This window comes from Sitophilus oryzae, unplaced genomic scaffold, assembly GCF_002938485.1.
Source record: "Sitophilus oryzae breed Bouriz unplaced genomic scaffold, Soryzae_2.0 scaffold_811_pilon_pilon, whole genome shotgun sequence".
NCBI classification, from domain to species: Eukaryota; Metazoa; Arthropoda; class Insecta; order Coleoptera; family Curculionidae; genus Sitophilus; species Sitophilus oryzae.
Window position 1 is genome coordinate 3,996,478 of NW_022147430.1, and position 72,089 is coordinate 4,068,566.

The 72,089-nt window shown below is 32.6% G+C and overlaps 4 protein-coding genes across 4 annotated transcripts in view; 3 read left to right on the forward strand and 1 right to left on the reverse strand.

Annotated features, from left to right (window-relative positions):
* Window positions 1-9,135: 9,135 nt before the first annotated feature.
* Window positions 9,136-9,633, reverse strand: LOC115889207. The gene has a single exon (XM_030909157.1). The coding sequence runs from the start codon at window positions 9,631-9,633 to the stop codon at window positions 9,136-9,138; it is 498 nt and encodes a 165-aa protein (XP_030765017.1).
* A 5,708-nt stretch (window positions 9,634-15,341) lies between these two features.
* LOC115889208 lies at window positions 15,342-16,580 on the forward strand. The gene has a single exon (XM_030909158.1). The coding sequence runs from the start codon at window positions 15,342-15,344 to the stop codon at window positions 16,578-16,580; it is 1,239 nt and encodes a 412-aa protein (XP_030765018.1).
* Window positions 16,581-45,432: 28,852 nt separating this feature from the next.
* Window positions 45,433-59,563, forward strand: LOC115889230 (carboxypeptidase B-like). The gene is made up of 8 exons (XM_030909177.1): window positions 45,433-45,590; window positions 45,690-45,911; window positions 46,253-46,340; window positions 46,408-46,508; window positions 49,379-49,583; window positions 52,240-52,496; window positions 54,001-54,212; window positions 59,398-59,563. The coding sequence occupies exons 1-8, from the start codon at window positions 45,517-45,519 to the stop codon at window positions 59,508-59,510; spliced, it is 1,272 nt and encodes a 423-aa protein (XP_030765037.1). The 5' UTR covers window positions 45,433-45,516; the 3' UTR covers window positions 59,511-59,563.
* A 9,494-nt stretch (window positions 59,564-69,057) lies between these two features.
* The window catches only part of LOC115889182 (carboxypeptidase B-like), a 16,378-nt gene continuing 13,346 nt past the window's right edge, over window positions 69,058-72,089 (forward strand). Inside the window, exon 1 of the mRNA XM_030909135.1 lies at window positions 69,058-69,162. Within this exon, the coding sequence (XP_030764995.1) occupies window positions 69,086-69,162 (77 nt within the window). The 5' untranslated portion in view covers window positions 69,058-69,085. The remainder of the gene's footprint in view (window positions 69,163-72,089) is intronic.

Sequence of the window (72,089 nt, forward strand, 5' to 3'; positions counted from 1 at the left end):
TTGTTTATATAAATTAAAACATTGTTTATGAAACCTAAATAGTCTTTGAATATACCTATTTACCCTATAACTGTGAAGTATCTACTTATAAATATGTGTATGTTACTACATACTGAATATACCTATTTACCCTATAAATGTGAAGTATCTACTTATAAATATGTATATGTTACTACATACTATTAAGCATTTTTACTTTAAAATATTCAATTATGGTTTAAATAGCATATACCCTTCTAAATTATAAAATTTTAGAAATAGTAACTTAACAACTAATTACTAAACTAAAATACATAATTTAAAAATATAATATAAATAATAGCATATACCCTTCTAAGTTATAAAATTTTAGAAAAAGTAACTTAATAACAAAATATGTATATGTTACTACATACTATTAAGCATTTTTACTTTAAAATATTCAATTATCGTTTAAATAGCATATACCCTTCTAAATTATAAAATTTTAGAAAAAGTAACTTAATAACTAATTACTAAACTAAAATATAATATATAATTTAAAAATATAATATAATAAAACAAAATCTAATACATACCAAAAAATAAATAAAATAATGCATCGTATATATTACTATATATATATTCTACCTTTACTGCAACGGGAAAATTTTTTCCCGTTGCAAATATAGCAACATTTAGGATGCATTATAGTATATAAAATAGAGTTACACACACCACATCTACCACCAAATGTCATATGGTTCGCATTTTCTGATAATAGTTTTGTGGTGAAGTGCCAGGATATATGTTGATGGGAACCGTACGGAACCCTCTGTTGATGTTGAAAGTAGCACTCACCACATAATCGCACTTCTCGAACAGTACCATTTGTGTTCAGCATCACTCTGACATAATGTTTGAAGACACAAAACACTCCGGATTCTAACGCATGTTGATATTCCGATACGCTAATAAAATTCGCCCTAACCGATATATGCGAATCAGATATATCATTGTCTTCACATCCAGAGTCGTTTGAGTCTTCAACATCCTCAGGATCATTGTTGTCTCCTTGTTCTATAATATTCAATCTTTTTTCCACCGTTTCTTCGGAATTCTTTCGATTGAAGAAGAATTTATAGAGTCTTTCGAATAGATCCATTTCTACAAAATTGCAGACACAAAACAAAATAATAAATAAATAAATAGAAAAAATAGTATACACAAAATCATACCTGTGTTGTCTCTCTATACCTCACACACTCAAGTTTTATTCTCGATATATTCTATTTCAAATTTATCCATTTATAAGAAACTGAAAGAGAACCTTGTAAAAGCATTAACTTTGAGAACCAGTTTTTACACTCCAAAGGTCAATGATGATCTAAGATGAGAAAGAACTGGTTGGATAGGAATGCAACCAGTAGAAAGTTAAAGCATAAGGTTAAAGTAGGGAGCAGGTATAAAACCGTCTGCAGTTTCAACAGACTACACTTTCAAGAAGTTCTTGAAATAAGTTTTATTGTTTCGATTTTTCGTTACTCGTTTTTATTTTGTGTTGTGTCTTGTGCCTTGGTAAATATTTAATTAAAATGAATTTTAACAAAATTAATATTTTACAAGTAATTTCAATGAACAATTTCTCTAACCCTCATTTTATTGTTAACTCAACAACAGATCAAACCAAACCTAACTCACCAGTTATTGATTTCAATCAAGAATTAGATAATTTCTTGAATGAAATTGATAATAGTGAAAATATCAATAATAATATTAATACAGACAACCTTTTTACACCATCTAAAATAGAAAATTTTGCTGATTTAAACCTATTTGTAACCGACGTTGAAAATAGAGATGTTGATTTGAATGAAATATTTTTGGAAGAACTAACGAATGACTCTATTTCTATTTCAAAATTTGAGGAGTCATTGATACAGAATAGTAATTGTAATAATTCTGAACAAAATTCTGATGAACATAAGGAAATTAATAATTTTTATGATGAACTAAATTTAATAACACAATATATCAATGACTCCAAAAATGAGGGTCAGACTAGTTACCAAAACATTTCTCCTTTTTCACCAACACACTCTCAAAAAATAGAAGAGTGTAGTTCAGGTGAAAAAGGAGAAAAGTTTAAGAATAAAATTGAATATAGTAAGCCATCCTTTATTATCAACAAAAAAAAGAAAACTTTGAAAAAACATTTAAAACACTTTTCAAAATTAAAAACTCTCGGATGCGCTCTGGAACAATTTCTTAAACAAACAAAAGTAACAAATGAAAACATAGTAGAATTACAATATTTAAAAAAATCTTTCGATAAGTTAGTAGATTCATTTAATTAAATATTTACATTTTTTTCATTTAATTTTTAATTAAATTATATTTATACATTCTTTTTCCAAATTTAACCTTTCATATAACAGAATAAAATTTAATAATAAAACCATAAATTTATTTACAGAATAAAATTGAAAGATGTTTATTTGTCCATCCTGTAAAAAAAACTTTACTCGTAAAGACAATTTATCTCGCCATTTAAAAAGTGCCTGCAACAAATCATCCTTTCTAAACAGATGGTTGACAAAGTCTATACCTGAAGAAAAAAGTAAGATTTTTTATGTTATAACCTTTTGAAATTAACAAAATAATTGTATTTATAGAGAAATATTGTGAAGAATGCAAAGAGTCAATATCACAAAATTTATGGTTTGGTCATCTGCGATCAAACGCACATAAAAATAATTCTAAAATATTGGAACAACCAGGAGTACAAATTATTAAATCTGCATTCAAAGAACGAATAATAACATATAGATTATCTATGGAGGAGATGATCATAAATGTTAAAAATTACTTTATAAAATTGGAAAAAAAGATTCTTCATATATTTGAGGATCAACTAAGAAAACATACATGCCTTAAAATTAATATGGAGCTTTTTGGCTATTATTATAATCCAAGTACTGATAATCATGATGTAAAATCATTCAACACTCCATTTAAAGTAATTTGCAATAGTGTCGAAACAAAGGATTTGATAGAAGAATTTGCAACAGTTATTGACAACAAGGCAGATGAGTTCGCAGAAAAAGATTCCGGTAAGTGTTTAACTTTAATCTAAAATATATATGTAATTAATTTTATTTCTGGTTTCAGGATGGATGTTACTTAATTTTATTCATTTGGAAATTAACATCAATAAATTCAACCCTTTGAGAGCATCATCATTTATTGAACTACCTCCTGAAATAGTACGACGTCAAGCTGTCGTAAACATAAGAAATAACGATGACTACTGCTTTGCTTGGTCTATCATGGCAGCTCTTCATACTCCAACAGGTATTGACTTTGTTACATCATCATACCCTCATTATTCAACGGTTTTGAACACTGCAGGTATTGACTTTCCAATAACATTAATAAACATTAAAAAATTTGAAAATCAAAACAATATTTCTATTAATGTATACGGTTTAGAAAAATATTATAATAAAATTTCTAAAAATGAAGAATATGAAGTAATTGGTCCTCTACATTTCACAAATGCTAAAAAAAATATTCATGTTAATTTATTATTGATAAACGATGATGATGGAAATCTTCATTATTGCTACATTTCCGATCTTTCTAAATTAATTTCTAAACAACTTAGTAAACACAATGGTAGAAAAATTACAATACCATAATAGTTATGATTGTGATCATGTTAAAATTAATTTACCTTCTAAAGAACTAGTTAAAGATAAATATGGAAATGTAGCATATGAAAATGTACTAAAATATACAAATTATCAAAAACAAATGGAAGTTCCTTTTGTGATTTATGCAGACTTTGAATGTATTTTAAAACCATTAAATAATAATGAAAATGTAGAAGATCCAAATAGTTCATATACTGTAAAAAAATTTGAACATATTCCATACTCTTTTGCATATTATGTTAAATGTTCATTTGATGATACATATTCTAAGTTTGAAAGATATAGAGGTTTGGATAGTGAAAAAGTTTTTATAAATTCTCTAGAACAAGATGCGTTAAATTTATATCAAACATTTTTAAAGACTCCTAAGAAAATGAATACTCTAACAGAATTAGAACAAACTACGCACAAAAATGCCACAAAATGTCATATTTGTGATAAACCACTTTTAGGGGACAAAGTTGCCGATCATTGTCACATAACAGGAAACTATAGAGGATCAGCTCACTCTTTGTGTAATATCAACTATAAAATTCCTAATTTTATTCCAGTTATAATGCACAACTTACGTAATTACGACAGCCACCTATTTTTAAAGAATTTGTGTTTAAATAAAGAACAAGTGTTCGTAATTCCACAAAATAAAGAAAAATATATTTCTTTTGAAAAACATATTCATGTAGACAATTATTTTGATAAACATACAAGAAATTTAAAAAAAAAGAATCTATCACTTAGATTTATCGACTCATTTCAATTCTTGTCATTTTCTTTATCTAAACTTTCAGATACCCTAAAAGATGAGCAATGTATACAAATAAGAAAATTTTTTAATGATGAGGAACATTTTAAACTTATTCGTCAAAAAGGTGTGTTTCCTTATAATTACATCGATAGTTTTGAAAAATTAGAATTTTTAAAAATTTCTCCCTGAAAAAGATCAGTTTTTTAATAGTTTAACAGATGAACATATTTCTGACGAGGAATATGAAAGAGCTCTTAAAGTTTGGAAATTATTTGAATGCGAATGTATAGGACATTATTCAGATATATATTTGCTATCTGACACAATGCTTTTAGCTGATATTTTCGAAAATTTTCGAAAAACATGTTTATCAACATATAAACTAGACCCTGCACACTTTTATACTTTTCCCGGTTTATCATGGGAAGCTTGTTTACGTTATACAGGTATAGAATTGGAATTACTGATAGATCCAGATATGATACATTTTTTTAAAAATAGCGTTCGTGGTGGAGTAAGTTCATGCATAACACGGAAATCTGAAGCAAATAATCCTTTTCTATCAAAATTTGATGCAACAAAACCTAATAAGTATATAATGTACTATGATGCAACAAACTTGTATGGTTTTGCAATGTCCCAATATCTGCCAACAGGTGATTTTGTATGGTTGTCAGAAAAAGAAATAAAAGATCTAGATATTTTTTCAATTTCTAATACATCTAGCAAATGTTATGTTCTAGAAGTTGATTTAGAATATCCCGAACACCTTCATGACTACCACAACGATTTCCCTTTTTGTCCAGAAAATTATAAACCACCTAATTCAAAATCTACAAAATTAATTCCAAATTTGTACAATAAATCAAAATATGTTATTCATTACCAATTTCTAAAACAATGTTTGCAAAACGGTCTTAAAGTTAACTAAAATCCATAGAGTGATACAATTTCTCAATCTGCTTGGTTGAAAAAATTTATAGATTTAAACACAAAGTTACGTAATGAGTCTAAAATGAATTTGATCGTCACACCTTTAAATTAGCGAACAATAGTATATATGGAAAAACAATGGAAAATGTGGATAGGAGAGTTGATGTAAGACTTGTTACCGAATGGGAAAAACAAAAGGAAAGATGGGGCTGAAAATCTCATTGCAAAACCGTATTTTAAAGATTTAACTGTTTTCTCAGAAAATTTAGTAGCCATACAAATGCAAAAATATCGATTACATACAACAAACCAATATATGTTGGCTTTTCCATATTAGATATTTCAAAAACGGTTTATGTATGATTTTTTTTATAATTTTTTAAAACCTTTGTATAAAGATAATGTAGCTCTTCTGTATACAGACACTGATTCATTTATACTTGAAATTACAACAAATAATGTTTATCATGATATGCATAAAAATATTCATAAATTTGATACCTCCAATTATTTGCCAAATAATATACATGAGATGCCTATAACACAATCAGTTGTTGGTAAATTTAAGGATGAGTATGCTGGAGAACCCATTGAATCTTTTTATGGTACGGGGGCAAAAGCATATTGCGTGAAAACAGAAAATGGTTTATTAAAGAAAGCCAAAGGTATAAAAAAACATGCTATTAAAAACCAATTAGATTTTATTCATTATAAAGATGTAGTAGAAAATAATTCTAAAATTTTTTGCTCCATGTATGTTTTTCGTTCTAGACTACATACAATTTTTACCGAATTAATACATAAAATTGCATTGAATTCTGAAGATAATAAAAGGTATCAAATTCCACATGATTTTAAAACACTTGCTTGGGGTCATCATGATATTTCATTTTACCAGTGGAATGCAGATAATCCAAACCTCGATATATTTTTTTAATAATATATATTTTTTATTTAGTTTGGTTTGACAACATTTACCATAAAACTCTTTAATGGAGTGAAACATCAAACTTTACACAATTATGAAAAGTTGTACATATTAAAATTATAATTAAATAGCATTCCCCTCTGGAATGATTTAAATTTAATTTATAATTCCTCTTATGAGTGTTTTAAACTTGTTATAATTTATAGATTTATACAGAAACAAATATATTTTTATATATTTTAGTTTTAACATTTACCATAAAACTCTTAAATGGTGTGAAACATCAAACTTTACACAATTATGCTCGAAATAGTTCACATAGATTCATACAAAAACAGATATTTACTCTTGCATAAGTCACAACACAAAATAAAAACGAGTAACGAAAAACTGAAACCATAAAACTTATTTGAAGTGACTCATATAATTTTGTTAAATAAGTAAAATATTGTATTTGATTTTAATATTGTATTGTATTTTAGGTTATATACTTATTAATAATAAACTTTAATGGTGTGAAACATCAAATATTTACCTATTATATTATATATTTACCTATGCATAAGTCACAACACAAAATAAAAACGAGTAACGAAAAACTGAAACCATAAAACTTATTTGAAGTGAGACATATAATTTTGTTAAATAAGTAAAATATTGTATTTGATTTTAATATTGTATTGTATTTTAGGTTATATACTTATTAATAATATTGTATTGTATTTTAGGTTATATACTTATTAATAATAAACTTTTATATGAGATAATGCATTTTTAATGAAAAATATACCTATTTATAAATACATGTTTGACAATATTTCATTTCTTATTAACCTTTCTTAAGATGTGTTTGGAAAGTTTTGATAAAGATATTGATGATGTTACTTATAAAACCTATGAAAATCGACTTTCTACTTTTAAAAACTGGAATGGAAAATTGGAACCTGAGGTATTAGCAGGAGCAGGCTTTTATTATATTTCATATAGCGATGTATGCAAATGTTACTATTGTGGAACTGAAATTTATGAATGGTTATATGATGACTGTCCTATCGAAGAGCATCACAAAATTTCTCCATCATGCAATTTAAATGAATGTTTATGTTTAAGTCAAAACAAAAAAAATAAGAAACAAAAATTCAAAAAATCTAATAATTCACTGGAACGTGTAATTTTGATGATATTATTATTCATTAATTTACATCTTTTTTTCAACATATATTTCTTATGCTAATAAGTATTTATATTCATCTATAAAAAAGATATTGTCAAATATCATTTGGTAACCATCTTGAATGGAAGTAAATTCTAGATAAATAAATTTTTTAATAAAATATTTACTTTGTTTCAATGGCTCATCAAACCCATTTTATTCTCCTTTATTTCATATTTCAAAATGTTATTTATGTTCATTATCCCCCCACTGTAACCCGATGTGAGATATGTTTTTCGAATGAAACTAACATTACACTTGAAAAAAATTGTCAGTTTATGAAAGTTGGTTTAATCAATAATAATACGCTTAGTTTTATATATCCCATAAACAAAGGAGAAAATGTTAGTAGGTTTTTTAAAATTTTATATCATTATTCAAACCAAACCATTTTTGATACTAATTGGATTGAAAGATCCGAATTAAAATATACACATTTTCAAAATGAATCATTCAACTATACTAAATTTATTAATGAAAAAAATAATGGATATAACATTTTTAATATCGTTAATCTCTTTTTAACTTTTACAATATTTTTGTATATTACATTTTTAATTATCTTTTTTTATTATAAATTTCAAACAGGAAATTTACACTTTCATTAATCAATTTCGTTTAAAATATCGTTGTGAACAATAGACAATAAGCAATGCACATGACTTAACAATATGAATAGGTGGGGGTATGAATTGGTAGGGGTTTGAATATTAAAATAAGAGAAGAACTTGGTCTTACTTAGTACATTCACCATGTCTTCTAATAATCTTTTAAATTTAAAAATTTATTTTTTGAATAAATCTTCATCAAAATTTGTTATTGTTGGTATAAGTAATCAAGATTTTTCACCGAAAATTATAATCGGTGGAAAAAATGGTTTTTCTGTAACTCTAAGTGAAGAAAATTGGATCAATGTTTGCAGTCATCGGGGAGTTATTGAAAACTACTTCTGCTTTCCCCAGCAAATTAACGAACCCATGTTGAATATAGACAACTTTAAATTATATTTTGAGAAAGTCAACAGTCTTCCTATCATAAAAATTAAAGAAGAGTATTCAAGCTATGTATATTTGGGATACGAGTCTATAGAAACATTATGGCGATTAAAGGAAGTTGTGGATTACAGGATTTCTATTATAAAGAAACAAGAATTTTCACTTTACTTTAAAGTATTCCAAACCAGCATTTCAATTCAGGAAGGTGATCCTATTGATAATATTTATCACATTTTGCAACCCAATCAAAATCCCAACAGTGAAAATGTTTCAACCATGTTGGAGTTCCTGATACAATACCCGGAGGAATTGGGAAAAACGTTGAAGAAAAATGGACTCAAAAGAAAATATTATGAAGAAATCGGTGACTTTTCAGGAAGAGAAAAATAAGCTTTATGTGTTAGTGCAGTGGAATTTTGCTTATAAACAAGCACGAAAAAGTGAATTTAGAACTTATTACTTAGATAAACTTCGTTTTGAAAAACGAATTAATAATTGTAAGCTTATTCTTGATCCAATACTAAGTAAAAAACACAGAACCAAAATGTATTTAACACGATTTGCTAATACTTGTATTTAACCAAATATTAAATAAAACTATATTATATCAATTAGTGCTTTATTTTATTTTAAGTTACATAAAACAACTATACAACATCATTTTTATTAATCCATGTATTAAACTTTTTATCTAATCCTAACCATTTTACATAAACTTTGTTTCCTTTTCTTCTTAGAATTTTTTCAACAAGGTATACATCAGAGTGTTTTGCTTTCTGTAACTCCTGTTCATAAAATCCACCCTGAATTTCCTCATTTCTTTCATCTTCAATTATATATGTTCTGGGATTTGTCATCTTAACTTTTTTAATTCTAAATATTTCATTTGACCAATTTGGAGTGTAACCTTTGGAAAACGCCTCGCGATACTTGCTTATACGCACATGATCTCCAACTTTAAGTTTAGCAAGTTTTGAATCTACTGTTTTAGCATGAGTAAAGATTGATCTTAAAATCTTCTTTTCATTTTGTTTATTTACTTGGTTTGGTTTCATTCCAATTGTTGAATGTTTGGTGTTGTTGTAATCCTTAACGATATCTTGTAAAATATTAAGCCATCTATAATTTCCTTGCAAACTAAACATTTTCCACATTCTGGTTTTTAATGTTCGGTTTACTCTTTGAACTACACTTACTTTTAAATTGGAAAAAGTACTATAATGATTAATTTTAAATCGTTCCATCAGTTTTTGGAAATGTTGGTTGAAAAATTCTGTACCCCTATCCGTTTGCAAATTTTGTGGGTTGGTTTTTAAAGTAAGTAATATGGTTTTCATTGCTGTGGCAACATCCTTACCAGATTTTGTTTTTACAGGTTCTGCCCAAACATATTTTGAAAACACATTGATAACAACTAAAATATATCTATAACCCCTATTAAATTTGGAATATGGTTGCATTTCTGCCTGTAAAAGATCATTTAGTCCTTTAACAATTATCCTTCTTCGCATAAATTTTTTTCTAGCAGGTTTATGTAACTCATTAACTACTTGTTCCTTAATGGTTGTCATACTTTTGAAATTTTACCAAAAGGTATTTTGTTTTTGAAAGTAGTTGTCCACAAAGCTTTTATACATCTCTGTCCATTCTTTTAATTTTTGTATTTGTTCATCCTTATTAGTTTCAATCAAAATTTCATTAATTTGAATTATTCCTTTGACTAGGTTATCTAGATATTCTTTAACTGTTGTTAATAGAAAATCTTTTCTTTTATTTGCAGAATTTTCTACTTCCGTTTCTATTTTTGTTAGTTCTTCATGCAATATTTTAGAGATAGTATATATAATTTGTGAAAGATTTTCTATATATTGTCTACTGTCTAAAGGTACATCAACTAATTTTTTACCATTAAGAGTATCGTTTATAAGTTTACTTTTAGTTTGATGAATATTATCAATATCATCTTTTAGATGTTTAATTCTTTCTTTTTGATTTTTAATTATCACTTCTCTAATTTGAGTGTTCATGGTCTTATCAATTTCATCAATATCAGCATTAATTTTTTTATTTTCTTCTTTTACATACTCTTTCAATGATTCTAGACTTACATAAAGTTCATCCAATTTTAAATCGAACTTCTCAAAACTGGATTTTATTGTAGAAATTTCATCTTTACTTTTATTTCTATCTTCACTTTCCAAATTTTTTTCTGATTTTAATTTTGTAATTTCAGCTAATGTATTATTAAATTGCTGTCTTAGATCTTGTAGTTCTTCTATGTCTTTTTTATGGTTAACTATGTGCATATTTAATGCTGTCGCTGTAATTTTTTCAGTTCTGTCAATTTTATCATGAACATTCTTAAAATAAGCTACTTCTTGATTAACTCTTTCGTAAACATTGTTTGCGAAATCTTCAAATTTTGTTTTAATGTCATTTTGAAGATTTGTTTTGATTGATTCAATTTGTGATGTATGGTTAATGGAATCTTTAATTTGTTCTATTTCTGTTTTTAAATTATTAATTGTTTTTATATTATCATTAAATTGTATAATTTTATCTTCATGTTTTGTAATTTTTTCATCAAAAAACTTAATTTTCTTTGCAAAATTATTATTGTTTGATTCATTTTCACTTAATCTCTTGTTTGTGTTGTCTATATTACCTTGAAAATGTTCAATTACTTTATTTTCAATATAGTTTACATCTGTCTTAAACCTATATAAAGTTTTATTTTCAACATTTGATAAGACTGTGTTTTCCAAGGTTGTTGTATTTACAATGTTACGTTTAGAAATATGACAACCAAATTTATCAACAGACATGGTTTGATATTGGTCAACAATTGATTTGTTTATAACTATCAATTCTTATTTATAGTATAACTCTCTTAATTCCTCAATTATAGATAATATTTCATTGTTGTGGGCTGTATTGCCAGCATCTGTAGATGCTAGTAAAAGACGAAGTCGATCTACAAGTTCATTTATATTATCCCAATACACATAATCTGTATTTGATTTATTTATTTTCAAAGTTAAACCTTTCCCTTTCTGGACAGCCGTCGTTCTACTTGTTCTAAATGGTGCTTTCGGTTTAGCAAAAGCTTCAGTCAACCTTTCCAATGGTGTTATTGTTTTAGTTTTTGTAATACCCTTTCGTTGCAAGTAAGGTCCAATTATTGTCACATATTTGTGTGAACTATTTCCTTGCACTTGCTCGTTGGGATCAAAATTTCTACGATATGCTAATACGATAATACGATATGCTAATTTTCTAAATCTTCATTTTTATATCCAACAGGTTCTTTTTTAAAAAGTAATTCATATAAACCAACCATTCCGGGATATTTTATACCTTCCACATGAATATTTTTACCAATTATTTCCACAGGTTTTTGTGTTAAACCCAAAAAAAATTTATCTCTTTCGAGATCATGCACTATTCCATAATTATGATCAAACTTAGACTTTGTATCTCTCACACCTTCATCTATATATGTTCTTGGTAATTCATGGAAAGCATTCAACCAATCATCATATCCCGAACTCCCAACATATGTTTGAATAGTTTGTCTTGTCTCTTCTAATATATCTGATAAATTTCTACTTTCTGAATGGTTAAATTGTGAAGGAAATGTTTCTGCAATAACACTTGTTTCTTGGGAATTATTTCTCGTTTCTTGGGAAAATATTGGGAATCTGACTTATAGATTCTGTTGATCTGCTAAAAAATGATGGAGTTTCAGGTGGTAATATAGGAGTTTTGCCAGTTTTCGGAGTTATTTTAACTTTTGTAGGTGTAGAAGTTTTAAAATATTCTTCTTGTAAGTCAACAGGTTCTTCCTTTATGTGTAAATGTTCCGATTTTCCAATAGCTGAGACTAGTTCTTGTAGAGGTTGTGTTATTGGTTTGTAAGTCTGTTCTAACTCTGCTTTTGTTGTAGATGTTGCTGATTTTAGCATATGATACTTTTCTTTTACTGCTTGTCTTGACTTTATCAACTCTTTAGCTAAACGTTTATCCATGTTAGATAATTTTTAAATGAGGAAAAACCACAAAACCCCTCTTATATATAAATATAGGAATCAAATTTATTTCTATATCTACCATTATTTAATTGACAACCTTTATCAATTACAAGAAATCCATAGGGTTCCTTCCAACATTTAGCACAAATATTTTTAAACTGATCAAATGTCATATCTATCATGCAATGATCATTATATATATGTTTTAAACTTGAAGAATCTTGTTTAAATAAAATCAATAAATTTGAATTTTCACGAATTAGTTGTTTAAGAATAGAAGAGTAGCCCTGAAATATGAAAAAACAATCTGTGTTTGTATGTCTACCATGTGCAAAATAATCTCGAATAATTGATTGATTGTGACAAGGAATATCATCGAAGATAATAACAGAATTTGGTTTTATTTTATGAGGTGAAATAACATTTTCATCATTATCATATTCAAAATATCCAATTTCTTTCATAGGTTCTAAAAGTTGTCTTAAATATTTATATTTCGGTTGATCTAATGATTTTGAATATATATATATAAACATTTTCGAACCTAATACCATTAGGATGTTCAAGCAATGTTAACATAACATTAGTTTTACCACTTCCACTACAACCAACAATTAATCCTCTTTTCGAGTTACCACCAAACAAAGCCCCATGTTTCCTAAATTGTTTGTGTGAAACTTTTTCATCGTGGTTCTTAATAGGTAAAGAGAATTTTTGTTTTTCGATCTTCATTTTTAAAATTACTGATATATTCCATTGTGTAAAAGTATTTATACCCTAGCAGCAATAGTTTATTTTTAGTATTTAAACACGTTTGAATGATTGTATATCACTCCAGTGTGAACAAAACTATAAATAGGAGACGAAAAAAAGGTTTTGGGTTAGTAAACAAATTAATTACCAAACTTCCCTTCGAATTTCACATACCAGGATATAACTACTGTGGACCGGGTACAAAATTGGAGAAGAGAATAGCTAGAGGGGATATTGGTATAAATCCATTGGATGCTGCTTGTAAACAGCATGATATAGCATACTCTCAATCTGAAGATTTATTAAAAAGACACGCATCAGATAAATTGTTAGGAGATCAGGCTTGGAATAGAGTAAAAGCTAAGGATTCTTCTCTCGGTGAAAAAGTAGCTGCATTAACTGTTGCTGCCATAATGAAGGGAAAACGAAAGCTTGGAATGGGTATAAAAAAGAAAAAGGAAAAAAAAGGTGGAAAGCTTAACATGAAGAAAAAACGTATAATTCGAACACCTGAAAAAATTTTTTTCGGGACTTTTACCACTTTTGCTCCCAATATTGGGAGTGTTAGGCGCACTAGGTGGAGGTGCTGCAGGAATTGCCAAAGCAGTCAATGATGCTAAAGCATCTAAACAGCAGTTAGAAGAAATGCATAGACATAATATTGCAATGGAGGATGTTTCTAAAGGAAAAGGATTATTTATTAAACCGTATAAGGGAAAAGGACTTTTTATAAAACCGTATAAAGGTGGTAAACTTGGTATAAAAAAAAGATCAAGAAATTAACATAAGTTTTCCACGTAGACCGCTTACAAATATTGACATTATTAAATATGTAAAGGTAATGAAAATTCCTAATTTCAGGGGTGTGTTTATGATTGATGAACTTCCAAATACAATATCTTTAAAAGAGTGTGGTGTTGTTAATTTAGATAGGAAGCAAAATAAAGGAACACATTGGACTTCATACATTAAAAATGATAATCATGTTGTATACTTTGATAGTTATGGAGATTTAAAACCACCTCTTGAACTTTCAAAATATTTTAATTCAAAAGGTAAAGTGAAAGTATTTTATGCATATGAAAATAAACAAAAAAATAATTCATACAACTGCGGACAACTTTCTCTAAAATTCTTAAAAAATAATATATAAGCTAACAACATGTAATAAAATAGCATTTACACAATGTCTACAACAATAGCAATATCAGGAAACAGTTCAGTTTTATCAGCTGATTTCAATCCACCTATATATTTGGATGATGAAAAACAATATTACTTAGGTTTAGCAGATTTTGAAACTTTTATGACTATACCCAATATAGAAAAGGGTCACAATAAACTTTATATAGGTGATAAAGTGATTGTTATTCCAGATGGAACTTATGATATAATTGATATAGAAACATATATAAAAGATAAAGTTAAAACTGTGTTTGAAAATGAAAACGTTTATATATTTATATTATATATATATACATTATACCCTGAAATGTACTTTAATGTGTAGCAAACAAATTGATTTTACATAAGATGATTCAATAGGAAAAATACTAGGTTTTAAAAGTAGAGTCATAGAAGCGGATAAAGTAGATCAATCAGATAATGTTTCTAATATAAGTAAAGTCAACGCTATTTGCATTGATTGTAATATCTGTGTTGGTTCATTTAGTAACGGAAAACCTGTTCATATTATTCACCAGTTTTATCCTGCTGTAGCTCCAGGGTATAAAATAGTTGAATCTCCTTTACCTATATTATATTTTCCAGTCAGCGTTAAAGCAATTAACAACATTACAGTAAAAATTGTTGATCAAGACGGAGATCTTATCAGTTTCAGAGGTGAGACTATTACAGTAAGATTACATTTGAAAACAAACGGTTTATAAAATGGTTGTTAGATATAATAGAGGTAATATAAATTATTCTCCTGTTATTATTCCTAAAAAAATCAAAACTTATAAAAAGAAACTGACACAAAAATTATTCAGTGTCAAATCCAACACCAATCGATTAACACGAAAAAATCATAATTTTCTAAAATCGCTAGGTTTTAAAGTCTTAATATAATGAGCATATTAAATGTAAACGAAAAGTTATATATTGATAACTCTATTGTTAGTTCAGAATTACATACCTATCAACCTTACATTTCTTCAAAATTTGATTATAATGATGAAATACGTATACCAATCCAAGAACTTGATGCTTACACTCTACCATCAGAAAGCCTACTTTATATCGAAGGAAAGTTAACAAACACAGAGGGAAATTATACAAAGAGATTGCGATTTACGAACAATGGTATAGCTTTCTTATTTAGAGAAATTCGTTATGAGTTAAATGGTATTACTATTGATGCCTTAAGAAATGTAGAACTAGCATCAACATTAAAAAGTTATCTATCCAGTAACACAAATGAAAGTTTAAAACTGCAAAATGCAGGTTGGTTTCCACATAGAAAAGAAGAGGATAGAATCTTAGTTGATGATAATGGAAAATTCTCCGTATCTATACCATTAAAACTGCTAATGGGATTCTTTGAAGATTATAGAAAAATTATAATAAATATGAAACAAGAGTTGGTTCTTATAAGATCTAATAATGACTTAGATGGAGTTTTCTTTAAGGATGATGTGACACCTCCATCTACAACTTTAGAAACCCCAAAAGTTACTTTTGATAAAATCTATTGGAAAGTACCACACATTTTAGTTGATATACCACAACAACTAGCTCTCACTAGAATATTGGAGTCAAATAAAGATATAGTAATTGGATTTAGAAGCTGGGAACTTGTTGAGTACTCTTCCCTAACTGAAACAACACGACACACATGGCCTGTAAAAACAACTAGTAAACTTGAAGCTCCCCGTCATGTAATAATTGCCTTTCAAGAAAATCGAAAAGGAAATGTTAAAAAAGATATGAGTCAATTTGACGATGTAGATTTAACAAATATCAGAATATTTTTAAATTCCGAAAGGTATCCTTATCATGACTTATATTTAAATTTCAAAGAGAACAAATATTCATCTTTATATGAAATGTTTGCAAATTTTCGCTATTCTTATTATGGTACTTCTAATGAACCCATTTTTAATCCTGAAAAATTCAAGGAGATTTCACCAATTGCATATATTGATTGCTCTCACCAAAAGGAAACGCTTCAAACGGGTTCTGTTGTAATGAGAATTGAGTTTGAAACAAACAGTGCAATCAAAAAAGATACATCTGCTTATTGTCTTATTTTACATGATAAATTATTTAGTTACAATCCTCTAACAAAGATTGTTAAACAATTATAAACTTTTACCCCCACTCTCTTAATATTTAGATTTAATATAAAATATCTAAACAAAGTCTGTAGTAGTAAATATGTCTTCAACACTACAACTAGAAATACAAAATTTTATTTTTAAAATACAAAAATTGAAAGAACAAATTGCAAATTATTCAAGGCAAAAAAGTCTGATTAAAAAGTTTAATGAACTAAAAATATGAGGCTGATTGTGGATATTCAAGGATTTAAAGATGAGAAAAACAACTTTTTACCTAAAGAACTTGCAGCCTTTGATGGACATAGAATCTCACATTATATGTTTAAAAAACCCTATCCATTAGACTTTCTGTCACCAGAATGTTACAGACAGGCGGTATGGTTAATGAAAAACCATCATTGTATCAACTGGAATGAAGGATTTACACCTCACCATTATTTTTCAAATATAATTGAAAAACTCACTGAAGAAGTAGAAGTGGAATTTGTTTATGTTAAAGGAGTTGAAAAAGCTGCGTTTGTAAAGAAATATTCCAAAAAACCAGTGATTGAAATAGATGAACAACCAGCTTTGCCTATCGGAACACCAAAATGCTTTTATCATTCTAAGTCAACTTGTATGTGTGCATTATCAAATGTATTTTATTTGTATGATAATTTTTTTATGAATGAATAAAAATATATATAATATTTATTACATCTTTTATTATTAAAATATAATTTTTAACTAAATTAATACGTCTACATCAACTAAGTTATTGGATGAATTATCCTGGTTAACTAAGTGTCTATTTATGTTAGTGTTTACATCATCTGTTACTTGTTCGTAGGCTATTTTCCCATTTTTAACAAATTGATTTAAATATGTTATTTGATTTATAAAACCTAAGTCTATCATTACAGAGAATAATTCTAATATATCATAACTTTCGTAATATTGTGCACACGCACTCATTCCTTTTTCATATTTATGAATCATATCATAATACAGTTTCTCCATCTGTCTAAGTTTTTGATAAGTTTCATGAAATGATTCATAAAGTTCTTGATGAATACATATTACTGCACTAACAAGTTCAATATTCTCACTTGACATTTTTCACCTTAAAACAAAATATAGTTTTTTAAATATTTCGGAGCACGATATTGACGAAGAGGTCTCTGTTTTCTTGATATTGTAGTCCCAACTTCTCCGGGTTGTGGTAACTTGTCTTTAAATCTTCGCAGTAACTGATCTCTAGCGTCATCCAAATGGAATCTCTTGAAAACCTTTAGAATTTCTATTATAACTTTTGAATTCTTCGTTACTCTCAGGTGTGGAACAATGTGTGTTAGTTCACTTGCAAAATATGTATGTCCCAATGCACGCACAAACTCGTAAAGATTAATCCTTTGTAATAGAAAATCAGCACAAAACTCAGTTATCCTATGACAATCTTGTTTCAGTGGAAAAAATAAATCTTTTTGATTAATTAAAACTATTCGATGAGAAACAGTTTGACGGAAATCAGTATATTTTTGTATCAGCTTTCTAACAACATTAGTTATTTTTTTCTTATTGTATTGCATCACTCTCGATGAATGAGAGATTCGCTTTACTTTCTTCTAAAGACCTACCTTACTAGCTATATATGACTAGCTATATATGACTAGGTAAATAAAGGGGGGGATGAAAGTAGTAGGAATTAAATGTATATTATTAGTATGAGGAGGAGTATAATGAGGAGGAGTATAATGAGGAGGAGGAGGAGGAGGAGTATAATGAGGAGGAGGATCTCTTATATATTATCTACTAGCCATTATAAACTTCCTGATCAACGGTGTTTATAAAAACAAAAATAAAAAACGCCCCTTTTAAGTTCATCTCTTTCTACAACGATTGTTTGCAATATATTTTATTTCAAGTCCTTGTCATTATTATTCGGCTTGTACTTTAAAGTTGACAGCAATGAATTTTCACTTTGATGAAAATGGCGTGTTATAATAATTATCATAACAACTTAAACACTCTGTAAGAATTCCATGAGGACTAAATTTTATTGGCACGGAAGATTTATCGAGTAATATTAACATTTTACCCTTCTTAAAACTAAAGCGCCCCCGTTTAGAACTCAAATATAATTTATTTTGTAAAAACCAAAAAATTAAAATTACGTCTCATGATTTGTTTTTGTTGCAAATAAATTGCGCAACATTTCTTAACCCCATGCTTTTGAAAAAATACGTCTTAAAGCTTCGGTAATATTGCTTAAAATGCAATATTCTTCTTTTTTGTGTAAGTACAACAACACAAACTTAAAATGGCCGCCTTATAAAAGGACGTCATGTTCGCCATTTCGCTTTTTAAAATCCTCTAGTTTTATATGGGTCTTTAAGTAATCATCAACACCTTAAAAACTCTTATAACACTTTCCTAGGTGTCTTATGGGAATTTTGCTCTTACAATAAAACCTTAGGTGCTTTTATGATACTTAATAGTTTTATAAGTTACAAAAAAAGTATTTATAGAAACTTGACCATTGACCATAACCCCACTTTTTGTTTCGGGCGTTTTGGCTTTTGGAAAACAATTTTTTAATCTAAATAATTAAAACAAGGCCCTTCAATGCACTTCAAAATTGTCCAAACCACAGAAGATGGAAAATCCACACCGTCTTTAACCAATTTTCCCTGATATCTACACATTCTTCCAAAGGTCATTTGCCCCTTCCTTTATCGGTGGCAGTCGATTAGTAGAAGTATTTGGCAATATATCTTCTTGAGGAAAGTCTAAGTTTTGGTAGTGTGCTTCCCAAAATATTTTCACGGGTTTTAACGCACTTTCTATAAAAAACTGTTACTGTATTTAATTCTTCTTCCATCTTTGATTTACAAAAGCAAAACAGGAACATAAAACATAACCTAACCTTAAAAATATAGCGCCCCCTATTTTACACATGAAAGAAGTTGCTCTGGGCCTATAAGTTTTATAAAATTCTTTAGATTTTGTAGTAGCTGTAGAATATTTATTAGGTACCTTAGGATTTATAAGGGTTTTACGAAGTAAGCTATAAAACCCCAAGAGTAAAAGTTTTATACTAAGGTTTTTAAGAATGCTATAAAAAATTTAAAAAAAACCTTAAGTAACCAACACCAAAGGTTTTATAAATAAGGTAACGAAAACATTTTGGATGCAATATTATAAAACTTCAAGTATTTTGGTATATTTTCGAGGTGTTACAAAACTTTTAACACCAATAGTATTCTTATAAGACTTTAAACACTCTTATAAATGTTAAAGTTCCTTATAAACCTCTTATAAATACCCGTTACCTCTTAATAAAACTTTAGGCTCCGAAAAATGTTACTTGGGCAAGGATAGCGAAAAAGCAAATGAAACCACAAAGCTCATTAAACATGCTTCTGCAGCATTGCAAAAGCTTCTCGAGAATGACCACAAAACAACGTGTGTCTCTAAAACCGTGAATAAATTTACCAGGGCAAAGACAGGCAAAAAAGTTCATAGTAAAACATACACAGGCCAGAATTTAAGGCATCCTTGGAAAGGAAAGTCAGAAAGACTACCAAAAACTGTGGTAGGTCTAGTAAAAAGGCATTGTATAATATAATAAGCAACTAAAGCTGATGAGATTAACAGACAAGAATGTGCAGGTTTATTCACTCGAAGAAGAAACGATAGAACGCATTCTATGTCAGTACGACAGCCTGGCAAATGTGCATTGTATTAGGGAGAGGTAGGACATCGACAATGAGATATATGGAGGTTTCAGTCTCCAACTTATTAGACTTTTTGAAAATGATAGAAATGCAATCTAGAGATCTGAAAAGTACCAAGATGGATCTAAAAAGGTCGCAGTCAGTGTTTTTTTTTCAATAATAAGTAGCCGTTCCCTGCCGGAAACACTGCAAACTGTGTTTATATTGTTCATATCATATATTCCCTTTCTATGTTCTCCCCTTTCTATGTCATCTTGTAACCCTGTACTCTACACCAGCTTGTGCAGGTCCTTAATAGGATGGAAGCATGGTTCCTCCAATTCTAACCTTGCTTTCCCAACTAAAAGTGTCGCTTCCAATCCAGATCTTTATCGCAGAGTCAGCAGCAAGGACTTTCTTGATAAAGGTTGAGATTGTTTAGATAACACATGACTAAACATGACATTGATAAACTACTTAAAAATAAATCATACTCAGTTGAGTATTAAAGCTCCAATCCTTATTAAACGACATACATCTAATAAAATAGAACATGCAATGCGCAAATGTCCGGATTTTTGTTAGAACTTCATAAATTTCGAAGTGGTAACCCTAGTCGCAGTGGAACAGACCGATGACCACCTCAAAAAATTATCTATGTTTTACACATGTTTTTGTCTGTTCCCTGTCCTATTTTAGATTTAATAACTACAGAACAAGCACATCAGCGAAAAACAATAAGCATATTGGCAACACTCTACCAAAGGCATCATCAGCTCTGTAACCAATCTGGCTTTGGAATAATTGCTGACTCCCGCAACGTCGACGACGACGTCCTACTTTTATCGGAGACCTTTTTACATTTGAAAAACTCAATTAACTGCGAACAAAACTGCGCGATAAATTCATTTAAATAGCAACAAGAAGAGAAAAAGAGAGGGAACGAACGAACGAACGACCGGGCGAAAGGGTTAATAAATCTTTGTTAGTCGACGAGTGTTACAAAACAACGGCGGCCGGGCGGTTTTATCGAACAACAACAAGCATCAATCATCGAGATTGGCCCGTCATTACCATATATTCGCGCCACTGTGGACGTCCGTCGTCGCCGTCGTTCTGGTCTAATTATTTAAATAACGCGCTCGGATGTTTGCTGGACGTTGTATGGCTGCGCTCTCCCCCACTCTAAAATGGCTCCTATTTATTTCAAATTAGCTATAAATTAAACGTTATTCGATAATATCATCGTCCTCTTCCTCCTCCTATAGGCAAATTATAAAGCAATTGATTTGACTTTGTCTCTCCATGTTGCTCTCTCTAACTCCGTGTTGTTCTGTCAGTACTGATCTCGTACAGACTATGACCTAACAATGTCTGCATTTAGTCCTCCCAACAATGGTTTGGAGATCTCTAGGACGTTTGATTTTTTTTCCACAATTAGTTTATTCTATATAATGTTTCGTTTTCCTGGATATGCGACTACATATATCAAATGAAGACTACACGGGAAAAACCAGATATGTCACATTTTCATAGAAATTAATATAGCGACAAAACTTTATAGACATATGTTAGCGTTATTCGAGTCACCATCAAAGAAAGTAATAATACTCTTAGTCCCAGAGATTTTACAGCTTGGTTATTTTGCCGTACAAGAGAAAAACCAGAGTAGTCCATGCGTAAATGGTAAAAACCAGAGATGTCCTTACGCATTGGTGACAAGCATGCATCTTGCAGTTAGTATTGCATGTAGTAATAAAATAATTTATATATTCTAATAAAAACCTACTTAAATATGAATTTTCTTCCTACAACCAAAAAAATTATAGTTTAGATTATAAACTTAGATTATTTTTTATACTTTATAGTTGACATTTTTATTTGGGTATTTCAAAATATTGCGATAGTTAACAATATTAATAATCCAGAATTTTTAGTAATATCTTCTTCTTCATGCACCGTCTGTGTAGTGTGTAGTCTTCAAATAAGTCTGGATGCGATATTAGGTTGTTGAAAAATTTAATTTTTTTGCACAGTGAACTGGATACGGTATTCGCAGCATCCATTCTACGTACTAAGCATCTATTTCACGTACCATTGACAACTGCCAATCATTGGAGAAAACTAAAGCTCTTAATAGGCTTAGCTTGTTGCTAAATGCATGAAGTGTTTGGTTTGGTAGTTTTTTGTCCTCTTTTAAATATAGGAATTGAGACGCTTTTGTGTCATTCTTGCGGAGTTTCTGACGTTTCGAGAATATCCTTCAATAACAATCTTAGATATTTTACTAGCTCGGGACCACCATGTTTCAGGAGTTCATTTGTAATATTGTCTGTTCCTGGCACTTTTCGGTTCTTAAGTTTCTTAATTGTTCTAAATATCTCTTCCTCTTCGATTGTTGCATGATAGTTTGTTTCGTAGTTTTCGATATCGATTATAACTTGAATGCTGTATAATTCTGTGAAGTAATTTTCCCAGGTCTTAATTTCAACTCCCATTGTTTGCACATATTCGTCACTGGTTTCTTTCTATTTTTCAGCATCTTCCATACCTTTCTTGTATGTCCTTCGGCTTGTCCTTCCGCTTGTGAATTTACTTCAGTTTTCTAGTTTTATTGCTTTAATTCTAGAATTCACCCTATTTCTTGCTGCAACATATTCCTGATGAATTATAGTTTAGATTATAAACTTAGGTTATTTTTTATACTTTATAGTTGACATTTTTATTTGGGTATTTCAAAATATTGCGATAGTTAACAATATTAATAATCCAGAATTTTTAGTAATATCTTCTTCTTCATGTACCGTCTGTGTAGTGTGTAGTCTTCAAATAAGTCTGGATGCGATATTAGGTTGTTGAAAAACCTTCGATGGTTTGCTTTTGTATTTAATGTAGCTTTGCGTTTTTTGTTGTGAAAGGTCTTTGATTTCTTCGCAAAACCAGGGCTTTGTGTTGTCTATCTGGGCAGCGCATTATATATGCACATATGCTTATCTTCCTCTTGCCAATGGCCTCTTCGGCTGCCAGTAATATGCATTGTTTGAGATCAAAGAGCTGCGGTACTTATACGACGAACTGATCGATAATCATTAACTTTGTTTTCTTTTTATCTAGTTTTAACCCATATCTCCCGCAGACCCTCTCTAAGTTGTGCATAATGGATTTTATAATAAAAGTAATTCTCCTTTTATTCATTTTGGCTGAACAATGAATACTATAACTATAATGTAAGAACATTTAGATTTTAAGTTTTGTCTTGATATTGAGAGAATTGGCTTCTTAAACTAATTCTTTCAATATAGTTTTAAAGCACCCCATTTATTCCTGCAAAATATACATTACATGACTTATCATCTACAATATTTTGTCGTTTTTGATAAATCCGAATATTTTGTAACTCATACGATAATTGTATTTTAACGAATGGGCCACAATTGTATTTTCTTCCACAACTGCAGGTTATAATCGTGTGACATTTAATTGTACGATATAAACGAAAGATGTTTAGACCAACTGAATGTGTTCAACTTGAATCGTGTGAACATAAACACTGTTTTCTATCTTTCGCAGTAACTGATATTTTTAATTACAATATTAAAGTTAAGTAGTATAATGTCCAGCGAGGTTCCTGGACCTATCGCCAAAGGGCGGGGTGCATTACTTGACGTCATTATTAAAAGCAAAATTAAAATACCTCATCATTTACAATAAAGTGTACAAAATGGATTCGGAAGTATAAGGCAAAGATTTGTTGAAAAAGCTATACGTAAAATTGAACGAAAATTTGTGCAATAGACCCTCGCTATTAATAATATAATAAGTAATCCTTTTGAACATGTAGAACATTAGAAACTAGTATAACTACGATTAATATTATGTATATTATTAGATGGTAGATTGAGATTTCAAATTCAGAATAAAATAAGCTAAAAATAATATATTTAAATTGCTGACCAGGATATTATTTATTTGAATCTTTCAATTGGCTCGATTTTCCTTATTCAATGTTAATCAGCACTCATCAATATTGTTGCGATGAATATAATTAGCTTAAATAATTTAAAAAACCAGAGTCGGAGTTGAAATTATTTTAATAATTATTAAATAGTTTTGTTGTTGTTACAGTACACAAAATAAAAAAAACATGTAAAGTGTGGCATATCATTGTACTCAAGATACGGAATTCTTTCAAAACTTGAAATAAAAAATGCAGGTCTGTATTTAAAAACATAAGTTGGCCTATGTATCTCATAAAATATTAGCGAATTTGAAAATCTAAAAATACTGTGAGATAACCATGATAAAATGGTTTTGAGAATGTGCAATTAGTTTTTCGATTTTCTAAAAAGTAGCGACAGGAAAAAATAAAATGTATTTTCAAAAAAATCTGTTTTTTTCCAACTTCAAAAAAACTTGAAATTTTTGAAACTTTTTGATAGCATATCGGTGAACATCCCAAGGTGCAACTTTGCCCCAATTTAACCATCTTCGTATCTAATAGGGTTCCGATATACCAATGCTCGGACCTTGAATTTGTATCATCCTGTATAACCTTTTTTATGTTATAGTTTAACTTCTTTCCTATAATTACAATTCATGATTGTGGCGACACTTTTTTTTCTAACGCTCTGTTAAAACCGTTTAATCGAATTTCCTCTCTATCTAATAATAGACCAACCACAGAACTTCAAATATCAATTTGAAACCCCTACCCTTAACATCGCCGTCTTCTATGTCCGTTTAATACTTTTCCCATTAGTATGCTAATAAATGCCATCGTATCGCATCGATATACATTATCCGCGCTTCCCGATTTAAACGGAACCCCTCGAGGACTAGAAGGGGTGGAGATAAAAGGTCCCACTGCCGCCCCCGCTTGACATTTGGGACCCCACCAAAAGGTTAAGCCGGCTTTCGCTAGACGCCGCTACGTGATCCGCAACTTCAACAGTTGTTCCTCATGGTCGGTCGCGTTCGCCAGACCCTTTTTCACATTTTTGATTCATTAGCTTTTATTTATGGGATTTACGCCCGATAATATCATGTTTATAAATATAGAGGAAACAAGGCGAGCTTTTCAGACAGCGTCTTTCGAAAGGTTTTAACTTATTTTAGTTTCTTTGTTTTTCATGCTCAAACTAACAAAATATGTACTGATATAATTTGTAAAGCGTGTCTTTTTCGGTGTTTCTACCGGATATATACGTTGTTGTTGAATATAAAAGACTGTAGTTTTCTCTAAACATTGATTTACTCACGAATAGTGATGTTGATTTTTGTTACTTTTGATGACTCGTTACTAATCTTTACTGGTCTACTAAGTAATCATTTCAAATATTCGTTACTTAGATTACTATGATTACTTTGTACCTACTGATTTTATTACTACTGTCAATTTTGTCATCTGCTCTCAAACTTTGTGTCTAATTTCACCTGCTTAAGAGATATATGTTCAAAAATATATTCTTAGTACTCACGTTTTTCATTTAATGGACCTCTGTGTGTAAATTTAATTCTCTAGAACCGTTACAAGTTTTTGTATAAATATTCAAAAATTCACCCCTAATTTCATCCTCTTAGGGGATGGATTTCAAAAAATCGTTTCTGAGTACTTACTTTCATCACTCAAAGGCTCGATATTCTGTTCAAATTTTCATACTCCTAAAAAAGATTTTTTTTGAACATTCACCCCTCATCTAACACACTTAAAACGCGAATTTCTAAAGTCGTCCCTTAGTATTCAGTTACGTTACCTAAGGAACGTCTACGCAAAATTTCATACTTCCAAAACCGATTTTAACAAATTTTTGAGAAACTTTCATCCTTTATTTCACCCTCTTAGGAGGTGAATTTCCAAAATCGAATGAATTACCACTTATGGATTAATTTTCAAAAAAATATAAACAAAATTTTACCACCAGTTTCGCCCCATAGGTATGGGCATCCTCCAACGGTCTAAGACACTCAAAAAAGTTCCTCAAAACTTACGACCGAAAAATATCAAAGGTTTTCCTTGATTCAAATAAAAACAATCTTCGGATTGTCACGGGGTTTCTAACAGGACACTGTCTCCTCAACGAACACCTCAGTAGGCTGAAGCTGAGAAACAACGGCGAATGCAGATTCTGTGGGGAAACTGGGGAAACACTGTTCTAGTGTTTCCCCACCAATACCTACGATACCGATAAGTGTACTCGGTACTTATCGATATCGTGATAATTGAGTAACGAATAAATACTTTTTCAACGCCTCTACTCGCGAACCCATAACTACATACCGGGTGCATCTCAAAAGTGGCTCACCCCTATAACTTTTTTATTTTTTCAGATAAAAGAACGAGATTTGGAATGTTAGTATACGTCATAAATTGGGATTAATTGACGTATTCAATTGTTTTCGGTCACTTCCTGTTTCACCGGAAATGACTACAACTTTTGATTTTTAAATGGCACCTTCGGTATTTTTTTACTTTATTCGATAGAAAATATCACTCTGAATAGAATGACATATTATATGTCAACTTTCGACATTTTCGCTTATGCTTTATTTGAAATTATAACTTGCGGTTCGTAACGAGAATTTGACTTGAAATACCAAGTGTGTGGCATCGAATTATTTGTAAAAAAACTGCTATTTCCTAATATGCTAATGAGCCACCCTCGTTCCATTAGAAAAAATTGAGATATGATTAAAAATACCATTTGGGCATTTTTTAACCGGCCAGGACAAAACACTAAAAACATTAGACGATCAAATCTATTTTGCCAAGGCTCCTTGATTAAGAATTAGTGTTTTTAATATAGCATGGCACTCTAGATTAAGATTTAAAATACGATTTTTTTATTAAGCAAGAATATCAAAAGTTGACATATGATACGTCATTCTATTCAGAATGTAATTTTCTATCGAATAAGGTAAAAATATACAGGGGGTGCCATTTAAAAATCAAAAATAGTAGTCATTTCCGGTGAAACAGGAAGTGACCAAAAACAATTGAATACGTCAATCAATCCCAATTTATGTCTTATACAAAGATACCAAATCTCGTTTTTTTATTTCAAAAAATAAAAAAGTTTTATGGGTGAGCCACTTTTGAGACGCACCCGGTATATTAATTGTAATCATCGTTTTAAAACTTTACAATTATTAAAGAAAAACCAACATATAAACTAATTTCATGCATCACAAGTTTTAAAAATCTAAACCATGTAAGTGCTTAATTAACAATTTTATTCGGATAATTGCAGATTGTTTATTTTATAATTCGACTGAAATCGAATATGTATTAATGGGATGTTATATGCAGAAATAAACAATTCGGCTAATAATTATTAAATTCGGTCTATAAAATAAATTTTGCGATTCCGTTTTAAATTTGATTTTACCGTTTGCATTAGTATTACGTTACTCGAAAGTAAGGCTCCCTGTTAATTGAATTAAATAGCCTCAGAATAATAACAAAAACATAGCTTCGTTACATTAAATACAGATTGAAAAAAAAAGATTTATCATCAAACAAATTTTGTTAGAAAAATAAATTTTATTTTTTTTAAATATTTTTTATAAATAAATAAAACAAATTCGGTCTATACAGGGTGCTAGAAAATTCGAGGTACGAGGTTAAGCATTGGTATCTCGGAAACCGTAATAGATATACGAAGATGGTTAAATTGGGGCAAAGTTGCGCCTTGGGCTGTTCACCAAGATGCCATCAAAAAAGTTTTAAAAGTTTTAAGGATTGCTGAGTTTTTTGGAAAAAACGGATTTTTTTGAAAACTAATTTTATTTTTTCCTGTCGTTATTTCTTAGAAAATAAAAAAACTAATTGTACATTCTCATAGCCACTTTATTAGGGCTAACTGATAGTATTTTTAGATTTTTAAATTAGCTGATAATTTGTGAGATACAGAGGCCAACTTACTTTTTAGTATTGAAAATACTTCTAGCCGCGTTTATATGGGACCCATCTTTGAAAAAACGACATGCTAGAAGCAACATGGGTTCAGTAACCTGCCTGTCAACACGTCCTTAAGTTGAATAGGGCAAGGTCGAGTCTGGACCGGCGGATAAAGAAACCGATATTATTTTAAAAGAAAATATGTCCGGCATGGGTTGTTAGGTACAGTTTGGCTATTTAAATCTAACTATTTCCGTATGAGAAACAAGGGGCAAATTATACGAGAAAGAGCAGAATCACATAAATAATAAATTTAGACTAATAACAATATTTTTTTACATGATTATAATTTTTTTAATTATCAACTTAGGACAAAGAAAAAGCTTGCATGGTTTCCACCGCCAACAGGCGTTAAAACAAATGAATCCAAGGCCAAAGTTTTTTGCCAAGGCGTTGTCAAATATTTATTGGGATAAGTTGACAGTTTTTACCGTTTGAATATTGTATAATTCAATTACTATACACTAATTAATTAATTTTAAATGTATCTAAATAGGCACTTTAATAATTGAAAAATGGACATGAGCACTTCATAGAGTATACCAAATATGTAAAAAAAATCCAATAAAAAAAACACAAATGGCACATTAAAATCTGCATTATCTGAAATCAAACTATAGATACCTAAACGGCCAATCAGCCAGACAACAGTCACAAGACGCCGACATCGATAAAGCGATGAGCAGTTTTTAATATTATAAATAAATAATTTATAAAATAATAAAATTCCGAGTTAATACTTCAAGCATTCCTTCAAATAAATTTTAATTTAAGTATTGTTAATACATATAGTCATATTAATGATTATAGCCTGTATGATTTCTAAAATCCAGCGTGTTTTTATCAGAATAATTATTAAATGATGTATATAATAGTTAATATTTATTAACTTCGTAAGTGTTATTTTTTAATATAATTATGGATTTAATAATTAAATAATTATCTTAAGTTTAAATTGTGGTAAACTTGTTATGAGTTTCAATCATTTATATTTAAAATCTTAGGGAAGGCAATATAGATTTTAGGCAGAAGAACTCAATGGAAGGACTGTGTAATTAGTAATTAAAATTTTACATTTTTTTTACTTGCCATTTTTCTTGTCTTTCACGTTGCACGTTCACTCTTCGTTGTGTCACACACAATCTGAATTTCGGATATGATGCAGAACTTTTAGTTAGAAATTAAACCAAATATATTAATTGCAAGGTATGCAAAGAAATATTTTTGTTAACTTTGCAAATACTTAAGGCATGCAATAATTTTTAAAAAAATTGACGTGAGATTACTTCATAATTCTTGAAAGTCTTGGATGATAAAGATTTGAATTATTATGGGTCTGTTTTGTTTAAGAAGCTAACAAATAATTTCAAAAACACAACTATCAAAATATAATGGTAGAAAATGTTTAAAAGCATGTATAGGTATAATATTCCATATTAATTGGACATACTGAATGTAAACTTGTCATCAAAAACGTCATAAAAAACGGCAGCTTGTCATCGGAGAGCAGTCGTGGATAAGGTATTTCACTAGAGCGAAAATTAATCAGTAATAATTAACAAAAGATATATAGATATTGGGCGCCAGGCATGTACAGAGAAATAAAACACAGTTGTATAATACTTAAAACTAATGACTATATTTATTCATGATGAACTCTGATGGTAAATAGCATTGTACAATTTTAATAATTATTATAGTGGTTATTTGTTGAGTAAAACTATGTATGTAAATAATATTAAATATGTTCTATGAAAAGACTATGAAAAAATACAATGCGTGTAACGTTATAGAAAATATAAGAAAAGTAGCATTACTTTATTTAAATTGTTAAATTTTATGCGGTGTTAAATCTGATGTTTTGGAACCTGTAGATTCTAGAATCTATGTCTCGTTATTCATCTGTTAATATAGCGCAATAATAATATCTATAGAAAGTAATACTATTACAAGGCGTAATATAATGAAACCTAAAATCTAAATCACATTGTAACTACCGCATCGACATAAATGTTCTTAATAATCTAACCACTAAGTATAGTCTGTACGATATTATTTAAAATGTACGTTACTGTTTAAGACTGAAAATATTTTAGATGTTAAATGTAAAACTAGAACTTAAATATACACTTAGCTGTTCTTTTATGTAACCTTGCTTCAAACAGTAGCAGCGTGAGGTGGTCCAGCATCTCTGTACTGTCTGTCGGCCATCCTGTTGGCCAAAACAACAAAAGGGGTCAGATTGAGGACACCGTGAATCACTACAGCCGTAGCTACTGACCAGGCTTAGAAATGGGAGTGAAGCAGCATGGGACTCAAGCTACATCCACGCTATGGTACTTATATGTAAGAAAAAAATCATTCTTACTGGGGACACTCGTCCACAGGACATCTGTACATAAGATAACCTCTATACATAAGACACTACAGCCGATTCAAATTACACAGTCCGTACCTTGGACAAAGTCCGTACCTTGGATACAGTCCGATACCTTGGACCCTAAAATATGAAACTCTTGTTTAAAACCAAACAAGGCCTAATAAACAATGTAAACCTACCTCGAAGTACTTCCGAGGGGCTCAATAAATAATAAACAACATGTCCTTTCTTCCATGTGACATGGAATCTGAGGACAAAAGAAAAGGGATGTCAACGGCCAGCACAACACAAATACAATATGGGACACATGTAACTCTACCTAAAAAATATTCAATAATAATATCGAATCTATAAAGGTAATAACTCATCAGTACCTGTAGCCTTTTGCTGCTGATTCAAATTATACAAAAGACTTAAATACCGCTAACCACATTCCAAAAGCTGGGATACAACAGAGCGTCAAAAACGAGGTTAAAATACAGACAGTTGACAGAAGCGATGTTGTCAGCGGTTTTTCATGCAGGTACTATGAAAAGAAGCTGCAAATCGGCGTATCGTTGACCTTGAATATATTTCCAGTAATTCTATTGGCTGAAACATTCATCTGTCGGAAATTTTCATCTGCCAAATTCATCTGTCAAAAACTCAATTTCAGTAATAAATTACTGGAAATCATTCAAGTCGTTACGCCGTACCGGCACCCCGTTCACCTTATTCCATCATTTCTATAAAAAAATAACAGGGTTGTGTCGAACGATAACAGGGTTGGCGACTAGGGAACGTAAAAATTACGCGTCAAATAAACTATCCGGCCTGAACGAGAGGGAATCCGGTGATGATAGTTCCAGAATATTATATTATATATAAAAATACCCAATTAACGAACTAAAAAATATTACAAACTAGAAGAATACATAGTTTGCTGCAGTCGATAATATATTTTGCTGCTTTTTTTCCTCATAACAAACCGTCAAATCCGCTACTCACATTATGGGCCCACTTTTATATTTAAATCTCTTAATGATGTTTAAAAATACATATGTAGGGCATACTATAAGTAGTGGTTGTCACGGTTTTTTGATTTAATATGATGAAAATAAGCTGCAAAACTAAATTATCGTTGGAGCTAACTGCATTTTAATTAATTTTATCTACAGTAACTATGCACGGTAAGGGTTCAAAATATGCCTATACTATGAGGCAACTCAATTCGAGTATAAATTAACTATGAAAAGAAATTGCTTTATTGTCATAAAAAATTAAACAATTTTGTTGACAAAGCTTAAAAAAAGAATATAAAAACATACAAAACTTCACTTAACAATAAAAAAACTTATTAAACTAACAGCAAACATCATCCTTATTCCATCAATTCTATAAAAATATTGTATGATTTATAACTTTTAATTTTTATCGAGAAATATTGGTGAAATTTTTGTTGTATATAATGTCAATTTAAATTTATGGGCCCTCCATAAAAAATCATTTCTTCGAAATATTAGTTAATGTAGGAATACCCAGGTAATAGCCGAAATATGCAAAAGAAGAGGTGAGTTTAGGTTAGATTAGAATTAGGTTTCAAGGGTTTTGAATTAATAAAAGGATAGACCTAATCTAAACTTTCACCGAAACTGACCCACTTTTGGTATATTTCGGGCTCCTACGTGGGCAACTCTACGTTTAACCAATATTCGGGTGTTTACAGTAACATAATACTCATTCTGATTTCCTAATCTGGCTCCATAACAAAACTGTGGGTTCGAAGTGCTACTGCAAATTAATGCAATTAATTCTATGTATACACTTTCATAAAAAGCCTTATTTAATTTGCGAACGGTTCAAATTGTTCACTATACGTATCTGAAATATATTTGCGAATGGCGATCAAAAATACGATGGTGCGAAACCTGGGAGACGACAAATTATTCCAAATTCGCTGTGTGGACGAGTCTCGCAGAGAATTTTCGCTAAAGCAACCTACGTGAGCCTCGTTGCTATCCGTCCCTGTCGGTTTTCCAAAAGCTCGAAAGTCTGGACGTGTTTTTGGTATTATCCGCCCGACTGCGAGATATTAGGTCTGATAAGATAAATTTTAGAGACCATTTAAAATTAAGTAATCTCAAATTTTTAAATCGATTACACCGTATGTATATGTATCATTTTTTCTGATAGAATTTACAAATTTTATGTCACTGATAATTTTACCCTACCGAAATCCAACATTTCTTTAAACAAATTGAATTATTACAACATCTATTAATTTTAGATATATAATATCAAAAAATGGCAAGAAAAGTTACCGAATTGTACGTATGTATAACCCAATAATAAAATAAAAATAGGGTATTCCCATTAGAAAATATGTTATATCCTCAACACTTTTTTGAATTACCCTGTATACTCTATAGTAATGTTAAAATGTGCTTCTTAACCTTACCAATAACTTTTTTATTTAACATTTTGTTCTAAAAACGTTAAAAAACGCATTATGTAAAAACGTCGTGTAAAGGATAAAGGGGAAAACAGCCAAAGGGGAAACCGACGATGAATACCATGTTAAAGACCGAATATCATATTAAAGTTACAAAAATTTATTACTGTATGCGTTATTATTTGGCCATCGTTTGTTATATTCAGTTGCAATTTAATATGTGTTTGGCTTTCTTTTCACTATGATCCCACTCGGCTTGTCTCGTGGCAGGTTGGCGTAAAAATGGATAGAACATGTGTCGCTCTCGTCTCGCTCTTATCTCGCTCTTGTCTTGCGCTCGGCTCGTCGGGTCTGGATGCACCATAGACTACCGGAGTGGTGACGTCATGAATGTCAAATTGCTTTCCAAACAAGGTTTAGTTCTTTATATTTCTATTGAGCTCTTCCAAATGACGTCACAAATTAATATAAAATGTAAAAAAACAGGTGATTGCCGACAACCGCCGACTTGTATCTGGTATTTTCAATACGCCTATGATGGTTGCGCATGTTGCAAAATCTGTGAATTTTTTAAACACGGACCTGCATTTTTTATTTCAAATTTGAAAGGACTTAGCCTCCTGAGTTCTCCTGACATTTTAACTTTTTTTGTTTTGGGTACCTTAAGAGCAACAAAACTATTTAATTATTATTTAAAAAGTCCGACGTTTTTAAGTCCGACTCTGTTTTTTAAATTATTTAATCTGATTATATTCATCGCAACAATATTGATCAATGCTAATTAACTCTGAATAAGGAAAATTGAACTAATTGAAAGATTCAATTAAATAATATCCGGATCAGCATAGATTATAAACCATTAAATGTCGCACTAAAAGACGAAATCGTGTTTTTATGCAACTCCAAATAAATATTGCTGGCCTCTGCTCAATATGATAAAATACGGCGTCAGCGATTGTTCTAAGATGAAGATCGCTGTCATTTTATATGTAAAGTTATATGGTCATGTCATCCATCTTCATTTCCATGGCTCTAAAAATATTAAATTGCTATTAAGAAGTCTTTAATAAATAGTATATACAGGGTGAGTCTTAAATAAGTGCAAATATTTTTAGGGGTAGTATATTTCGATCCCAGAAACCAGAAACAGGATTATGAGGTGTTCTCGCGAAAAAAAAATTGTGAAAATTTGGATTTTTTTTTGTTTTTTGTTAAAAAATATAATTTGTTGACAAAATGGCAACATAGGTAGTAGATTAAATTTACAAGAAATAAAATCTAGAAAAGATCCAGTGTTTCTAAAAATTTAAGCAAAAAAACTTTTTTTTTAACTTTCAAATTGAAATATCTCAGTTATTTTAGATTTATTTGAAAAACGGTAATGAGAAAATATGTTTCTTTTATCGAGATCTACCAGCCCTGAAAATATTTGCACTTATTTAAGAATCACCCTGTTTATATTATAGTAATTGGATTAATAATTTAATATTATTGGTAAAATAATCAATCCAATTACGCCAGTGTCATAAAGTGTTGAAAAACAAATAAAAACAAATGAAAGAACTGTATATTTCTTTTTCTGGTCCCTTAAGTAATTGTCCGACTAAATTATCGCCGGTAGTGCCAGTTACGATTCTTGTTTTTATGAAACGTGAATTATGCATGTGATTCGTTGAAAAAGGCAAATGAACGAATCGTAGGAGTCGATTCAATATCTGAAATTGAATCGTGTAATTCGATTCACTAAAAAGAATCGTAATGCCCATCACTACCTCGAATCGCGCGCATTCGTCGTCCACGTAGTCCACGCAGTGTTAGTTGACATCCAATGCTATCAGTAACATACTAAACATTCAATAAAAATTAAACGTATAATAGTGGAAACAACAGCGTATTCAAATCTAGAAAGATATTGAAACATATACTTGAATAAAAATGTAAACAAAAAAAATTAGAAACAATTAATTCCCATTATTGCAGATTGTTTATTTTATAATTCGACTTAAATCGAATATGTACTAATGGGATGTTATATGCAGAAATAAACAACTCAACATCAAATGGCAACAACTGTCAAATCGATCGGCCTCAACCATTACAGGTCCTTTGGTGAATCAATCATTCATACCACATAATTGACAAAAAAATATCGTAAGTTTGTCGTGGCAGTTAGTTTAAAAGAAATAGCTCAAATGATAATAGAGAACTCAAAGTAAATAATTTACTTTACTGGCATTGTCTTTAATTTACACGATGTTTTAGTCGGATGTATCACTGGCCGTTATCAAGTGTGAATTAATCTAAATCCCGAAACTACTAAGCCTATATACTATATACATATAGTAATTTTAAATATATGTGAAAAATAAAAGATGAGGAAATTTTTCAAATTTGTTTTTTACGACAAACATCGAAAATGAAAATTACTTCTTCTATTTTCTATCATCATTTCTCTTTATTCTTTCTACTTCCTCTAGGAGATGCGATACCTTGTCGTTGGTGGGGAAGCACCTAGTCAGCTGCTAGGGGGAATCCCCTCTCCGCTCCTGGACTGGATCTAAGGAGCATCTCATTGTCTTGTCGCTGGCTGTAGTGGCATGGCCAGGGAATTGCACAAAGACGCACAACGATGCCGGGTGGGCCTACCCTCTCCGTCATACTAAGCACCTTCTACTGTCTGCGGCCATTTTTCACGGGCAGATGGTGTGCTTTAGGGTCTTGCTTAACCGCCCGGACCAAGTGAAGACAACCTCACAAAAACCTAAATCATGTGGTGGTGGGACCAGGTCAAAGGTTGCATGGCTAGATAGAAGACTAGCCTCTACTGGTCTCAAAATTGGTGCACCAGGAGGCGACCGTTGGTATTCTCATCCCCCTTACTTCTACATGCTTCTACATGCTCTGTAGAAGTGGGTACATGTTCTGTAGAAGCTTCTACATGTTCTGTTAGAAGTGGACCGAATAACCCTTGCGGTTTAATTGATCTCAAATCCAATAAGGCAATAGAGGAAGAGGGATATATCCTCTATTAGAGATTGGGGACAACACAGGTATCAGGTCTAAGGAGAGACCAAGTTAAAGAAGTGGACAAAATGGAAACAGATCCTCCAGCCTCCACCTCAAGTGTACCTCAGCCGGAGCGAAGCTCCTTGACTGTGATGGGTAAGGAGGGCTAAGCCCCAACCATGGAAAGATGTATACCCTCGTAGGAGCTAGGTCCACTCCTCGGAGGATGGTTCTCAGAGGAGAATGGGAAATACCCTGTCCCTTCTACAACAGGAAGATCCCCATGTATGATGATTTGTAGACTGTTATGATGAGCTTATAGCTCATCATAACAATAAAACAAAATTTTCATAACAATGAATCTTGAATTATTCAAGAAAGGAGGACACAATATATCTTTAAGGTAGGGGGGGGTGAACCGAACCCTCCCCTCTTCCTCATTCTACATCCTATCCTTTTTTACTAAAAATCTATACTACACAGAAGTAGAACGAATAGCGCGTAGAACGCTCATACGGCAATTAGATGAAAACAAAAACAACTATTAACGACTGAACGTAGATGAATCAGACCGTTTAACATTAACACTGTGCACACACAGTGTGCGTTAGCCCATTTAATTTGCTTTGAATCGTCACATTAAAACACATTTAGTAAAAAACGTTTTTGACCAAAAACTGTTTTGCCCTTTTTGCGTCCGGGCATACTTCTATGGGTTAAAGCAAATAAACTACAATCAATCAAATTTTTAGGAAAATAAACTACAATAAACGTTTCCCTTATTTCTCGCTCTTTCGTACAAAGTATCATCCGCATCGATATAAAATAAAAAAGTAAAACAGGCCGCTACGCGACCGGCTGAACTTTATCCACCCGCCCGAAGATTTACGATCATTAGGCGTCGTATTTCAAAAATATTGAAATGCCTCGTCGCCAACGACGCCCGATATCCACTTTATATTTAAAGGCTTTGCATATGTCTCTGGGCCTCCCGAGACCGGTCCGCGTCACGGAATGTACGCTTTTATTGGACAAAATAAGATCTATGGCCGCCTTTTGGCGCCTAGGACGGCGTCGGGCAACGTCGGGACGCTTATTCGGTTTCTGTCTCTTTTGAAATCCTTCAAAACCGTGGCAGATATCTGATAAGATCGTTGTAGAATGTATGGGAAGGGGGTTAATCACCGCGACCTTACAAATATATTGGTCCCCTTCAATGTTTGGTGTTCTGGTGTTTCACCATTTTCCCCAGAGAATCCGCATTCGCCGTTGTTTTATTATCTTCAATCTACTGAGGTGTTCGTTGAGGAGAAAGTGTCCTGTTCAAAATTCTGTGACAAGACAAGTAAGAAAAATCCGAAGATTTTTCTTACTTAGAATCAAGGAAAATCTTTAATTTTTCTCGGTCGTAAGTTCTGAGAAATTTCTTCTTCTGAAGTGTCTCATACCGTTGAAGGATTCCCACTCCAGGTTACGGATGGAGTCTTCTAGGTTCTTAAGTTTCGCTTTAAGATGATTTTCACTTGGAAAACAGAATGGTTCAAATTCAGTTAGAGGAGTTTTCGCTCCTTTTCTATCTAGATCGTTTGCTTTTTGATTGCTTTCTATCCATTGATGGTCTGGCACCCAGAGTTGGAGGACTTTATTACCTTTGCCTAATTGGATAAGATCATAGACTTAAAATAAAATATAGACTGAGCATCTCATTCATGAATAGCTGGAAAATGCGGACAGACAATGTCTTGTTATTGTTGTGTTATTGTTTTAGGCTCTAACGAGTGCGACACGAGCGATAGATAGATTGTCTCCGTCGTAAAGGTCGTGACCCTGACCCCTAACGACTCTGACGAAAAATGCAACACTGTCTTTCGTTCCTCAGTACACCTGAACTCTCCGTACCATAGCCGGGTAATTTTTTTATTTTAATGAAACTTTAATTCAATTAAAAATTAATCGTATTTAACTTTTTTATATTTTATTAAGATTTAGGAGAGGTTTTTTAAATAAAAGTTTAGAAAAAAACGTCCAAAAACGATAGAAATAATAAAATACATGTTATAGAAAAAAATTTAATAATCGAAATTACGTATTTAATTTTTGAAATTAATAATAAATTATTGATTTTAATCAAACATTATCTAAAAATAAAAACAGGATCTATTCTATAGATATAATAGAATCGGCGACATGGAAAGAGAAAAAACTTCATAATTGTTGTAATTTTTTTTCTGGTAAGTGAGTCTTATGTAAATTAGAGAAAACAGAAATCTGTTCCATTAAAGCAAGCTTTTAGGAAGTAGATAAAATGAAGACTACATTTATTTAACTCGCTACTGTCTTTATTATACCGGCTGCGTCCCAAACGTGGCTCACCCCCATAATTTTTTTATTTTTTCAAGTAAAAAAACAAGATTTGGTATGTTAGTATATGACATAAATTAGGATTGATTGACGCATTCAATTGTTTTTGATCACTTCCTGTTTCACCGGAAATGACTATAACTTTTGATTTTTAAATGGCACCCTAGGTATATCTCTACTTTATTCGATAGAAAATGACACTCTGAATAGAATGACATATCATATGTCACCTTTTGACATTTTCTCGTATGGTTTAATTGAAATTGTAACACGCGGTTCATAACGACAACTGGACTCGAAATACCAAGTATCAATATATTCATAAAAAAATGCTTTTTCGAAATATGCTAATGAGTCACCGTTGTTCCATTTGAAAAAATTGACATATGATTAAAAATACGATTTGTATATCTTTTAACCGTCCTAGACAAGACACAAAAAACATTAGACGATCAAAACTATTTTTCCAAGGCTCCTTGATTAAAACTTAGTGTTTTTAACACCGCCAAGGCACCCTGGATTGAAATTTAAAATACGATTTGTTTTTAACCGACAATGCCAAAAGTTGACATATGATATGTCATTCTATTAATAATAATTAATTTCTGTCATATACTAACATACAAATCTGTTTTTTTTTATCTGAAAAAATAAAAAAGTCATAGGGGTGAGCCACTTTTGAGATGCACCCGGTATATTAAAAAATAATGTTTCATAATTTAATATCATTTTAGAATTCTTGTATGTTATTTGAGATTCTGAAGATAGTTTTAGAATAAACCGGAATATATTTTTAATAAAAACATGATTAATTTTTTAACCGATGCCTAATATAATTTATCTTGTATAATAACAGGGTTATAATTATGATTTTGTTACAAAAACTTTTATATAAATGATTATGTAATAGAAAAAATTCAGATTTTACATGTTACTAAAATATTATAGGCGCTTATTTAGCGCCTTTCTACAACAAAGCCACTAACTCCCAATTGGTAAATTGAGAGTTGCCTACCGGTCGAAAGTCGTTTCAACACTCAAATGGATTATTTAAATCAAATTTCTTGCAAATTTGGCACTGGCGAACCATATTTTATAGTTCTGGAATACAAAAAATAAATAAAATAAACATTTAAGGACTACAAACTAAGAAAATGCAATAATACAACCAGAGAGAAGTAGCGGCAACAATGCTTTACTACACACGTGCGACGCGTACTACAAGTTAATAGAAGAATGAACAGGCGACCTCGCCTCTAATCGGTGTTGCCATATTGTAAAGGATTTATCCTTTTTACATGGTATTCGACTTATAATTAAGTAGTATAAGGACTATTTAATACATCTATGGAATATTAAAACCTACTTTATTAAAATGCAGTATTAATATCTCAATATATGTGTATAATGAGTAAAAAAATATTGATAATATTAAAGACGTGACAACATAGGCTGGACGAGGAAGGTTTGGTCGGCTGCGGTCGAGTGTACCCAGAAGTAAACATGTGTACAAAAATGATTGTTTGACCGCGTTCAGATGTAAATAGTGTAGTCTATATTTTATTTTAAGTCTATGGATAAGATGGTTATTTCTTATTTCCGATAGTTCCTATCTAAGATAAATTATTGTGTTTCTGCCGAAGTGATCCGGTTAATATCGACATTAACAGGTTAATGTTTGGGTTTGGTTTTGTTTTTGGTTGTTTTGTTTTGTGTTATCCTCGAGATTAACCGGGTAATGTCGATATTAACCGAATATCGGACCTTAACCGTAACATATAAGATATAAGTTAAAAAAATGTATAAAACTTGGTTTCTATAATTAAAAAGCAGTATAAGTGATCTAGTTTCAAAATGTCGAAACTGTCTAGTTTATTATTTCTTAGCGTGTCTAACCTGTGGGATCCTAGGGGAACATTATGATGGATGAAATAAAATTTTACAGTTTTATAGTCGCAGACTTTATTGACTAGACGTGCATTTCAATATTTTAAAAGACCCCCTTGTAATAATAACGACTTATTTATGTTACAACTTCATCAGAAAGTTTACATTTAGTAACTCAAAGAGGTTGAATACTAAATTTAAATATTCTAGCAATTGTACAAGTTTTAAAATAAGACTTTTTTAAACTAATAATAACAACTTAATGTTTTTTTTAATCAGAAGTTATTTGTTTAATAAATTTGTAAAATAAATATTAAATTTGCTTAATTAAAAAAAACAATACAGAGTGTGTCAGAAAACAAGTGCCATCTCTCGTGGGGAGATTCCTCACATAAAAATAACATTTATTTTTCATATCAACATAGGTCCGATTCTGCTTTGTTTCGTAGTTACAGGGTGGCAAAAACTCAATATTTTGTCGATTTATTATAATTATCTTCCTAGTACTTTAGTGATTTGAATGGAATTTTTGAGGTAAAAATTAATATAAGTCGTGTTACATATTTTAATGCTAAAAAAGTGTCAATAAATTTATCAGTGTCGTGCATATGGGTTATCACTGGAATATTAAAAAAAAACTTGTGCGCCACTGACTTTTTTTTTATATCAAAATTGTGTAGGCTAATTAAAAGTTATCTCTTGATATTTTGTCCAATTCGGCCTCCTTGATGAGATAAACGCAAGTTTTTTAATCACAATTAATAAAATTAATAAATTATATATTTTACCTAATTTATTATTAAATATTATTACTATTAGTTATTATTACTATTAGTCCAACATACAGCAATTTCAAATAAAAATATAATGGTATTTAAGATAATTACAAAAAACATAATTTTAAAAAGTTTTAATATCCTGTAACTCTAAAACTATGCATTTCCATACCCATGTTTATAGGAACTTTTTTTCATATTTTTTGATGAGGAATCAATGAACCACAAAATATACACCATACAGAAGCGACAAAGAGATTTGCTTTAAAATTTTTAGGAGGGGGTAATGCTGGTTAACTGTCAAACGTGACGTCAAAGAATTATACACCAAAAAAAAATTCACGACCGCAGGTATAATTATTTCTAGATATTATGCATAAAAGACTGAAAAATATATTTCATAATTATTTATTTATTTTTAATTCTAAATAAAAATACTGATTTAAATCCCTCTAGTTTTTAAAAATTAAATAAACCTGCCTTTCATCATTTTCTATTAAAATCTAACAATTTTCTTTCAGTGTGAAATGCTGTTCAAGGCGCACGGATGTCAAACGTGACGTCACTCAATTAGTTCCCATTTGACCAATGCTATTCAAAGCTCTTTGTCGCTTCTGTATGGTGTATATTCTGTGCAATGAACACTTATTTAAAACTTTCGCAAGTTAATGATATTAATTTTTTTTAACGGTTAGCAACCGTTAAAAGACTTGGATCAAGGCAAATTAATAAAATTGCGTTTATATCATCAAGGAGGCTGAAATCGACAAAATATCAAGAGACAACTTTTAATCGGCATTAAACTGCTTAAGACGGTCCTACACGATGTGGCAAACACCTTCAAACGTTGGACGTACGGCATTCGCCACATCGTGTATGGGAGCGCAGAAATCCATGTGTCGAACGTTCGAAGTAAGTTCGGGCTCTTGTCGGTAAATTTTACGCAAGTCAAAGGACCTTCCAACGTTCGAAGTAATGTTCGATGCGCTCCTACACGAGAGTCTTCACGTGGCTGATATTTTACTAGGGATCAGTAGCGCCCTCGCTTTTAATGCTAAAACGTGGTCTCCTCAGGCTGAAAATTTTTCGTGATTTGTTCTTTGTCAGAAATATGTAAGTACATACATAGGTATATAGAAAGATTAATTATTGGTTTTCTTTGTGTAAATAAATATCTGACAGAATTTTTGGTTATTACATTACTTTAGTGAAAACACTTAAATTTATTTTTATTCATTCACCTTTTTTTACTCATCAAAATTTTCTTCTTATATTAGATATGTGAATAAGTTTTTACTTTTTACTAAAATTACTTTTAAAATTTTCCGTTTTTAGTTAAAATGGAGTGGAATAATCAAATGATAATGGAATTTATTTCAATTTACGAGAAATATCCAATTATATGGAATCCGAGGCATTCCGACCATAAAAATCGGAATGCCTTAAATGATGCTTGGCGTGAAATTTCTCAGGAAATGAGCATAGACTTGTCAGTAGCAGAATTGAAGAAAAAAAAATCTGTAATGGCAACGTATAGAACATTGAGGAGGAAAGTTATAGATTCTTATACAACCGGATGCAGATATATACAAACCATCTTGGTTTGCTTATGATGCTATAGACAGATTCATAAGAGTAACAAGAAATAAAACCCTGTTACGTCTTCTTTTTATTTTGCTTCTGTTGCAGCAGTTTAGCGCAACTAAAAACTCATACCAGCGGCAATCCCAGCACTAAATATATTATCCATATCTGCTCAAGCCAAGAGTACGTACGACATGGTTAATTTCTCAAATGTAGCCCCAGGTTTGTGTCCAACGTTGGAACAAACATTCAATGCATCGTGTAGGAGACACATTCGCCAATTGTAATATTGTCGAAAACTGTGTCAAATATTGGTTCGAACGTTCGTGCGAACGTTGTTGGACGCATCGTGTAGGACCGTCATGACACTATTTTTCTAACAAGAGAAAAAAAAGTCAGTGGCGTACATGCTTTTTTTTAGAAAAATATTCCAGTGATAACCCATATGCACGTCCCCAGTGAATTTATTGACACTTTTTTAGCTTTTAAATATGTCGCATTGATTGTTACTTTTACCATCAAAATTTCATTCGAAACGCTAAAAGTACTTAGAAGATTATAATAAATCAAAAAAATATTAAGACTTTAACACCCTGTAGCAACGAAACAAAGCAAAATAGGACCTATGTATGATATGAAAAGTGAATGTGAGGAAACTCCCCACTAGAGATGGCAGACGTTTTTTGAAACACCGTGTATAAAACGTACATAAGTCCATTTATCCATTTATTATCTTAGGTAGCATATTAATAAGATTTAGATCCACAGAATAATCTTATCTGTTTCGATCCGATAAGAAATGATACGTGTTTCGATAATCATAAATTATTGTAAGTACATCCAGAAATGTACATTATTTCCTATTAATTATATAAAATTAAACAAATAAGATATAAGTAAATACTTCATTTTATCATCAGGACTTTTATTAATCTCTTATAATTATTTCAGTCTGTTATATGTTATGTAATATGTACTATTTTACCTAACATATTCCTAACTAGCCCTTAGCTAATACTAATGTCACGGATTGCATTTAGAATGCTTGTGAATGGCTGAGCGTGCAGACACCTTTCAAGCGGAAAACTGTAATAATCAGTGATCAGCTAAGCAGCCATATCGGCGCTGAACTCATTTCCATATACTCCAGAATAGTCAAAAAACATACAAGGTTAATCGACGTACCAAGTAGACACGACATAACTTTGCTTTGGATCCAAAGGATCCAAGCGTCTGGTGTTAAGTTTATATGTTTATATTATCCCAACATTTTTGGTAATTTTAGATAGCCCTGTCTAAATTTGAGAATTGTTGAAATGTATTTACTTTAGTTGCCGTACTTCCTCTAGGAGACGCGAGACATTGTCTGTTGGTGGGGAAGCTCCTAGTTAGGAGATAGGAGGAACTGACGCTTCGTTGGTTGAAGTGGCGAATATAATCGCTTGTCAAACTCCAATTAGGATCTCTTAGATTGTTAAGTGTTTATAACCATTCGGTGGCATTGAGGAAATGAGGATGAATGACGTTATGCATCTTCAAGCAACATTTTCAAGATTTACAAAGCTGTAACTGTGTATATTTATCTACCCTTTCTATGGGCCTTGTATTAAATGTTATATTGGAGTTTTTAAACATATCTGGATTTCTGGATATTATCATAAATTTAGTTTTCTTGATGTTTATGTTCCAACCCATTGCTTTACTCTGTTCTCCTAACTTGTTGACCAGTTGTTGTAGATCGTGTATATTATCTGCAATCAAGACCGTATCGTTGGCGTAGCGGATGTTATTAATCCACACTCCGTTAACTTTGACTCCCATTTCCACGTCCTCTAGAGCCTCTTGGAAATAGCCTCTGAGTACAAATTGAATAGGAGTGGAGACAGCACGCAACCCTGCCGCACCCCCCCTTCTAACTTGTTTGGGATTGTAAATGGTATTGGCCAATTTTATTTGTGCTGTTTGGTTTCAGTACAAGTTTTCGATGCATTGTATGTTAATTCTTAATATTATTATTACAATCTACTTCGACTCAATGAAAAACTTCTAACCTCAAACAACAAACAACACATTAAAGTTGCATAAGTAGTAATATTGCGGCACATCATTTAACCAACATGTCGGTGCATTTATGTGTTGGGCAATATTATTTCTTTTGACTGTTAACACATTGCAATTTCTGAAGTGTAAGCAAGATGAAAAAATGTAGTATAGTTTTGATTGTTGCGCAATTTTTAAAGTTGCAACGATAGTCTCACATTTAAATTTAGGAATGGCGACATTTTTCAGATTGCACAATGCAAAAAGTGTACAAGTGTGCGAGTACTTCGGTCAAAAGAATGAGTGGCTAGATAGAAGACCAGCCTCTACTGGTCTCAACCTTGGGGCACCAGGGGGCAACCCAGGAAGATCCCAATGTATGATGAGTTATAGACTGTATGATGAGCTATAACTCAAGAAAGGAGGACATAATAGATCTTTAAGGTCGAGGTGATTAACCCGCCCTCATTACAAGTAACTCTAAGTTACGTCGAAATAGAGCTTTTGTGACACCAGTGGATTGTGTTTCTTTTTCTTTTTATGTACGTATGTATGTATGGACTGTGTTTGAAAAAAAAACTAATCTTCAACCTCAAATTCATTAATATTGATACTTATTCTTCTTCACTGAAGTATGTTACGCATTAATTAAATAAAAAAAATCATTACTCTATCATTTTTAAATCTATTTTATTTATTATCAGTGACGATGAAAAATAATTTATCAAAATATAAATCTCTTTTTAATCCTTTAAAATAAACATTCATAGCTTCCTACTCGATAAAATATTTTATAAAAGTATCGTTTTTATAATTAATTAGTACTACAATCGACTGCGTCTCAAGATGTCAAAACTATATAATGTACTATTAGTTTTGTGTCTAGCCTGTGGAACTTTAGGGGAGAATAACTATGAGGGGTAAATATAAAATTTTATAGATTTATAATTATTATAAAAGCAAATTTCTAAGAAAAACTAATTTTCTTGATTCTGAAATGTCAATAATTCACATTTTAGATACAAGTTGTATCAAATTACGCCAAAAACAGAAGATCAAGTGGAATTCCTTCACCAATTAGACTCCAACGGCCATTTTGACTTCCTGAGACACAGTCGTCTGTTAGGAGACAATAGCGAGGTCATAGTTGCGCCGGAAATCCAAGATTTTTTCGAAAATACCCTGATAAACTTTACCGCTTCCGGTTTGGAGTATAAAATAACTGTAGAAAATGTTAGAGAGTAAGTAAAACTTTCAACAGATGATTTAACAGCTTGAACTTAATAGTCTCTTAATTTTGATTATTTATACATTGTAGATATACCCATATATTTTTTGAATTTTTTAAGAACTCTCTTCATGCTAATTTAATTTAAAATTATTTAGTATCGATGTGTATATTCATAATTCATGGCGAATTGGCTTTTTATCTAGGTTTTTTTGAATTTATAAATATTTTATTCATTGCATTATTAATTTTTTAACTTCTACATTTATCTATCATTCATTTCTTATATCTAGATGTATTTATATGCATATATTCTATCTCAGCACATCTAAAATTATGAAACTTTTTTTACAGAGCATTGGAGACAGAAACAGCACCAAACAGTACGAATCATTACCAAGCATCCAGCTCACTCTTTACAGAGTTTGTATCACACGCAGTGGTAATTTTTCAAGCTATAGCCATAGAAATGTATTAAATATTTTGTATATTGACGTTTTCATTTACAGATGAACGAATATTTGCTTACTTTGGAACGCTTATATCCTCATATTGTCCAAGTGGAATCCATAGGCAGAACTTTCGAAGGCAGAGATCTACTCTTAATAAAGTAAGGGACATTATATTGAGTAATAAAGATAACATTTCTAAGTTTGAGATAATGATATTTGAGTTAGATGCTAGAGGATGTATTAATAATAATTGATAATGAAGTTTATTATTTGGTACCTGTATCGTTAAATACACCTTTATACTGGATGTTTTAAAAGAAATGTGCCATCTCTCGTGGGGAGATGGTACGGGATCCTCACGCAAAAAGATTTATTTTTCATATCAACATAGGTTCGATTCTGCTTTGTTTTGTAGCTACAGGGTGTTAAAGTCTTAATATGTTTTCATTTTCTTCCAAGTACTTTTAGCGTTTCGAATGAAATTTTGAGGGAAAAAGTTACTATATAAATGCCAATTAAAGCTAATTTTTAAGCTAAAAAAGTGTCGACACATTCACTAAGGACTTGCATATGGGTATCACTGGAATATTCTTCTAAAAAAGCAAGTACGCCACTGACTTTTTTCCTCTTGATAGCAAAATAGTGTAAGTAGTTTAATGCCGATTAAAAGTTGTTTCTTAATATTTTGTCGATTTAGACCTCCATGGTGAGAAAAACTCAATTTTATGAATTTGTTTGATCCGAGCAACCTTTAAAACATTTAATATCATAAATAAGTACTCATTGTTTCCTCATCAAAAATGAAAAAAGTTCCTATAAACATGGATAGGAAAATGCATAGTTTTAGAGGTACAGGATATTATTTTTTTTAAATTAGGTTTTTTGTAATTATCTTAAATACCATTATTTTTTATTTGAAATTGCTATAGGTTAGGTAGGTATGTAGGTCTAATAGTTATAATATTTAATACTAAATTGTGTAAAATATATAACGTATTAATTTTATTAATTGTGATTAATAAAATTGCGTTTAGCCGAATTCGACAAAATATCATGATATAAAAATCACGAGATCACGAGATCTTTTTCATACCGTCCTATTTTTTGGCATAGGCTCTCCTGTAGCCCAAATTTTTTCATAACTTCGTTATGAATCAGATGTTCACTATTTTTCGACTCTATTTTCTCAGCTTTTTTAAAATAAGTATATTTCATTAATAGCACTAACTTTTTGTGATTTGGCTTTGGCTTGTTATATCAGTACTAACTCTAAAAACAACTTATCTTGAATATTTTAATCGTTACGATGTCACATATATCTACTATTAAAAAAGGATAATCCACTTCTGATGTAATTTTTAACGTTACAAACGGCAGTACTGCATGCGTATGCAATACAAATTTTACTTAATACTTTTCAAGTGCCTTTAATTCTCCTTTTAAAGTAAAGTTTGTTCGTCTGTCCAACCAGTTAAGGAAGAATAATGATTTAAGATGCCGTCAGCCGGCATCTAAATAATGACAGAAAATATAATTTTCCTATAACATAAAATGACATTCAACAACTCTGTCAGTGTGTATTTTCCCGTTAAATAAACTTTACATAAATAAATTCATAATTTATTTTTCGTCAAAGTCTGGAGTTTGTTCTTATTTCAGATCACTTGTCCGGAATTTCCAAAAACTTGTATGAAAACCCTAAGTAAAGATAATAATTAACCGATATAACTATAATCAGTTATATATAGTTATATATATATATATATATATATATATATATATATATATATATATATATATATATATATATATATATATATATATATATATATATATATATATATATATATATATATATATATATATATATATATATATATATATATATATATATATATATATATATATATATATATATATATCAGAATATATAACTGATTATATATATATATATATATATATATATATATATATATATATATATATGTGTCACAGGCGTATCGAATAACTCGGCATTTTGTCTAGAAAAGATTAGACTATTATAAAACGCCGCCGTTTTTAACAATAGGCGAATATTTTGCAAAGAGCAAGAGCCCATCTGGTTTCAGTCGCTTTGCAAAACGCCTAATGAAGATTAGTCATATTGCACAAAACATTTTACGCCGGATTAGTAAAACTAGCCTAAATTTATTCAACGGCATATCTTGAACTTCTCTTTGAAAATTAATTTTATTCGAAAAGAATTAAAGTTCCAAAAAAGAAAACAAAGTTCCAACAAAGAGACAGCCCTGTACACAGAATGAAATTACAGAGTATAATAATTAAACGAGATATTAATATTAAGGTTCTAATATATTTTGTATTTAAAATTATGTTAGCTATAATTATAATTTATGAAATAGGGTTCAAGTTCTTTTCGTCTAAACAAAATAAAATTTTGACAAATTATTGTTTTGTATAGGAAAGTATGGGGTATTTCTATTAAAGCGTAAATTATTCAATATACTGATGCTTATAGCTGAGTAAATTTAAATCATTTTTTAATCTGTCTGGCCTCAATTTGCCATTTTGTAAAACGACTGAAAACAGGCAGTCTTTATTGCAGAAGTGTACAGAAAATATCGTCATTGTTTAATAAGCCTAATTCTGATTAGACTTTTTGTAAAGTGACTGAAAATAAATAGACTTTTTGTAAAAATTCCTTCTTTTATTTAAAAAGCCGGCGTTTTATAAAATGCCTAGTCTTTTCGCAAAAGCCGAATTATTCTATGCGCCTGCGACATATATATTCCGGTATATACCGGACGGATCGAGAAAAAAATATTATACTTTATGGAGCCTAGTCGCATGAAAACTAGTTGCGCGCCACCAAATTTCAACGTATATGATCTAACAACTTTAACTAAGAAACCCGATTTTCTCCGCAAAATCTCGACGCCACAGCGAGCTTTTATGATTTATACGCGCGCCCTACGATGCCAATTTATCATAATATTACCACGTTTGAATATTTAAATATGCGTTTCAGAATAGGAGCCAATCCCAACAATCCCACCATACTGGTAGACGCGGGCATCCACGCCAGAGAATGGATAGCGCCACCAGTGGCATTATACATCATTAACCAGCTAGTGGAGAACCCGGCCAACTACCGACTCTACCAGAACGTTAATTGGAATATAATTCCCAGCCTAAATCCGGACGGATACGAATTCTCCCGGTCCTCCACATGGGTAAGTAGGAGATTACTACGCGTATCGCGAGGAAGGGGGAATTTATGTGCACAAAACGTCTTGGAATTAGAGTATTGTTCGCGGGATTGTCTCGTTCTCGGTATTGTTCTGTGCATAAAAGTCGGGAATTTAGATAACTGAATGATGTACAGGGTGGATAATCGGATACTTATAAAGGGAAATACTCTTTTCTATAGCAGATAGACGAAAACAAATATCGGTGTTTGAAGCTCATTTTTTTTATCAAAAACAAGATGGTAAAAACAGCACATCGATATATGTTACCGTTTCGGAGTTACGCGGTGTTTGTGCATTTTTAACAAATCGCTGTAACATTTTTGTTATAGGAAATTTTGTATTTTTATGAAAACATTTCCAAATCACCTTTTTACGTAGATTTTATTGACTTAAGTATATATATTTTATATTAATAATTTAAAAGATATCAACAGAAAAAATATTTTTTTGTAGGGGAGACCCTGTATATTTTTGATTCATTGAAGAAAGTAAAGAAAAGTAAAGATTTCAGTTAACGTCTCCTTTTTGCTGCCAGGGCTAATCTGGACGGGGCCTACTTTGTTTACGCGGAATGCGAACCGCGGTCCTCGGCCATATCATGGTCAATGGCCTACCGACTTGGCAAGTGTCTAAATCGACTCTTACTCACGAGATATCCGATCTCATCCGGCCTCGAAACGGCGTGAATGAGCAGTGTGCGTTAATAGATTTTACACTTTTGCCTTTTTTTGAACAGCACGATACAGAGTTTCGAACCGGTCACCCGTCCATCCACTAGTATCGCCTTACGTCGCTTAACTTCGGTGTTCTAATGGGAACCGGTGTTCATTGAAGAGAACTTATATTTACCTTTTCAATAATATAGCGCACTTGATATTTTGTTCGAGTAGCCTTTAGATCCCGTATTGATAATCTGCCCCTAATGAAATTCGGAAACAGATTTTTCCAGCAAGACAAGGCACTGCATCACAACGCGGAAATTATCAGCATTTCCAGAATAAGCGTCACGCCAAAGACTTAACGCCTATGGATTTTTATCATCGAGGAAGACTAAAGGATCTAATTTTTAAATTGCTAGTATACTCTAGACAAGAACTAGGAGTACTTAGCGATTATACGAGGGTATCTTCCACCCCCACTGATTAGGCGCGATTCTCACTATAAACGGAACGTTATAGTCACTTGTATCGGTGACCGCGGCGCCGCGCAGTCCAAAACCTACTTATTCAAAGTGGGCGAATTTTTTTGAAACTCTATATTTTGAAAAACCATCGATCAAAATATCAAGTTTGCTATATTTTTGGAAAGATAATTTTATTTTGTTTTTTAATGAATTAAAAATATACCGGGTGTTATATGGGACACCAGAGAAATCAATTTTTCTATTGATAACTCTTAAATTATTAATTTATAAAATAAATACAACCAAACCATTAAATTCTACGTAAAAGGGCGATTTGGCAATGTTTTCATAAATATACAAAATTTTCTATAGCAAAAAAGTTACAGCGATTTGTTCAAAAATGCACATTTTTGACAAACACCCCGAAACTCCGAAACGGTATCAGATATGGATGTGAGGTTTTTACCTTAATATTTTTGATAAAAAAATGAGCTCCAGACACCGATATTAGTTCTCGTCTATGTCCTATAAAAGTGGGGTGTTTCCCTTTAAAAATGTCCAATTTGGCTCACCCTGTACATTTAAAAAAATAATTTCCTACAGCATTTTTTTCTTAGAGAATTATCTGCATCTCAAAGCACTACAAATAAACTAATCAAAATGGAAGTACGATTGAAAGCATTTGAATAAAAAGTAAAGTCACCTCAATCCAGACCTCCATCACTATGACGGATAGTTCCTTATTCGGACGCGATGTTTGTCCCCAAGAGAAAAATTCCGTTATTCAACATTTTCCGTCAGTTAATTGCAAATTATGTTATCTGAGAAAAATATAATGACTGGAAGCATAATAAAATAGATATAAAATGAGTGCAAGTTTTTCAGCATTTTTCTTTAGAAGGTATTTCCTACTTTAACATACAAAAAAAAATGTGTGTGCACTATGTGCGCATATTTCCGTTCGTCTGTCCGTCTGTCTGTCCCCTGCCCGTCTGTTCGTCTGAGAACTCCGTTCGAGTACCTTTATCCCTGTGCCGAGTTTGGTTACAATCGACCCATAATTAAGAAAAATCCTGATGATTTTGTCCATTTAGAGGCATCGGTTCGACACGTCGAGGGCGTCATCCTGTGGCCCGTCGCAAATTATGCGGATACCGACCCACATTTTTTTTAATATCAAATCCTTAGTCCCACCGTGATGAAGATGTAAACAAAACGTAACTCACTATTGGCAATGAACTAGTACACTTTTTTCTTGCGCGGGGTGTAATTGCGCATCATTGTAATTATGCTCGGGGGCAAAACTTAATTTACCAATGTTTTCGCTATTATATTCATTCATTAGAGACGGAATGGACCTCTTGGCAAGCCATTTTTGACAGATTTGTTTAACACGTTTGAAACTAATTTGATTTTTTTGCAAATTTTTCGATACTTTCAGAATTCATTTAATGTTATTTCTAAATCTTAAACATACTGTTATAATCATATTTCTTCTTTGCCATCTTTTTATAGAACAGGCTATGGAGAAAAACACGTCAACCTAACCAATCGAGCACCTGCATCGGAACAGACCCAAACCGTAACTTTGAATATTACTGGATGTTTGCTGGGGCCAGTGCTGACCCCTGTGACGAGATATATGCTGGTCCACAACCATTTTCCGAGCCAGAAACAGCAGCACTCGCAACATACGCTCTCAGAAACAGAGATCAGATCAAGTTGTACATCAGTTTTCATAGTTATGGAAATATGATACTATATCCATGGGGGTGAGCATAAAAATAATTATGAAATAAGAAGTTAAACTTGGTTACTTTAAATAGACACCACAAACAAATTTAAATAAAACACCCTGTATATTTTACGAGACTCAGATACACAATTTAATTGTCCATCAAATTGTATTACACCATTTTTTACCTATCTCTTCAAGTTTTCGTAGAAAATGCATTTTGTTATAATTTAGACCTCATTTTTCAATATACCCATGGAATATTGACATTTTAGATTTTTTTAAAGCAATAAATGTACAAAATGTACAGGTGCTAAAAACGATAATATTGCAAAAAAATGAAACAAAATTTATAAGGTGTTACTTTTTACCACACTGTCTAATACACACATACAAAATTCAGTTTTTTAGTATTTGGATTTACAATAATTATTATTAATCAATGCAAACAGTCAATTAATGTAGTTTGAATATTTAGATCATATTGATTGGTCCTCTAACAAATATTTGAAAAGTTTATTTTTTATTTTTAATGAAATAAGCGAATTATATCGGAAATATTAGTATCTGGTACTCTTTGAAAATTTGTTACATCTTTAAAAATAATCTAAAATATTCATATTCCATGGGTATGATAAATGGGGTCTAAATTATAAGAAAATGCATTTTCTACGAAAACTTGAAGATATATTTAAAAAAAAATGGTATAATACTATTTGATAGTCAATTAAATTTTGCATCTGATTCTCGTAAAATATACCATAATCAAATTTACCTTTATTTAAATCGTAGAATCTAAAAATATAATAATATACAGGGTGTTCCATTTAAAAAAATACAACTATAATATTTTTACTTATTTGGGACACTCTGTATCTTGTAAAAATATTTGTAAATTGTAGCTCTAATAGTCCTTCAACGAACCGAAAACTTGCAGTTTTTAAAAATCTAATCGTTTAGCCAACACAATACTCCGTGCCGTAAGTGGTGAACAACCCTGTACAATTCTAATATGAATTTTTTAAACGAACCGTATTGTAAACCATTACACTTACGATTTACCAAACTTCGAACGAGCCGTAGAAAGGAACAAGTCGCATACGAACAATTCTTATGACTTTACGACTCGTTCGTTCAAATCTTATCAATCCGTGCTGGCCACGATTCATAAAGAACCGTATTCTAAGCGGTGAATCAAATCTCACTTCATTTTTAATACTCGTTCAAGTGAACAAGCCGTTCAATGTTTTCCCACCTCCAATCTGAACAATCTTAATGCTTCTTTATTCTATTCTGTTCAGCATAGTTTCTGGTACTTTTATTGGTATTTTTATCTCGTTATATTTCCATACGATATCTCTACTCTTGACATTTTCTACTGCATCCACTTAATTTCAAAACAATAATAATGCAATATCATAGATAACCGTAGATAACATAGATATTAAATAAATTTTTGAAAAAATTGTTTTTTTATCTATACCACTCTCAGATTAGATATAGATATACCATAATCTATATTATTCTTTATTTGATAACAGATACACTAACGATCTGCCAGATAACGCTGAGGAACTCCAGTGGCTTGGTGAATTAGCAGGCTTGGCAATTGGTAGAGTTAGTACCCTCAATTCTCGTTACGTAGTTGGTAGTTCCACAAACGTTCTCTATGCAGCAGCTGGTGGAAGTGACGATTGGGTCAAAGGAGTAACGGGTGTTGGTTTGGCTTACACCATCGAACTTCCAGCAGGAGGTAAGCAAAGTTTTCGAGCTAAATATGAAATTATCTACAAACCATTGTACAGGGTGGCGCCTCTCAAACGCCGCGGAGGCTCCAAGGAGAACGACAGTTTGTATTGAAATGAAATTTTGTGAGCATATCTAGGTTAATTCAGAGCACTTTTTAAAAATATAGAGAGTTCTACAGGGTGTCCCCAAAAAAAGTTACATATCAAAGTTGTGTTTTTTGTAATGGATCGCCCTATATTTTAATTGATTTTCAGATTCTGGGAGAAAAATAAAGGTGAGTTTTATAAGAGAAGTATATGACTAAAATGTAAGGTTTTTGACATATTTAACATTTTCTAGAAATAAAGAACAATTTTTAAATTACAATAAAAGCTACCTAAATTGGAATTTACCCGGTATAGCCTAATATGTAGTTAAATTAACTATTGTACTTTAAATCAAATTAAAAATTGATCCATAAAGTTATACAGGTTGAGACAAAATTAATATTGAACATTGGTCACCTTTAACAGCATGTTACTCTTTTATTTTAAATGGAACACCCAGTATATACTCAATGGGGAACGCATGTCTCTTTACTCAATGGGGAACGCATGTCTCTTTAAAATACCATTAAGGTTGCCTACCCCTCAAACAAGGATTTTCCTAGATATTTTCATTTACATTATTTGATCTGAGTAGATCTTTATTATTTGATAAAATCTAGGTGGCTGTGATATGTCAGATGTTACTTCAACATAGCTGTCTAATTAGTTGAATTTTAACAACTAGTTATAATTTTGTGTCAGTTAAAACAAAAAAAATTCTCAGAAATTTGCCGAAACTGCAAACAAATCCAACATCAGAGAGAATTGATATGATTCTATTAGTTGGTGAATGCAGTGTGCAGTATATTGAATGTACACTGCATTCACCAATTAATAGAATACCTAAATGCTCCTGATTTTATCTAGTCTGGGTTTTTTATGGCGATATGTTAAAGACAGTGTTTACAATACTCGACCAACTATTATCGATAACAATAAGAGAAATTATTGTAGCTGCTTTTCGAGGTAGAACTCCACATAAATGCCTTTTAAAATGAAAAGATCCTTTTGAAACGACAATCATTTTATGCTGTTAACAGGAGAGGAAGCATTTTGAGCATTTGATTTCATCTAGCTAATTTTTGTCACAAAATTATAGGTTTATATCTAGTTTTAATTCTGTAATAATTAAAATATGTTTTAAATGTGTATCTTTTTATTACCGTTGAATATTTTACTTTACAATCTTTAATTTTTATTAAATTAGCAAAAGGTATATCACACACCCACCTAGATTTTTCCAAATAATAAAGATCTAATAACGCAAAATCATAAAAAATCAACTATCTAGAAAAGTCTTTGTCTGAGGAGTAGGCAACCTTAATAATATTTTGAAGATATATAAATTCCCCATTGAAAACCGGAAAAATATACTGGGTGTTCCATTTAAAATAAAGGAGTAACTTGCTTTTAAAAGTGACTAATGTTCCGTATTAATTTTGTCTCACCCTGTATAACTTTTCGGGTCAAATTTCAATTTGGTTTAACAAACAATGGTTACTGAAATTAAAAATCAGGCTATACAAGGTCAACTAAAATTTAGGTAGCTGTTATCGAAATTTAAAATTTACTCTTCATTTTCACAAAATGTGAAATATGTCAAAATCCTTAGATTTTAGGTATATGCTTCATTGATAAAACTCACCTTTATTTTTTTCATAGAATCCGAAAATCAATTAATATATAGGGTGTTCCATTAGAAAAAACACAACTTTGATGGGTAACTTTTTTGGGGGACACCCTGTATAATTCTATATATTTTTATAAAATGCTTTCAGTTAACCTACATATTCTGCCAAAATTTAATTTCGATATAAACTACCGTTCTTCTTGGAGCTTCCGCGGCGTATGAGAGGCGCCACCCTGTATATGTGATGGACATAAAGGAAATATAGACAAATAGCCATTTGCCTAGACATTTATTAACATTATTTTAATGGTTAATTTTTTGATAAGTGACTAGGTATTTCATATATTATGCCGGTTGGTTAAAGTGGCCAATTCGACGGTTTGTCGCATTCCAATTAGCAGAATTGCCATTTTGATACAACTCACTCTGAGACCCTATCCGATACAATTGGGTTGTTAAATGTTTATAACAATTCCGTGGCATTGAGGAAATGGATGACTGCCATTATGCTCTTCGCGACAACATCTTTACACTAGACATTATACAGGGTGTTTCAAAAAACATGTGCCATCTCTCGTGGACAGATTCGTCACGTAAAAATAAGATTTATTTTTCATATCAACATAAGTCCCATTCTGCTTTATTTCGTAGCTAAAGGGTATTAAAATCCAAGTACTTTTAGCATTTCGAATGATATTTTGAGGGTAAAAGGTACTATAAATTGGACATATTTTAAAACTAAAAAAGTGTCGACATGTTCACTAGGGACGTGCATATAGGTTATCACTCGAATGTTTTTCTAAAAAAACATATATGTCCTGACTTTTTTTCTCTTGTTAGTGAAATAGTGTAAGCAGTGTAATGCCGATTAAAACTTGTGTATTGATATTTTGTCGATTTCGGCCTCCTTGATGACATAAACGGAATTTTATTAATTTGGTTTGATCCGAGTCTAATAGCAACCTTTAAAAAAAATAATATCATTAACTTGCGAAAGTTTTAAATAAGTACTCATTGACTCCTCATCAAAAAATATGAAGACAAGTTTCTATAAACATGGGTATAGAAATGCATAGTTTTAGAGTTACAGGATCTTAAACCTTTACAAAATTAGGTTTTTTTTAATTATCTTGGATACAATTATTTTTTTATATAAAATTGCTGTAGGTTGGACTAATAGTGAGAATAACTAATAGTAATAATAATTAATAATAAATTAGGAAAAATATATAATTTATTAATTTTATTTTTATTTTTATTTTATTCATTGTGATTAATAAAATCGCGTTGATCTCATCAAGGAGGCCGATTTCGACAAAATATCGAGAGATAACTTTCAAATGGCATTAAACGGCCTACACAATTTTGATATCAAAAGAAAAAAAATCAGTGGCGCACGTCTCTTTTTGAAAAATATTCCAGTGATAACCCATATGCACGTCAATGATGAATATCTCACTCAAAATGTCATTCGAAATGCTAAAAGTACTTGGAAGAAAATTATAATAAATCGAAAGATTATTAAGACATTAACACACCGGAAAAATCTAGGGATATCATTTTATTAAAATTAAAAATAAATGTTTTGAATAAACAACCACATATTTGTAGGCCGATTCTTTCTACTTCGATTGAAACAAAGTAGTCACACTAGTTTTTTCCAAATTTGGGATATTTGCAGAAGTGTTTGTGCATTTTGTGTCAAATGTATAAAAAGTACCTAGCATCAATTGTTCGAAATTAACCTGTACTGGCTATGCTTTTATGATAACTGGGCAGAATTCATTCAAATAACTTTGTTTAGTATTAAACAACATTATGGAGCGTAGACATCTTAACAACAGATTTGGCGAAATGCTAAGGGCCGAAATAAAGCTGAAATGCGCCAAATCGACGCAGCTAGAGCATTAAATACAACGCAAAGTGTTATATCGCGATTAAGTGCACGCTACCGTGAAAGTGATGATGTTGCTGAAAGGCACACAGGGCGACATCGCATTACTACCTCTAGCAAGATCATTTTTTACAATTAAATGCTCGACGCCGCCCGACTCTTACAGCACCAGAGCTTAGTTTAATTCTCCAGGAAACACATAATGTAACCGTTAGTCCTGACACTGTTCGCAATAGATTAAGAGAGGTCAACTTAAGAAGCAGACGCCCCTGGAGAGCTCAACCCTTAACAAGAGGAAATCGAGAGGTAAGATATTTGTGGGCTCAAGATCATGTTCAGTGGTCGAATGAACAATGAGCCAATGTTCTCTTCACGGATGAGTCACGCTTTGGAATTCATCCGGATTCGAGAAGGCTTAGGGTATGGAGATAACCAGGAAATCTTATTCGGTTGGATCATGTTCAGGAAGTGCACCCTTATCAAGGTGGAACAGTTATGGTCTGGGGGGGAGTCCAGTTAGGCCGAAAAACCGATCTTGTTTTTCTTTAAAGGTTTCTAACAGTAATCACATATCGTGATTTAATTGTCGAGCCTGTCGTGTTACCATATGCCAATGATTTTGGGAGAAACTTCATTCTCATGCATGACAATGCACGGCCTCATACAGCCAGAGTGGTAAGTGAGTTTATCAATGCTCATGAATTAAACATCTTACCCTGGCCGGCACAATCTCCTGAACTCAACCCCATCGAGCACGTATGGAACGCGGTCCAAAGAAGAATTTTGAGAATGGGTATGCCTCGTGAAACTCGTAGGGATCTGGTTCGGGTCGTGAATACAGCGTGGCAGGCTGTACCTCAAGAAGAGATCGACAACCTGATCAGGAGCATGGAGAGACGATGTAGGGCTGTAATGAACAGTAGAGGAGGTCATAACCTTTATTAAGTAAAAATAGTTTTATCTTTTTTTTTTAATTCACAGTTTAGAATAAAAAAAAATTGTGTATTTTTTGAGTTCAATAAAAATCAAGGCAAATTTAAAAAATTCGGTAAATTTCGGATTTTTATTTCCAGTACGTCCTGTAAACTATTTGTTTATTTTAATTCTATTATATCAGAAATGCAAAAAACAAAATTACTGACGATGGCTGGATAAAATTGTAATATCCCTAGACTCTTCCGGTGTGTTTATCTTGTAGCTACGAAACAAAGCAGAATCGGACCTATGTTGATATGAAAAATATTATTTTTACGTGAGGAATCTTCCCACGGGAGATGGCACATGTTTGTTGAAACACCCTGTAGAATAAAAATTCAACCAATAATAGTGAAAAAATAACATATTCAAATCCAAAAAGATATTGAAATATACAGAAAGTACTTTATTAAAAATATAAAGAAAAATATAGAGAACAAATGGCAACAACAGTCATATTTCATTCAATCAATCATTCCAAATCTTTCGGCCAATTAACAAAAAAATCTCACTTCACTTCAGTTCACTGCTAATTTTAATAAAAAAATAAATATTTTTTTATGTGTAACTATTTTATATAGTTTATTTTTTTTTATTTTTGAAGGTCTTTTTGGATTCAATCCACCAGCAACTAGCATTCTGCCCATTGTGCAAGAGACGTTTGAAGGCATTACAATATTCCATGCATATGTAGAAGCAGCATATAGCAAAAATTAAAACACAATTGTTTTTTTTCCTCAATCTAAATAAATATTATATTTATACTAATACTAAAACTAGTTTTCTTTTCCTTGAATGTACATTTTTTTTTATTTAGGGTGTTTCAATATTCTTAACAGTTTTTCTGACAAATCAGGGTATTATCGTTGATTGAAGGAATTGGGAAGAATTGGGAACGCAACCTAATGGGCAAATTCGTGACAAGGCTGATTTGATTTCTCCTTACGTCTCAAGTGCTGTACGGTGGAGCTTCTACTCGTTCTGCAGCCAACGCATAAAACGTTTATTTTCTCTAATTTAGCCAGCGAAGGCATAATATCTAAGACGGTGTGGAACTGAAAACGACAGTGTTGCCATATTAAAATGTGTAATATCTCTAATACGTTTGACGAAAATATCTTTGGATGAAAAATCCGAGTATGTGTATTGAAAATTTATTCGTCTTAAACATGAATAAACAACAAAAATTACACAACATTAACAAACGTATCGGCTCTTGAAAAAGCTAGCTGCGAGAGCGCAGAAGTCATGATTACTAAATCCTGCTTAAGATGGGCTGGTCATGTATGCAGGATGCAAAAAAACCGCCTACTGAAATCTCCCCTCCGATGAGCTTGCAGGCGGTAAGAAGAGCTACAGAAGACGGTACAGCGTAATGATATTTTTGAATATCCGAAGTGAGGAAAAGAGATAACTTCACATATCGGGCTTTTCAGTCACAGAAAAGCTCATGGAACAAAACGCCTTGTGTAACCGTCTTCTGATGCATATGAAATACTCGTCAGCGAGTAATGGCAGTAAGTGTCAAAAAAGTGACTGGGAAAGGGTGGTATTTTTTAAATGGACCCCCTGCATATTATTGTATTTTTGGCTACAACCGTCCTGATCACTTTACATAGTCTTAAGTTGTTTTAATAGTTCCAGAGTAATAAATCAATATATAAAAAATACTTAACTTATACTAGGTTCTTATAAAAAAATACGCATTATTTTTTTGAAAAATTAATTAAAATTAAGTACGAATTTACCTTGTAGAATCAAAACAACGCTCGGTGTTTACTGTAATTTTGGCCTTTATTATAATGTTGTAAATGTAAAAAAATGGAAAAAAAATTGATTACCAAACTTGCTATATTATAAATTAACTTTTTTGCATTTTTAGTTGGGAACACCATGTATATTGTTTTTCTTTTAGTCGCAGAATTATTAAATGAACTTTGTTTCTAAAGTGTTTTATCAAAGCCATCCGAAGGGTGTCTCACTTGGGTAAAAAATGTACATGTAAGTACTACCAAAATATAATTGGCAGTCAAGACTGCCTATGACTGCCATGTAATTATTATGGGTGACTACCCTAAGACTGCCAATGACTGCAAGCGACTGCCAAGAAAATGTACATGTAATTCCAGTAGTGAGACACCCCTCTAAGCTATCTAACAATGTTTTGTCTTGTATTATAAATCAAAGGGCCATATAATACCGTTGATTGAAAAAATGTCATATGCAACCTTATGGGCGATTTCGTGACACAAAACCTGCCCGAGATGTAGCTGGCGGTACCGTCGCGTCGCCACTAACTAGATCCAGCTAAACTAAATCTCGGACAGTTTGATTAGTGGCGTGAGTTTTTTGGATCATACGAAATCTTCAGTACCTATAGAGAATTTTTAATTTTTGTTGTTTATTCTATGTTTATTATGATACGATACGTTTTTATAAGATGTCTCTGTTGCAACATGTTTAATGCGCTTGTGTGCCAGCGCGCGGCGGTACGGCGGTGGCGTCGGCACCCAGGTTTCGCTTCCATATAACATGGTGCTGGAGATTATTACTGCTCGGTACACTGCAAGTTTTGTCTTTGTGCTCAATCCATGATTGTAGAAAACCCTGTCTTTTTTTCCAGAATGCTCTTGAGGTGCTGCTAATTCTGTGCTGAACTTCTGAGTCGATATTGGCCTTTTCTGAAACCAAACTGAGAAAACAACTAAAAGAGAAATAAGAAAAGATCTAAGGGAGTATAAGAGAAACCAAATTGTTGAAACAATTGAAAACAATAGAAGCATGAAAGTGTTAAGACGCAAAAAAACTGCTTAAAAAACAAAAAAATAATAAAGATAAGAAACACACATGGCATTATAACAACAGACACACATGAAACTAGAAATGAAATACACAAATTCTTCGAACAACTTTATCAGTCTGTTACACCAAACAAAGATAGAGTACAAAAACACATAATCTGTTACACATTACAACTTCCCCTAGGAGATGCAAGCCCTTGTCGTTGGTGGGGAAGCTCCTGGTCAGGTGCTGAGGGGAATCACCTCTAGCACTTTAACTTGGTCTAAGAAGCATCTCACTCATTGTGTTGTCTCTGGCTGTAGTGTCGTGGCCAGGGAATTGCACCAAGACATTTAACCAGGCACCTTCTACTGTCTGTGGTCAAGTCTCGCGGGTAGAGGGTGTGGAGGGGTCTTGGCTTAACCGCCGGGACCAAGAGGAGACAACCTCATCAAAAAACCTAAATCCTACGATGGTGGGACCAGATCAAAGGGATGCGTGGTTAGATAGAGACTAGCCTCTACTGGTCTCAACCTTGGGGCACCAGGGGGCACACTATTGTATTTACCTCTTACTTCTACATGCGGAGCTCTGTAGAAGTGGACTGACTAACCCTAGCTACTCGTGGGAACACTATGAGATCAAACAATCATAAAAACACCACCGGTGAAGCTGTGGGGAACCCCCCTAGTAACACTGGGAACATTATGAACGAAAGTTCCAAGGGACCAATCCCAAAGGGAACTACAGGAGAGGCGGCTGACACTTGTGCGAGGCCAGCCTACACAAGTGGTACACAAGCTACCACCTCTTCTAGTAAAGGTCGGGAGTCCACCTCTAGACCCAACAAGCGACACCAGCTACAGTTCCGTCTACCCGGCTTGGGTCAACCAGGCGGGTTAGACGATCCGCTGAGAGTAGGTCTTAGCGGAGCACAAGCACGGAGATACCTCTGACTGCTCCACGAAGGACTTGCTCCGGAGGAAGCAAAAGCCAAAACTCTCCTTGAAAAAGGAACCCTTGACCTGGCGCATCTCCACCAAAGGGCAAGAGAGGGAGCGGAAACCTCTCCTCTTTGCTCCGACAAGGAGAGAAAAAAGCCAGGATGGAAACCCGTCCCACACCGAGAGGCAAGCAGGGACGTATCACTAGCTATGCCGCTATTGCTGGACAAGTGAAAATTACGGTGCTGCCAAAGGAATATCCGGAGGTTGTACTGACTACCGACCAGCAAACGGCTCTAGAAGAGGCGATACTGGACGAAGTAGTAGCGAGCGGATTGCGACGCAACGATCCACAAAGTGTGGGTCAGCTGCGCTTTGCGGGGATACACTTTAGGGTGGGCATTATCCTCATAGATTGTGCATCTGAAAAATCGGCGGATTGGTTGATAGAAACGGCACCTAAGCTTAAAAATTGGCAGGGGCCGGGACTGCTTGCAATGAGGGGAGAAAACATCCCTAAAAGGACAACCATCACGGTTTTTCTGCCAAGAAGCAAGGGGAAAGACACCACCTACCTGCTAGACCTTATCCAAGCTCAGAACGAGAATGTGAGTACATCGAGCTGGCGAGTCCTCAACTCGAAGGAGGAGAGCCATGGTCAGGTCCTCACAATAGGAATTGACCTCAAATCCAAGGAGGCAATAGAGAAAGAGGGATATAACCTCTATTATAGATTCGGGACGGTACCGGTATCAGATCCAAGAAAAGAACAAGCTAAGAGGGGAGAAAATGGAGACAAATACTCCAGCCTCCATCTCACAAGTACCTCAGCCGGAGACAAGCTCCTCGACTGTGAAGGACACGGATGGCGAAACTCCAACCGTGAAAGGGTGTATATCCTCGGAGGAGGTTGATGACCACTCCGCGGAGGAGGAACATCTGTTGTCAGGGGGGGATGGGAAATACCCTGTCCTCCCTACAACAGGAGGATCCTTACCTACCCCAGAAACCTGATGCATGGGATATCCCAAATAAACCTGCACCATGCAAAAGGGCCTTCCGCCACAATCACAAGACTCTTTGAGAAAAACCAATATGTAATGGTACTAGCCCAGGAACCCTGGGTGTAACAGGGACAAATTAAAGGGTTGTCTGGAAAAAATTCCAGTGTAATATATGATAACAGGCAGGAATTTCCCCGAGTCTGTATTCTTATAAGAAACAACATTAACTACATGTGTTTCAAGATTTACAACCCGAGATCTTGTTCCAATCATGGTTCAACTTACTATCGAGGATTGTAGCAAAAATATCGTGATTGCCTCTGCATACTTTCCGGGTGATGGGCAGACACCGCCTCCGGAAATAGAGGAGCTCGTGCGATTCTGCAGCCAACGGCGACTACCTCTGCTATTGGGATGTGACTCCAATACGCACAATGAGGTATGGGGAAGCACTAATACTAACACTAGAGGTGAGTGTTTACTAGAATTCCTCTTAGCATACAATGTTGAAGTTCTCAATATAGGGAACACCCCCACGTTTGTGACAAAAACGCGGGCGGAAGTATTAAATTTAACAATCGGGAGTGCTAGTGTAACTAGTTACGTGAAAGATTGGAGGGTTTCAACGGAACCTTCCCTATCAGATCACAGAATCATCGAGTTCAAATTAGGAGGAATCATACTCCAAACTGAAATTCGAAGGAATCCAAGAAAAACCGATTGGGAACTATACCACACCAATCTCGTAAACAACCTGGACCAAATAGATGCAGGTAGGGCTAGGAACCACCTGTATCTAGAATGGTACGCAAAGGAAGTCAGTGGTGCAATATTGGATGCATATGAATCTAGTTGCCTCACAAGTAAGGGCATACAAAAAGTAACAACAAGCCCTGGTGGAACAAAAAGCTGGCCAATCTTAGATCGGAGGTCCGACGACTCTTCAACAGAGCCAAACCCAGCGGCGAATGGCAGCTCTACGCCGAGAAATTAACTGAGTATAATAAGGAGATTAGAAGGGCAAAGCGGTCTGACTTCAGATGCTTTTGCGAAAACATCACTTCAACTACTTATGCAGCTAGGATACACAAAGCTATGGCCAAGAGTGTTGGCCATCCCCAACATAGCACTTAAGAAACTTGACGGAAGCTACACGGAAGGAGATGAAGAGAGAGCTAACCTCCTACTTCATAACCACTTTCCAGGTAGCATATCTATTGATACGCAAGTAGCTCCGACCAAACCCCACAATCCTCGCAGGGAAGACTGGGAGACGGCCAAGCTAGTAATAACAGAACAAAAACTGAAATGGGCTATTGACACCTTTCATCCACAGAAACTGGTCTGTACCAGTTAACTGAGCTAATACAGGCAAGCCTGGATAGCAAAGAAAGAGCACTTTGTGCCTTCTTGGACATTGCAGGGGCGTTTGACAATATACCTCACAAGGTGGTCAAGCGATCTCTTGAAACAAGAGGGGTGAACAATACGATAATTCGCTGGTTTTGGGAAATGCTCTCAACACGAACAGCAGAGGCTGAGATAGGTACCAAAACTGTAGTTGTTAAAACAACGCAAGGAACTCCACAAGGTGGAGTGACCTCCCCCCTACTGTGGAGCTTGGTAGTGGATGAACTACTGGAAGAATTAACTCTAGCGGGAATACACTGCATAGGGTACGCAGATGACATAGTCATCATTGCACAGGGGAAACATGAAGGCACCCTGTGTGATATTATCCAAAGAGGATTCCGCATCGCTGAGAGATGGTGCAGGACTGTCGGGCTGAGTATTAACTCAGATAAAACCGCAGTAGTGCCATTCACCAGAAAGCGAAGTTTGAAAAACTTGAAAAGAATCCATCTAGATGGAAAGGAAATACTGCCATCACAGGAAGTGAAATATCTGGGAATAACCCTGGATAGTAAACTTCTCTGGAACAGGCATATTAAGAACATTACCAGCAAAGCCACAAAGGCTCTCATGATATGCAGAAGACTGGCGGGAAATAGGTGGGGCTGCGCCCCTAACATTTTGCGCTGGATGTATACCATGATAGTAAGACCCATGATTACTTATGGAGCAGTTGCTTGGTATACAAAACTAGAGCAACGTACAGCAAGGCAAACCCTGTGCAAAGTACAGAGACTGGCATGTATCTGCATCACAGGTGCCATGAGAACATGTCCAACAGCAGCAATGGAGGTCATTCTAGACCTAACACCACTGCATATTGTCGTCGGTAGTTATGCCAATGCGACAATGATTAGAATGGTCATTGACGGAAACAGTACTGGGAGAATTTTCAGGTCAGGGGCTTGGAACACCCTCAAAAAGAAAATTCCACTTCTCCAACTCCCAGTGGATGACATACCAAGAATTTACAACTTTGAGAAACACCTCACTGTAGTATTGAGTAATAAAAAGGATTGGAAGAAAGAAACGCTTACTCAGCATATAAAAGACCATACCATCACGTGGTATACTGATGCTTCCAAAACCAAAGCAGGGACAGGGATAGGAGTATTTGGGCCGAAAACTGAATACTCCGAACCAATGGGCACCTACCCCAGTATCCTTCAGGCAGAAATTTGCGCTATCGAAAGATGCGTACAATTTATCTTGGATAGGAACTATCGAAAACAGGAAATTGCCATCCTATCCGATAGTCAAGCAGCACTTAACGCGATCAACTCAGTAACCATCAATTCGAAGTTGGTCAAAGAATGCCTAGAGAAGCTCAACAAATTAGGCAAAGAAAATAGAGTCCTCCTACTCTGGGTGCCTGCTCACCAAGGGATAGAAGGCAATGAAAAAGCAAATGATCTAGCTAGAAAAGGAGCGAACACTCCAAACTGGACCAGAACCGTTCTGTTTTCCAAACGGGAACCAACTGAAAGCGGAACTGAAGAATCTGGAAGACTCCATCCGTAACGGAATGGGTGTCCTCCACCGGTCTAAGACACTCGAAAAAGTTCCTTAGAACTTATGACCGAGAAAAATCAAAGGTTTTCCTTGATTTAAGTAAAAACAATCTTCGGATTGTCACGGGGTTTCTAACAGGACACTGTCTCCTCAACGAACACCTCAGTAGGCTGAAACTGAGAAACAACGGCGAATGCAGATTTTGTGGGGAAAATGGGGAAACACCAGAACACCTTATCACTGAGTGCGCCGAGACGACGACCATTCGTGCCATGAACCTTGGTACGTCTGATGTCGAGGATGGAGAGCTGGCCTCTGTGGAGCCGTCTCAGATACTGGCTTTTCTTAAAGCCCTGAGACTGTATGATGAGTTATAACTCGTTATAACTCAAGAAAGCGGAACACACAATAGATCTATAAGGTCGCGGTGATTAACTCCCCTCCTAAACATTCCACATTCTACACATTACAAACGTAGAATGAAACATAGACATGCCAGAAATATCAACCACAGAAATTAAATACGCACTTCAACAAATAAAAAATGGCAAAAGCCCAGGAGAAGATCGTATTACTCCTGAAATGCTGAAGATGAGCGGAAAACCATTAGTCGATGCCGATTGTTAAATAAATGTCTGATGGAGGGTAGAATCACGGACGCATGGAAAACGCAGAAGTTGTGCTATTATACGAAAAAAAAGGAGATTATAAAAATATATAGAAATATAGACCAATAAGCCTTCTCTCGCACCTATACAAGCCCTTTACTAGGATTATCAACAACCGACTAACTACGAAACTAGATTCCTATCAGTCAATAGAACAGGCAGGCTTTCGAAAAGGTTTTAGTACCATCGATCATCTACAAACAATTAAAACATTCATTGGAAAATTAACTGATTACAATATACCGCTACATTTGGCCTTTGTAAACTATCAAAAAGCCTTTGACAGCATTGAAACCTGGTCATTTATAGCTGCAATGGAGGACGCGAAAATCGATTCCAGATATTATTCGATTAAAAATATGCGTGATAGTGCAACCTTCCAATTAAATTAGATGATGACCTCAAAACAGAAAAAAAGCACTCGGAAAGGGCGTGAGACAAGGAGATACCATCTCTCCCAAGTTATTTACACTGGCACTGGAAAATGTCTTCAAGAAATTAGAATGGGAAAATATGGGTCGAAACATCGATGGGGTAAACCTTAGCCATCTTAGGTTCGCAGACGATATTGTCTTGCTGAGCACCGACATTCAAGATCTGAACACCATGATAAAGAAGCTAAATGACCAATCCCAGAAAATTGATCTTAAAATGAACTTGAAGAAGACCAAGATCATGAGCAACAATATCCATAACATTACCGTAGACAACGTTGTATTATGTATAAAACGTAGACCACCTGGGTAAAGAGAACCAAAATACGAAGATCAAACGCAGGATCCATTTGGCATGAGTAGCATTTTGAAATATGAGCTATATTTTCAAGGATAAAAAGGTGCCCATCAGCCTAAAGAAAAAGGCTTACGACAGCTGCATTCTACCTGGGCTTACGTATGGCTTAGAGACTATGGCAATTACCCGAAAAACAGCCGAACAGCTACGAGTAGCACAAAGAGCCATGGAAAGAATCATGTTGGGAGTCACCATTAGGGAAAAAATACGGAACACCAACATACGTCAAAAAACAAAACTAATAGATATTGTTAAAAGAGTGGCAAGTCTGAACTGGCAAGTGGATATGTGGCAAGACAGGATCCAGATCGATGGCCCCAAAAAGTCATTTTATGGAGACCTAGGGAAACAACAAGAAGTGTGGACCGACGAAAAAAGAGATCGGTCGATGACATCAGAACAGTGGCAGGAAGACAATGGATAAGATTGCTTAGAGATCGCGAACTATGGAAAACCCTAGAAGAGGCCTGTATCCAACACTGGATGGAACCAGGCTGAGAAAGAAGAAGAAGAAATTTGTTGTATATTCCAAACTTTTTCATAATTGGCCAAAGTGCATCTCTGTTTACAGAGTCAAAAGCTTTTTTTAGATCGATGAATGCAACATAAAGTTCACACTGCTGTTTTTTTTTACTTTTTCCTGTAGTTGGCGGGCAGAGAATATGGAATCGACGGTGCCGCGGTTGGTGCGAAAACCCATTTGCGATTCTGGAAGGATTTTTTCTATATATGGGTGCAGACGGTTTGACATAATTTTTGCAATAATGTTGTTATTTTTTAAACACCCTGTGTACGTAAACATATTTTCCTAAAATATGGTTTAAATCTGCACTTAAACGAAACCCAAGTTCCTTAAAAATAAAGTAGTATAAAATAAAGTAGTATAAAAAAATAAAGTAGTAAAAAAAACTGGACGGTATTTTATGATGCCGTAATCTTATTCCTCAATAAAAATATTAAAATTCCTTGAATTACAGGTGATATTAGAAACTTAATGAAAAACAAGTAAGCGTGGATTTAAAGTGTAATTTTATCTCATATCTCCCATTAATTTATTGAATCAATATTTCCTTCGTTGTAAGATTTATGAAGATGGACGACCCATAAAAGTTTTCAAACCAGATATATTGCAGTTTAAAAACCGGAAATCGTCACTTTGAGGCGAGTGATTCGACAAAATGCTTCTGAAAGCAAGCTTTGCAGTTTTGTGTGCCTTGTCACTTTTGAATTGGACCAATGGTTTTAGTTATGAAGGGTAAGAAGAATCAAATAATGAATAACATACTATTACATAAAAAGTGAAAAAATAATATCGAAAAACGGTACCTTTTAGTTTCACTCAAGGATTCAGTAAGACTGAAAAACGGCAAACGCTTGTGTTCATTTTTATTTTCTTAAATACATTCATTTGGTACAGATATCTTTCGTTGATCTCGTAAACATAAAATATCATCACCAAAATTACAACCAATTCTCCTAGGAGTATGTTGAGAATAAGCATACGAGTTACGAAATATTCTGATGCATCAAAAACAACGAAAATACCGTAGGTGGTGTGTCAGAAGTAGATATTACAGATGGGTAGATTCGGTATTTTAAAAGAGTCGGATCCGGAGTTACATTAAGCTTCATAGACCTGCATCCCATTCTAGTTTCGCCGTATCTATTCTAACCTTTAATTTCAATTTATCTATATTTTGTTTCGTATGAAGCAATCTGCGTTTAAAAGTTTTGTAGTTCGTTAGGGAAATCTGATATTTGCATTTTGCCAAATTCTTATCACCTGATATTAGTTGTTCTATTTATTTAGAAAAGGTACCCTAAGGTTCAAATTTATGACTATGAGGCAAAGAATTACGAACTTTACATACTATAAATAATAAAAGATAGTCGAGATTGCCGCATAGGGATTACTTCATGCTAGAAGCAAAATGATCGACATTTAACAGATAATATTTTTAAGAAATAAAATGACATTTTTTGTATTTATTGTATAGTCAAAATGAACAAAAGTAGAACTGACTCTATCTTCTCGGCCTGTACCAATCGGTAAAAGCTGACAATTGGAAACGCGTCTTTATACAGGATAAACAAGAGAGGTTGTATTAAAAAAAAGATTCATTTTTTTTATAATATAATTAGTTAAAATCGGCATGTTCAAAATTGATTGGCATGTGTATTTATCATAAGCAGACCTATTTACGACTTTGCTGCAAGACGTTTGTCTTGCAGCAAAGTCGCCTTGTTTAAGGGAGCCAATATTTGGACAGTTCAAAATTTCCATGGGATTACCTGTTTTCAACCACTAGTAGAAGTAGTAGAACTAGCTTTCAGTTTGGCTCGAAGTGTGAAAATATGGTTTAATTTCCACTTTAAAAGAAGGTTATCACATGTGCTGAAGCAATCTGATTGATTCAGTGACGAACAAGACGAATATACCACGTGAACGCGTCAAACACGTCAGACTGATCGGTATATTCACATTTTTAGTAAACTGAACACTATTTCTACTTTTATTCATTTTGACTGAATAATAATATAATTGAAGGGCCCAAAAGAAAAACTTGAATAGCGCCAATTTCTTAGTTTACGGACTTTACAATGTTGTAGTAGGTCTAGCTAGTCGATAAAACTGTATAAACTCTGCAGGACAATAAATTGTTAAATCCTATGATATATACCTAGTAAAAGTCTAGAATACACGGAAAGAACCTGATAACCACTAGCAGTCCAGTACTCTCTAGCGTAAAATTAGTAAAATGGCGCCTATCATGTGGAGCCTTCAATTACAAAGTCCAGTGTGGGAACGTATTTTGCTGTTCATTTTAAGTTTTGATGAAATTTTGACAGAATTGACATCCAAAACTTAAATATAGCTTCAATAGCACCCCATTTATTTCTGCGTAATATCCACTGCTTGACCTACGATACTTTCAACTTTTTTGATACATCAGAATATTTCGTAATTCATATGCTAATTGTAAACTTATTGAACAACTGTTATAAGTTTGTATACATTTTATGTTTACGAGATCAACAAAAATGTGTAAACCAAAAGCGCTGTTTTTAGGGTTCCATACCCAAAGGGTAAAAACGGAAACCCTATTCCCAATTACTAAGACTTCGCTGTCCGTCCGTCCGTCTGTCACAAAGGTCTTATCTTCACTGTCACAAAGATCTTATGAACCGTTATAGCTAGACAGTTGAAATTTTTACAGATAATGTATCTATGTTGCCGCTATAAGAACAAAATAAATACTACCAACAGAATTAAATAAATGTTTATAAATAAAAAAGTACTTTCGCTAAACATTATCTTTTAAGTAAAAATTTTACATAGAATCTTTCAAGTCCTCGGTGGCCGCGTGGTTAAAGGGTTAGGACTTTACGCTGCTATGACGTTGGAGCCGTAGTAAGGCAGGTTCGAATCCTAGTCAAGGCGACTTTTTTTTGATCGTTTTTTTTAATTCTTACATATTTTTACATATTTATTTTTACTTTTTACACATTTATTATTGATTAATACAATTTTTAGTAATGTGTTTCTTCATTTTTTTTTAAATTACTTATACGCGCTTTCAAAATTTCAGCTAAATCGGAAAAAAAGTTTATAATAATATAGTGCCTCATGTTGTCTAGATAATGAATGGTACGGAACCCATCGTGCGCGAGTCCGACTCGCACTTGACCAATTTTTCAGTCTTAATAAATCAGTCAGACTGTTTCAATGAGACTGATACATGAGAATCCTTTGTTAGATATTTAATAATTACTCGCTTTTACGCAGAAAAGTAATGCGTGTATTAGCAATGATTTTATGTTGTTGTTTCTAAAAAGTAAGGGCAGTAATAAATGCATTAGAGGTAACTAATAGTAGAGGGTATCATGTTAAAAACCTTTTAGTAATATAATAACTGGCAAACTCTCTATTTAATAATAAATTTGCATAATGGCAAGTATCGTATTCAATTTTCTCTATTTTGATAACATGTTAAGCCGCCTGCAATAAACAGAGTATACGGTGTAATAAATTATATTAATGTAAACATACAATATTATTTTATCCATGTTATATAACAGAAATAATCTTGAAAGATAAAACAGTGATCTATAAAAATATATTAATAAAAAAATATTACTCCTTAGATTCATACAATAATTATTGAAGTTTTATCCAGTCAT

Coding starts and splice junctions, on each gene's coding strand:
- LOC115889207 (XM_030909157.1), bottom strand. CDS start 9,633: ATGTTTAGTTTGCAAGGAAATTATAGATGGCTTAATATTTTACAAGAT.
- LOC115889208 (XM_030909158.1), top strand. CDS start 15,342: ATGAGCATATTAAATGTAAACGAAAAGTTATATATTGATAACTCTATT.
- LOC115889230 (XM_030909177.1), top strand. CDS start 45,517: ATGTCAAAACTATATAATGTACTATTAGTTTTGTGTCTAGCCTGTGGA. Junction 52,497..54,000: donor ATGATACTATATCCATGGGG/GTGAGCATAAAA, acceptor ATTTGATAACAG/ATACACTAACGATCTGCCAG. Junction 54,213..59,397: donor CATCGAACTTCCAGCAGGAG/GTAAGCAAAGTT, acceptor TTATTTTTGAAG/GTCTTTTTGGATTCAATCCA.